At 41.0% G+C, this 72,089-nt stretch overlaps 2 protein-coding genes across 3 annotated transcripts; one reads left to right on the plus strand and one right to left on the minus strand.

The window, feature by feature from the left end:
• The first annotated feature begins 9,347 nt into the window (after positions 1 to 9,347).
• On the plus strand, positions 9,348 to 25,836 carry LOC103531567 (interferon-induced GTP-binding protein Mx). Its single transcript, XM_030455916.1, has 13 exons — positions 9,348 to 9,560; positions 11,038 to 11,233; positions 12,913 to 13,050; positions 14,264 to 14,418; positions 16,039 to 16,177; positions 16,663 to 16,861; positions 17,607 to 17,685; positions 18,656 to 18,778; positions 19,385 to 19,526; positions 20,198 to 20,356; positions 21,255 to 21,331; positions 22,788 to 23,030; positions 25,603 to 25,836. The coding sequence occupies exons 1-13, from the start codon at positions 9,348 to 9,350 to the stop codon at positions 25,834 to 25,836; spliced, it is 2,097 nt and encodes a 698-aa protein (XP_030311776.1).
• A 1,211-nt stretch (positions 25,837 to 27,047) lies between these two features.
• TMPRSS2 (transmembrane serine protease 2) lies at positions 27,048 to 48,218 on the minus strand. Of its 2 annotated transcripts, none has more exons than XM_030469384.1 (15): positions 48,021 to 48,218; positions 41,908 to 42,064; positions 40,617 to 40,687; positions 39,581 to 39,779; positions 39,197 to 39,280; positions 37,708 to 37,827; positions 36,235 to 36,364; positions 35,092 to 35,202; positions 34,238 to 34,281; positions 33,402 to 33,576; positions 31,552 to 31,727; positions 30,483 to 30,578; positions 29,144 to 29,286; positions 28,395 to 28,547; positions 27,048 to 28,209 (listed from the first exon to the last, which is right to left on the minus strand). In XM_030469384.1, exons 3-15 carry the CDS (start codon positions 40,629 to 40,631, stop codon positions 28,198 to 28,200), a joined length of 1,458 nt encoding a protein of 485 aa, XP_030325244.1. In that variant the 5' UTR covers positions 40,632 to 40,687; positions 41,908 to 42,064; positions 48,021 to 48,218; the 3' UTR covers positions 27,048 to 28,197. The 2 variants fall into 2 exon arrangements, with proteins under 2 accessions (XP_030325244.1, XP_030325243.1); XM_030469383.1 differs by having other exon boundaries at positions 37,708 to 37,830.
• Positions 48,219 to 72,089: the final 23,871 nt, after the last annotated feature.

Consider the following 72,089-nt stretch of genomic DNA (forward strand, 5'->3'; position numbering starts at 1 on the left):
TCTGCTCTTCTGTATTAAAATTTCACATTTCCTGATGCAATTCAGACCTGAAACTGGCCCTATAGATTTCATTATGCAGTTGCTCCTGCATTTATTACCAAGATGTGTCGAAAGCATTCTCCTCCTTTACAAGCCCACTACTTGATGTCTGCACCTCTGTATGTTTGCTGGAATGAAGCTCAAACAGCTTGAGATACAGACATCTTTCACAGTAAAGAGATAGCATTGATTTAGTTCCTAATCCATTTTGCTAGTATGCCATGGAAGGGGTGTCCTGGTTTCACCTGTGATAGAATTAGAGAAGCAATTTTCTGTTCAGGGAACCTGCAATTTTAGAAAAGATTGAACCACCCAATTCTGTGAGAACAAAGTTGATAAGACACTGCTGTAGTTTTCAGCTAGACATGGTGTGTGGGTTTCCATAGTGATATTTAGGCACTTTTGCTCTAGCCAAGTACTAGGGCTAGGAGGAGAAATATCCAGGGCAGGTGCCAGATCCTCTGCAACCATTTAGTTTCCTCTTGAAGGGAACTGAAGTGAGGAACTCATTTTTGCAATTTTTAATGCAACAAGACTAAAGCAACCGAAGAGAAGTAAGCACATGCAAAGCTAGCTCCATCTAAAGATTTCATGAGCACTCATACATACTACAAGCAGCATTTACACTTCAGACTCATCCTCTCTGCCCCTTCCAGAATTATAACACTAAAGGGCTAAAGAGCTGCAAGGAACTGACTTTGTTTACCTTTTCTATAGCAGATAATGCTCTGCTATTCCTTTCTCGTTGTCAGAAGCTTGGATAGTAGAAAAAAGGTAAGGGAAAAATTGCCACTTGTAAATATCCAGATGTCAGGATCTGTTCTCTTCTGGTAACTGTTTATATAGCATCATCATAATGATCATTAACAGATTTCAGTATCCCTTGAACAAATAGGTTTAATACTCTAGATAACAGATTCAGTTCTTGGCAGAATTCTTAGACTGAAGTCGTCCTGCTTTTGTGGGTCATCAGGGTCCAAGGTGCCTCGGTCTCTGTGGTATCTGCCACATGAGCGTGGTTCTGAAACCACTTACCTATCTCCATCTCAGCCCCTCTAATACTGTGCAGCCTTTTATCTGTTTTATGGAATCATCATAGAACCATAAAATGGTTCAGGTTGAAAGGAATCTTGAACACCATTCAATTCTAATAACCTCACACTACACCAGGTTGCTGAAAGCTCCATCCAACCTGGCCTTGAACACTTCCAGGGTAGGGGCAGCCACAACTTCCCGGGGCAAACTGTGCCAGTAACTCACCACCATCATAGTGAAGAACTTCTTCCTAATGTCTAGAATAAATCTACCCTCTTCCAGTTTAAAGCCATCACCCCTTGTTCTATCACTACATGCCCTTGTAAATAGTCCCTCCCCAGCTTTCTTGTGGGCGCTCTTCAGTTATTGGAAGTCTGCTATAAGATCTCCCTGGAACTCTTTCTTCTCCAGGCTGAACTCCAGTTCTCTCAGTCTGTCTTCAAAGGAAAGGTGCTCCAGCCCTCTGCTCATCTTTGTGGCTCTCCTCTGGATTTACTCCAGAAGGTCCATGTCCTTCTAATGTTAGTACTCCAGGTGGGGTCTCACAAGAGTGGAGTAGACCTGATGTGACAGTATCAACCTTTGCACATCTTTTGCAGACTATTACCTTTTCTCCAGGAGACGAGTGTGCATTTGATGCAATCTACCATCTGTACTGGAGGCTTCTTCCTTACCAGTTCTGGCTGGCTGGAAGCATTAGAGGGGCTTTCTCTGTAGAAACACTCATTTTAGCTCCTAGATGACTGTCCACCATTATGGCAGACACCTCCTGAGATGGTAGGGTGACTACACCCCTCCTGCATGCCTTCCAGGCGAACTGACACACCAGATCTCTTTGCCCACTTTGGTCACTGGCTCTCCCCAGGCTGCTTTTTCTAGGCCTGGGGTGGTCATGGGTGCTGTGGTAATGCTCAGGCCTCCTCAGCAGCTCCTGCATGAGCTGGCAGCATTTAGAGGGTCTCTCTGATGTCCTGGTGTTTCCCTGACTCACAAAATACCCCTCTGCTCTGAGATCTGCCATTCTGCTGCAGGTCAGGGCAGCTCCCCTCAGTGATGGACTCCATAGTAATTTTATGACTAAAGACAAAGGGCAATGGGCACAAACTGGAACACAGGAATTTCCACTTGAACATGAGGGAAAACTTCTTTACTTTGAGGGTCACAGAGCACTGAAACAGGCTACCCAGAGAGGTCATGGAGTTTCTATCTCTGGAGATAGCCAAAACCTGCCCGAACATATCCTCTGCAACCTGCTCTAGGTGAAACTGCTTTAGCAGGGGGGTTGGACTAAATGATCTTCCAACACCCTACTATTCTGTGAGTCTGTGATTTTGCCATTATTATGACACATAATCATCCTTCTAAATAGTGCATTTGCCTTACATTTTTATATTCCATTTTTAAAGTGTAATTGGAATTTGCTTTGACAGATGCTTTGTCTATCATTTTTTGCTTCATTTCCCTTTTTTTTATTAATTAAAAATATTTCAAAGCATAATCTACACTTCAGAGTTCTGAATGAAATTCCACTTAATTTATTTTTAAACACCTTTTATTGTGTTATCTTAATCTGCAGAACCGTATGGCAAGTGAATCGTGCTGTTATAAATAATGAAATAAACAAGAAACTAATTTCCAATCCATTACACTAGAACATTTCCTAGTAACGGGGTAAAGATTTTCATTTTTGCTGCTTCAGCAGAAAATATGAGAACCAAAATCTTGACATGTGGTGAAATGATAACTCCGATTTCTCCCTTCACAGCAAACTGATAAGACCAAGAGCTTCTCCTTTTCTGAAGCACAGTGCTTTGATCCACTGAAACCCTGTAGCTGAATCAATCACATAGCAAAGGCACAGCCCAAAGCTCATAAACTGATCTGTTATGTGACATAGAAGCCCACTCCCACACAGATGGTGTGGGGTCCCCTGTATGCTTGACTGCAAGAAGAGAAGGGGGTGGTGAAGGAAGCCAGGAGAGCTTGTAGCTGGGGTCCTCTGCCATGGCCCACACCCAGCTGCAGTGCTGCCTGTGCAGGTCTGGGGCTGTGTCACTCAGAAAGCAGCCCTCTGATGAGGATCTGCTGGATGAGGAAGCAGGAAGAAGACTGTGAAAGACTAATGAAGACTGTGAAAGCCACTTGAAACCCACTGACGTGGTTTGACCCTAGCTAGCAACTAAGTCCCTACAGTCACTTCCTCCCTTTCCCCTACACTGGGATGGAGGAATGAATCGGAAGAGTAAAACTGAGAAAACTCGTGGTTTGAGATGAAGACAGCTTAATTGGTAAAGCAAAAACCACACTTGCAAGCAAAGCAAACCAAAGAATTAATTCACCGCTTCCTGTGGGCAGGCTGGTGTTCAACCATCCCCAGGACAGCTGGGCTCTACTACATGAAAGAGTTACTTGCCATAGCTCCAAATGTCCCTTCTTCTTCTCCTTCTTCTTCAAGCTTTATCTGCTGAGCATGGTATCATATGGTGTGATACAACCCTTTGTACAGCTGGGGTCATCTCTGTCCTGTCTCAGTTCACTCTGGTGGGGTGGTGTGAGAAGGAGAAAAAGCCTTGATACTGTGTAAGCACAGCTCAGCAGGAAAGAAAACATACTGTGCTATCAAAACTGTTTCCAGCACAAATCCAAACCACCCCATACTAGCTGCTATGAAGAAAATTAATGCTACCTCATCCAAAACCATCACACCCACAAAAACTGCCAGGAACTGAGAGCAGATGGTGGAGGCTGCAGTCAAAAGAAGAGGGAGAGAGAAATAAGGGCTGATCCTGCATCCTGTCCTAACTGGACAAAGCAAAGTCGTTTTGCTCAATAGCTTAGAGCCTACAAAACAGAAAAAGTAGGGCAGGAGAGCAAAGACAGCAGACGAGGAAGTGTGCTGACCATCTAACATTGAGAAAACAGCACAAGGAGCTGAGAAACACCTTGAATGCCCTGAAGCAGTGCTTCAGACTAACAAATCACACTGTCTGTCACTTTGCTTTCTTGTCGCACATGTTTGGCAACCTCAGACATCCCTTCAATCTCTGATAGCAATAGCACAGCCCAGGTGAATGAAGGCATGGCTGTAACACTTGCTAGCCTGGAAACTGTCCCTGAGAGGTGGAAAAAACACTTCCTCTGCAGTGGAGATGTCCCTCACTCACTTTTGGCATGATGGGATGAGGAGGCTGAAAGGGTCCCCTGGATGGCAGGGTGCCAGCATCCCCAGCAGACAGTCCAGATGGGTGTGGAGCACACCAGGTTACTCAGTCTCTGCTCAACCCAGCTGGTTTTACCCCAGGTGCAAGTAAGCTGACTCAGTGAGGTGACTTTCTGAGGGGAGAAATGGTAGCTTGTTGCTTATGGGCAACATTTCCAAATACCTTTGCCGTTTGTTTCTGCCACTCTGTCACACAGCATGGCCAAGAGAGGAGGCAACCAACTTTGCTCGTGAGAAGTTTCATTTCTGCTTCCTGATGAAACAACTGGAGTGGAAGAAGAGGGAATTTGACTGGTGTATAAGGGAATTAAAGGAAAAAACCTAGTGCATCATATGGTTATTCCCAGAGCTATTGCAAAAGGAGACCAGTTTCATCACCAAATCAGTTTCATTTCTCCAGCTTCTTGTCACAGTGGGGAGGTGGAGCCAGTAAATAAAAAGCACCAGAAGAAGTTGCAGAACATTTGCTGATTCTCCTTGCTACAGGACACTATACAGGTAGAAGTTTCTCTCTTCCTTTTAAGAAAAATACTTATGCACTTTTTGACTGTTATCTTCATTCCTTTTAATAGTTCCATGTGAGAAGGCTGCTTAAGTTTAACCATGCTAAAGTAAGTGTGGTTAAACAAGGTTTCCGGGAGTAGAAGTTGGTGTTTTCTGCAGTGTGGAAAAAAGGAAAGACATTAGTATTATTTAATCTTTAGAGGCAGATGATTGAAACAGTATTTAAATTGCAATAATTTTTAAAGTGTGTACTTGGGGGGGAGCATAGTGGTCAGCAACGTGGTCTAGCCAGCAATATTAATGTCTAGCATCATAAAGCTTTGCATTGCTTCGTTTTTTTTTTTCTGAGAGAGCTAGAATTAAGAAATATACAAACCAGAGACTGTGTAGCTTATTCAAATACTCTGAAGTCACAAAATTCGTAAGACAGAAGTCCATGCCCTTCTCTGGCTGGACACAGACTGAATAAATGCAAGAGCTTTGGGGGTTCAGTGCCACAGCTTTGTGCTTTGGATTTGATCGCAGATTTTGTCATTACCCCTCTAGATACAAAGCCAGGATCATCAGATCCTGGAAAATGAGGCAAGTCCTCTTCAGGACCCAGGATGGTTGTGGATGTGGTTGTGTAGTACAGGGCTTTTTTGTTGTACCAGGGGAGGTTGCCAACACACAGACGAGCAAATTCTTTGAATGTAAGAAAATATTGTGCTGATGATGGAGGCAGGGGCAGTGTCTTAGATTAATGCAGTGGTGTTTTGCAAGCTGGGGTGTCACAGGGGTGGCTTCTTTGAGAAGCTGCTGGAATGTCCCCTGGTTCCAGAGGTTCCAGAGGCCATGCCTCTGGCGAAAGCTGAGCAGATATGGGAAGTGGGATGCGCCTCTGTGTGTAACATATACAAGAAAGAGAAAAAGACACAGAAAAGAAAAAAAAATGAATGAAAGAAAGAAAGAAAAAAAGATCTGCAGTGCAGAGGAGAGGAGGAGATGAGAGCAATGCCAGAGCAAAGACACCAAGGTCAGTGAGGAAGGAGGGAGAGAAGGTGCCTGAGCAGAGATTTTCCCCAGAGCCTGTGGTGAGATGGGAAGCTGTGCCCCTGCAATGCATGCGGAAGCATGGCTGGGGAAGCATGGTGGAGAAGTCCCTGAAGGACCACGGTGGAGAATAGGTGGATTTGTAACCCCTGAAGGGTCCCAATGTGCAGGTGTAGTGATGCTACTAGGGAGTGTCACGGGTGGGCAGACATCAAGTGGCAGCTTGTGCAGGATCATGGAGAGGGTCAGATGTGGATCTGCAGCCATGTAGGACCCCATGTGAGAGGAGGTGACTGCTTCCACAGCATCCATGACTCTGTGTGCAGCCCAGATGGAAGCAGTCTGTGCCTGAGGGAGTACACCTGTGGGAGGGACTTGTGTCCCAGACGTTCCTGAAGAACTCTCCTGGGAGAGGGACCCCACAATGGAGAGGGAAAAGGCTGTGAGGAGTCCTCCCCCTGAGGAGGAAGGAGCGACAGAAACTCTGTGTGGGGAACTGACCCTGAACCCCTCTGCCCGTTCCCTGAGGGGGAGGCAGCAGTGAAGGGATCCAGGCAGAGGAACAAGGGAGGGTTAGGGGGAAGGTATTAAGATCTGGCCATGCTTTCTTTTTCTCCTGACAGATTTAATTAATTTTTTTTTCCCCCCGTGTCCTTACTTCTTTGTTTCATCCAATGGTGTTGAGGCCCAGCACACAAAGAAATCTCTGTGCTTGCATGGCGCAGTGAAGGGGTGCACCAATCCATCCAACCTTTTCCAGATCCAGGTGGAGAACAGCCAGGTAGACCCAGAAATCCACGCACGCCAATTTACTTCACTGCTTGCTGTAGGTATTTTGTTAGCCTGTGTAATCTGCACTGTACACCTAGCTAAAAGGCTTTCTTTTAGGTAAGAGGTAAGATACAGTCCTTGAACTAAAATATTTAAAAGTTGTCAATTTTTTTTTTTGTTCAGATTCCCTGAGGCTCAGTTTCCCAGATGTCACAAATTTGTCTTGCAAGATATTTGTTTTGTTTTTCCTGGTGGCTTTACTACAATATTTTTCCATTTCATCCTATGCATTATAAGGATGGCTAAGGGTTGCTGTATAATTTCTTTCTGAAGGAGGCACATCTGTGTTTAGGACACCATATGCTAAATCCAATACCTGAATAATTCTGAACATAGCCCAGTGAATATAAATAATAATATAAAAAGGACAGAAAATTGCTCCTGGGTAATATTTACCTTAAGTTAAAAGCTTATAGGAAGTGTTCATTCCACTAAATTGAAAGGCCAATAGAGATGGGAGATGCAAGAAAAAGGATTACTGTTAGAGATATTATTATCAGTAGATTATTTCCTGTACCAACAGAAAATCACAAGAGAATCTTGTGACCAGTGAATGAAAAATGTATGTTTGTTGCAGATAAAACACTGAGTGGAAGAAAAGAAGGAAGAAGGAAGAAAAATCTTATAATTCATTAATAGAAAGAGAAAAAAGTTCATACTGAAATATTAAAGAAAGGGGACATGGAGAAAGATGAGAGAACTATAAAATTAATACCTATACAGAAGTTAAAGTAGTTCAGTCATCTTTTCTTACTGGTCTAAACTGCAAAGTTTCCCCATAGTAATTTATTTTTTGTTTTGATAAAGGAGACAGGAATATCTATTAAAATTTTATTACTTTATTAAAAAGAAAGACAATAGAAAATGTGCAATTTATCTGGGTTTTTTCAAAACTTGTTTTACATGTTGAAAGTATAATTCATGTTGTACCTGATCATTTTATTTTGACATCTGTTCAAATTAGAGAACGTGTAAACTTAGTTCAACCAAAAGATTGAAAGCAAAAGTGTATTTCTCCTAGTTAATTTTCCCAAGTATCTTAGTTAAACAGATCTTGGTTTTGGCAGGGGGAGGTTAAAAAAATCTAGCTTTGAAAAAACACTGTTGGTTGTTTTTTTCTTCTTCATATCATCCTCTCTGGAAATCACTTTCCGTGGAAAACGTCACATCAAAAGTTTCAGGTTTCTTCAGTTGCCCATAGAAAATAACCCAACAAAACTTTCACATAAAGAAAAGCTGAAGAGGAAAATTAAAATCCTCCTAGTTCTCCCTTTTCTTACACCATGTCAAGCAAAGTCTCCTTTTCAGAGAGGGTTTTAAGACAGGGTGGGGAGTGGGACTGGCATGCAGAGCTTCTAAAATAGGTGTAAGACTTGCCTCTGATAAATGTCTCTACTGCAAGAGAGCAAGTTGATCACTGCTGGTGGCCCACCCATGTAGAGCCTCCAATGTGCAGCCACATAGCCATGTACTCCTAACCTTAGGTGGCTGAAGTTAAACATTCAGACACTCATCCATCCATGCCCATGCCATACTGACTGAGCTTCCTGAAATGCCTTTCAGCAAAATATTTTATTGAGGGAAAACAAAACAAAATGATTCTTGTTTACTCCTTGGCAACTTGAGCAGCTACCATGAGGGAGGTGAGAGGCTGACAGGGCTTCAGGGCATGCCAGGGAAACCACAGCAAATGGTAGCACATGGGTTGAGAGCAGCCCTGAAGAGAAGGACTTAGGGGTGCTGATGTATGAGGACTTAGGGGTGCTGATGGATGAGAAGGTCAACACAAGCCAGCAGTGCACCCATGTGGCTCAAAAGGCCAACCATATCCTTGGATGCATCAAGAGGAGTGTGGTCAGCAGATCAAGAGATCTGATTTTCCCCTTTTATTCAGGACTTGTGAGAGCCCCACCTCAAATACTGCGTCCTGTTCTGGTGTCCCCACCATAAGAAGGACATAGATCTGTTGGAATGAGTCCAGAGGAGGGCCACAAAGATGATCCAGAGGCTGGAGCACCTCTGCTAAGAGGAGAGGCTGAAGGAGCTGGGATTGTTCAGCCAAAGAGAATACTCCAGAAGGACCTTATATTTGCCTTTCAATACCTCAAAGGAACCTACAGGCAGGCTGGAAAGAGACTTTGCATAAGAGTGTCCAGGGACAGGACAAGGGGAAATGTTTTTAAACTAAAGGACAATAAGTTTAGACTGGATATTAGGAAGATGTTATTTAGTATGAGGATGGTGAGATGCTGGAACAGATTGCCCAGGGAATTTGTGGATGCCTCCTCCCTGGAAGTGTTCAAGGCCAGGTTGGATGAGGCCTTGAGCAACCTTGTCTTGATGAGAGGCATCCCTGCCCACGTCAGGGAGGTTGGAGTAGATAATCTCTAAGGTCCCTTCCAACCTATGCCATTCTATGATTCTATTTTTGAAAACACAAAGGATAAAGAGGCAGGGAGAAGAGTTTTGAGTTAGTACTACGGAGAGCAATTTTGAGTGATTTGAAAAGACTTGTGGCAGTTGGTATTTTCTGAGGGTTTGAATTGGTAAATAAAAGTGGTGTTTCATTCCTCCCTACTATGATGACTATTGCAAGCTTAGTCACTTGGTGCCCTGTGTTTGATTTCAGAAGCTGTACAAAAAGAGTGGCTGGACCAGACAGTAATCACTGTTTAGTGAGGCACTTATGGACAACCAACGTGTGAAGCCAAAAGGTCAACCTACCCAGAAGAAAAGTATTTTTACATCACCTTCCTATCAGTCTTTGGAAGCTTTTGCTGTACCTCTCCCAGTAGACTTAGAAGATGGAGATCCTCTGGTGTTGGAGAACATGACTGGGAGAAAGCCTAACTATGAGCAGAAGGAACTGAAGGCACAGTATTCTACAAGACAGGATAAGGTAATGCAGATATCAGAAGTGGGCATGGATCCTCCCCATTCTTATACCTGTTTTTCACTTTGTGCCCCAGAATCAATTCCCTTGTTTCCTTGGGGTATCTATACTTGTTAGGTCTAAGCAGAGGAGTACTTTTGGGGTCAGGGCCAAGCAGTCATTTGTGTAATTAAGAAAATAGGTACCTGCAATTAATCTTCAGGCATAAAAAAACATGCAGGTGTAAAAAATAGAATGGCAGCAGCCTAGCAATCAATTTAATGTGCAACATGTATCTGTTTCATTGTAATAATTGGCAAATGTTGAACAGAAATCCTAAAATCTGAGATGTTTTTTATTTGCGGCTGTGCTATCTTCAACAGAAACACAAAGAAAGGTTAATAATAACCTGTGTTGAATATTCTACATTGAAATCAGATTTTTAAAAAAATTTGTATTACAGTTAATGAAGTTCCTTGAGAATGGTTAGGATTTACTAGCTAGTAAACATCCTAGTGAAGATAGTAGGGAAGGGTTACCAATAATGTTTTAAAATACCTGCCTCCAGTAATGTGTGCTGTCCTTCTGATCTTACAAGAAAAATGTGCTCTGCTTGATTACAATTGATTGATAGACATTTCAGAGGTGGCTTTTGTGGAAAAAGGTAATGGTGGGAAACTTAAATTTTTCTTTTCAGAAAATCAGGTGTGAGTGTGTCTGTCCCATTAGGGTTCATAAAACATTGTTGTTCTCAAAACTGTATTTCTAAATGCAGCAGTGAGGCTGGAACATGAAGGGAGGAACGGGGAGAAGAGACCAATCTGATCTTTGTAGACTTTATCTGTGTGTATTCAACAGGAGGTGAACCAGTTTTCTAAAAAGCTGGAAATCATTTGGTTTTCTTTTCATGAAGGGGGCCTGCTTTCATATCTGGCATGTGTTTCAAAACAAAACAAATTTTATAATCAGAAATTTAAAAAGAATCATTCATATTCATGCTTAAAATGAAGCAAATGATGATCTAAAAGAAATTAGCCACAGGATGCTACACCAGAATGCTTTTGACATCTATACAAGAACTAAATCTTCAAACCTGAAAACAAAGATTTAATAACCTATTTTGTTCTATTACTTATTACTGAGACTAGTCTTCATTTACAAACACATGATGAGTGGAAAAAAATGTCAGTAAAAAAAAACAAATTAACAAAGAACATGTAATAATGGAGTCTCTTTTTACCCTTTACTTTCTCAGGATAGCTTAGAAAGTTTCACTAAGGATGGTCATTCAGCCAGATTCAAATTTTTTTTTTTGTATTTACAGACACCTGTTTATAACATGGGGGTGGAAGGATGCACAGTGATGTGAACTAGAGTCTAATGCCAGTACATAAGGTTTACTAGAGAATGATGAGCTAGAGAAGATGCCTAAAAGCATTTGGTTTTTGTTTTTGAAACACCTTATTTCAAAAATACGGAGAATTAATTGTAAGTTTAACTCTAGCAGGCAGCAGAACATACCTTGGCCAAGCAATATGAAGAAAAGATCAGACCCTGCATGGATCTCATTGACAACCTAAGAGCTCTTGGAATAGAAAAAGACCTGAGTTTGCCTAAAATTGCAGTGATTGGAGAACAGAGCTCTGGAAAAAGCTCCATCATAGAAGCCCTGTCCGGTGTTGCTCTCCCTAGGGGCAATGGTGAGAATTTACTTTCTCAGGTTTTCACCCAAAATTGACTTAGATGAGGTGGAAGGGTTTTTTTGTTTGTTTCTTTGTGTTTGTTTTTTTTTCCTTTTTTCTTGTTCTGTGACTGAATAATTCCATGACTGAGACTATATCTAAGTGGAGAGACTCCAAGGGCCTTCTCAGCTCTGGTTTTAGTAGAAGAAATGGATGTTCAGGTTGGGCATTGGAGGGAAATGCCAACACAGCAGATATTCTGGGAGATCAGGAGTAAGAAAAGTTTAGTTGCACTTGCCTCGGATTGTGGACAGACTGAAAGGCAGCATCAGTTGACTCACTGCATTTTCCAGCAAAGAGCAGCACAGCAGAGTATCAGTTTCTCATAGAAAACTAGATTTGAAAATGGGCTTTTGGGGCTGGCTTGTGGTTTTTATCAAGATTTTCATACAGATACCTTTTGTGGCAAAAAAAATGTACAAAGATCTTTACCTACAAACATGTGCCTTGGATGTTATTTATGTCTGAAGATTGTTGGAAGACCTTGCAGCTCAAGAAGATTTCCTTTCCAGCTGTATGTGTGTGTTTGTGTGCATACACACATGTACTAGTTGAGGGCTGCAGTATAGGATGGCCACTGAGGTGCTGGAAAGAGTGTAGAGAATGGCAGCTATGCTGCTTAGGGGTCTAGAGAACAGGTCTTAGGAGGGGAGGCTGAGGGAGCTGAAGTTTCTCAGCCTGGAGAAGTGGAGGCTGAGAGGTCATTTTATCTCTCTATATATATCAACCAGAAAGGAGGTTGTTAGTGATGTGTAGCAGCCACTTCTCCCTAGTGACTATCAATAGGACAAGATGGGTTGAAGCTGCACCAGGGGAGGTTCAGATTGGATACTAGGAAAAATTTCTTCACTGAAGGAGTGGTGAAGCATTGGAACAGGCTGCCCAGGGAGGTAGTGGAGTCACCATCCCTGGGGGTATTAAAAAAATGGGTAGATGTGGCACTTCATGTTTAGTGGTTACAGTGGTATAAGGCTGGTGGTCGGACTTTGTGATCTTGAAGGTCTTTTCCAGCCTTGATGATTCTATGATTGTAAGTTCAATATGAGTTGACAATACCATCTAGTCTTTCAGACTACACTTGATGAAAAGTGCACTTGAAAAGTACACTTGAAAAATGTTTTCATAGAATGTAGGTGCAGCACTGAATCAGTTCATCCAGAGAGGTGTGAATCTCTGGATGACATTCATAGAATCATAGAATTGGCTGGGTTGGAAGGGACCTCAGAGATCATCAAGTCCAACCCTTGATCCACTACCACTGCAGTTACCAGACCATGGCACTGAGTGCCACATCCAGTCTCTTTTTGAATATCTCCAGGGAGGGAGAATCCACTACTTCCCTGGGCAGCCCATTCCAATGCCTGATCACCCTATCTGTAAACAAATTCTTTCTAATATCCAACCTAAAGGTCAACCTTAGGTTGTCTTGTCTGCAAAACAAGACATGGATGGACAGACCCATGTCTGTCCCAGTGACACTGTCGCGATGGAGGACAAGATCCCTGTGGCAATGTCTCTTGGAACATTTGTGTTCCTGTGCTAAGTATTAGGCAGCCCTGCTTATGCTATGCAGCACATGGCTGTGTATCATGCAGAGCCACTGCTGAGAGCTCTCTCTGTCTCTGGAACTGCTGCAGGCGTTGTTACTCGATGTCCCTTGGAACTTAAACTGAAGAGAGCAGCTGCCACTCAGGCATGGAAAGGGAAGATTTCTTACCGCAACATCAGCACAGAGCTCCAGAATGCCTCTGAGGTGGAGAGAGCAGTAAGAGAAGGTGAGCTGTAATGTATTGCTCTCTGATTTGTCTTGCTCAATAACCTCTGAATCCTTTCTCCCCTTTTCTTAGGCTGAGCAGCAGCCCCTAGACTCACTTAGTGATTGTAGCTGTAACACCAAGAATTCAGAGCAGAAGAAAGTGGGATAGCATGATATGGCTCTCTCAAGAGTTGCACTACTTACTGCATCAGCACTGAATATGACCCATGATATTCCATAAAACCTCAAGCTGTGTCCTCAGCTGGATGCTGTATGCTCAGTTTGGGGATGCTTTCTGTCAAATTGTAAACAACCCTCAATGGTTCCTGTCCTCAACTCAGAAGTTCAGAGAATGCTTGAGGAGTATATGGCTGGAAATCTTAAGCTTCTGGAGAAAACTGCAAGAAAGCAGAGTGGAGGGCATATAGAGCTTCTGACAGCTAGTGTGATCACAGCCTCAATATGACCTTCCCACGCCACAGCTTTGCTTTTTATGGTATTTCAGGCCATGTTTTTCTTACCCGATGGGCAGTTAAGCATTCTAAACATTAAAATTGGATTGTTGCTATTTCTTCGATAAGCACAGCTCTGTATATTGTTATTTGTCCTAATGGGTTTTCATTAGATTTTCAACTCATTATTTGGATATTTTCAATACATCCTTCCAGAAATGACAAGACAAGTGGTATGAATTGATTAACCTAATTACAGAACTGAAAATCTCTCATGAGAATGATGATGGGGTTTCCTTGCTTCTCTGAACTGTTACTGCCTGATAAGGTTTGCGACAAATTATTTGATCATTCCACCTCTCTATCAAAATATGAAGAATATAGAATAACACCTATTTCTCTTTCAAGGCAGCCAAAGATTATTCAATACTTACAAAGTGTCCTGATGGTGAGGAAGCATTTCTACACTCGACCAGTATTTTATACGATCATTTTCATTGTGGTTTATTTTTACGTATTTTGTCTGCATAAGTTCATAAGTATATGCTCTGTAAAATATTACAGTTCACATTCCAAAAGGCCTCTACCTTATTCACATATTGCATAATTGCCCTAAATTTTTTCATAAGTTGATTAATGTGCATGGCTGGATCTGAAAAAAAGCCAAACCTAAAAGAACCTTAGATGGTAATAGGTACTTTGAAAAGTCATTGCATTCATCTTCACTTTAATGTATTGTTTGAAACTTTTATTCACTGCCTTGCTCTTTTTTCCTCGCAGCCCAGGATGCAGTGGCTGGCACTAGAGGTGCCATTAGTGGAGAATTAATTTCCCTAGATATTTGGTCCCCAGATGCCTCAGATCTGACACTAATTGATCTTCCTGGAATTCCCAGAGCTGCCATGGGGAATCAGCTAAAAGACATTGGGGAACAGGTAAAATTCAGTCTCATATGCCAACCTGTGCACTGGGTCACTTCTGTAACCTACCTCACATGCAAGCCTTTGCTGTTGGATGCTGGAGTTATTATGCTGGGCTTCTGAGCCAGCAACAGAGCTATGCTAACAAATAGGCCTATTTTTCAGGCAAAGAATCGCCACTAGGAACAGTAAGGCCCAGGATCTCCTGTCTGCCCTGTTGAGTAAGAGATTGCTGCTCATGCTAGCTATGAAGGATCCACCTCAGCTGCCTTGACACAGCTTACCTTTGGCAACATGGAATAACCCAGCTGTATGCACCCTGAACACTGCTGGCCCTGTGTCCCTTGGCTAGATCACAGTTTGGAAGATAAATACATCCTAAGATCAGTTCTCTTTTACCAGTTCTGTAGATGTGTTTGGCAAAGCTGAATAGATCTGATTTATAAGCTCTTCTGGAGGAAGGCAGGAAATTGGTCCTCTTAGAGGTTCATTGCTTTCTCAACCCTTACTACAGCACACATCAGAATCATTCCCACCTCATTTTTAACCCATCCCTTAGGGGATCCCAACAGACCTTTTTTGAAGTGAGCATTAAAGGAGAGGGCATCTCTACTTTCCTCTGCCTGCTTCTAAAAGAAATGCTGGGGAATTAAAATAAAACTCTATTTGGACAAGGCCAGCTCTGAGGGTGATGCACAGGAGCTGTGTGTATTGCTTTCCCTAAAAATTCCTTCTGATAGGTACTTGGAGTAAGAGTAACCCAAACTAAACTAGATGTATCAACGAAAATGAGGTAAGATTGGATTGTCAGGGATTTACTTTCTGGGAGAGGACTAATTTAATTTCACGCATAGATAGTATCCTTTCTGTTGTATTCAGAAGAAAGCAAGAGGTGTGACATGATCCCCACACTTCCGTTGTCCCCAGCTGCCTGTTATGCTCCAGAGATGGGGTCTATAGCATTGTGCTATGTTGGAAATTATATTGGGAAGGAAGTAGAGAGGCACCTTTGCTAAAACTTAGGAGAAAAAGAGTCAACTTACTTTAGTATAGGCACAACAGAGCTGTGTGAACCTTTCACAATGCAACACAAACTATGAGAAATTCTTTTAGTTTGACTTTGAAACACAGAAACAATGCCAAGTGGATGTCATGTGCAAATTGTTGGGTTTTTTCACAAATACTCTGAAATTCACTGAAATATAAGCCAAAGACATTTGCTCTGCAATCAGAGATACAAATCTGTGGATTTATCAGCATACTCTAGCTTGCTTTTTTTCTGTAAATCTGTACATAGATGTCAGAACTTGTTTTTTATGTTATCATTTACAAAACAATACCTTTAATATTATTTAATGAAAAATTATATGCATGAGAGGTTAAACTTTACATAGCTTTCAGAACAGGTGTAACAACAGTTTGGGGTCATTTATGAGAGACATTTGGATTAATCTTGACATTAAAAAATACGAGGCATTCTTTTGCTGACTCATTTCCATGCCATCCTTTAGAACGTAATACTGTCCTGTGACATTTAATGATATCAGACAGTGGCTTGTATTGCTAAAAGTGGTTTTATCCTACATTCAAGCCTCTGATTTCACTGAACTTCACTACTGCTGTATTGCATTGCAGATAAAAATGCTACTTAAAAAAATTATTGGCGCCAAAGACACACTCAATTTGGTAGTGGTGCCATGTAATGTGGATATTGCAACAACAGAAGCATTGAAGATGGCTCAAGAGGTGGACCCCAGTGGAGAAAGGACACTAGGTAAGGCAATTTTTAAGCTACAGGTTGAAGAGAAGTGCAAATCTCTTTTTGCCACGTAGGCCTGATGATCTATATTCTACACCAGATCTTGGGAAAAAAATAAAACATCCTAAATAAATTATTTACAAAGCTTGAGATCATCTAGTAGCTCTAAGAATCTCCAATTTCCGAGTCTTGCTGGCATTCATGCTATGAATAGTAGTAAATTGAAGAACTCATGGTTAGTGGTGGGAAAGCTTTGCTGTTGCATGTTAAAAAAGGGTTTACAAGACAAAAGACATGGTGAGAGGCCAACTGTAGAGCAAGTTTTACAATGCAAAGCTCAGGAGCTAAGAGGCTTTTAGGAGAAAACAAAATGAAATTGCTTTATATAAAGCATCGTGTTCCTGCACTGGTGGTGGGGTGTCCTACCCCCACCAGCACCAGCACCTCTCCCACCTTTAACTTCAATGCTCAACTAATTTTCTCTTTGGGTAACTTCACAGGGGTCCTCACAAAGCCCGACCTGGTGGACAGAGGAGCAGAGGAGTCTGTCATTAACATAATACAGAACCGGGTCATCCCCCTTAAAAAAGGTTACATGATTGTGAAGTGTCGTGGGCAGCAGGATGTCTTCAACAAACAGGCCTTGGCCATTGCAATAGAGCAGGAGAGAATATTCTTTGAAACCCACAAACACTTCAGGTACTTCTCGTGTAAAGAAGCTACTTGAAAACAAAATAAAGTCACTTTGAAGTTTCCTGTTGACTTGATATTAGGGCTACAAACCCGTATTAATTATACTTGCGATTTTTTTATTGCCGAAGTGGTGTTGCATTTCAGTAAGCCAGAAGAAATTTACATGTCAAACAAACTTTTCAAATATGTTTTAGATGCAAGTTTGATATAGAACGCTCCTTAACCCTCGGAGAAGTGCAATGAACTTCCGATTAGTCCCAAAGAATTCAAGTTAGGCATCTAAGCACTTCAATGAAAACACTTACATATTTCTATTCACTGGAAAACACAGGGAAGCTCAGCATGAGAAAGGATGCTGCCTGTGCTGAAGGCACATCTCTCCCCAGAACATGACTCATCAGTAATCAAGCATAAAAATGGAGAATGGCAGGTGAAAAGAGTTTTGAATCAATGTATTTCACACATACAGAAATGATACAGCAGCACATTAATCTGCTGTTAGAGTTTGCTGTTTTCAGATTCTTCTCTGTTTGCTTTTGCTTAGCCAGTAGCAGTAGCTGTCAATCAATTCTTGCATGGTAACCATGGTGCCCAGAGTTCTGGGCTGCTGCTGCATCTGTAGTGGTACCCTTCAGAGAGCCCTTCCTTTGTGTAATAGAACTAGTGAAAACAGAGCAGAGCTTAAGTGCTGCCTGCTTGGTCTACTGCACATATGGTCTGTCCAAAATCACCTTCTCCTTTTCTTTTGCAGAATTTTTATGGAAGAAAGAAAGGCTACTATCCCTTATCTGGCAGAGAAGCTCATGAATGAACTTCTGAGATGTATTACTGTAAGTACCGAAGGGGCCATACTTAGATGTTTGGATAAGTCAGTCTCTAGAAAGAAGTTCAGCCGTTCAGCCTTGGATTGCAATTGATTGCAACTGGACTGCATCTTTATAAGCATAGATAGTACCTAATTGTCCTTCAATCCTGCAACAAATTAAGAGGTAAAGAAACCCATACTCTGTCCTCAGATTTGCCTTTAAGCTGAGGATTGACAATAGGTGAATAATTTCATCTACTTGGGACTCATAACTCCTACCTTTTCAGTGGAAACCAAGATATTTATTTTTGTTTGTGAAGAGTGCTGACCAGATGTGTCACAAGTTACTGCGATTAGCTTACTAAAACAGAATATATCCTATTTGTCTGAAAAAATCTTCAAAATCTGAAGATCTAATTGCTTTATTACATAATGGGTTAATATACTAAATACAGGGTTTTAAATATATATATGTAAGTAATATATCTTATTTCATTAAGGGAAAATACTAAAATACACGGAACATCTAAATTCAGTCCTAAAGGACAAAAAGAAAATTAATGTATTTAACTTCACATAAAAACAAGCAACTAAACAGCCACGTTCAGCCAGGTACCTGCCAGGAAGATAGGGGTCAGTACATTCTCTGCATCAGCACCTTCCAAGCACAGCCCATAAGGACATAGTCTTTGGCTCACTGTAAGTGAAAAGTTGCCGTAGACTGCAGCTTCTCTGCCTGCCTTGCAGTGAGGTCCAGCCTGATTTCTCCTGCAAAAAGATCCTAGCGCCCTGCCTTCTCTCAGTGAAGGCTGTATTTCCATTTCCATGCATTCCCACTATCATATGTGGGGTGCAAGGACAGCAAGCACTTAAATGCCCTAGACCAGCAAAGAGAGTGTGCAGCTGTAGGTCATTCTTAGAGGGATTTTATTTTCCTTCCAAAAAGAGGCATCTTCAACCTACCTAAAGGTTCTTCTTTTCTGCCTCCCTCACAGAAAATATTGCCAGCATTAGAGAGCCAACTACGTGAGGTGCTCCAAAAAACACTACAGGATCTACAGAAGTACCGAAGAAGCACCCCCAGAACAGAATCTGAACAGCTGATTTTCCTTGCAGATGTAAGTATTGATTCTGGCTTTGTCACAGATCAGAGCAGGGAGAAAAAGACAGTACCTAAAGTTAGCAAACCATCAGCCTGGACCATCAGTAAGCTTGACGTATTTGTTACTGAAGTGTTTTGAGAGTAACACAGACAAACTTCTGTCAGGAATATATCATACCTACGAATATAATGGACCACAAGAGCTTGTGAACCCTCCTAGCAATTCTTTCCTGTCTTTATGTGACTAGAGAACTGAACTACTCAGTCAATTGGTCAAAATCAAGCATCTCGGAGGGAAAACTGCAGGCCAGCAGAGGTGCTAATGAAAGTTCCTCAGCCTTCAAAGACTTCATACAAGTGTGGTCAACTATCATTTAATTCAATGAATCCACAGGAAAAGAGTACAAAACAAAACAAGTATCAAGTTTATTCTTCTCTAACTGTGCTGTTAAAAAAAACAAAACAAACAAAAATAATGACAGCATGAGCTAAGATGTAAGGGATGTTTTCAATAAACCATGTCTCTAACATCAGATGACTGCAGCTTTACTTAACATATGCAAGTTAGTCTGAAGAAATGAAACTCCACTGCATTGCCTGCTTCTTCTTTAATTCATTACAGATGATCAAACTGTTTAATCAAGACATCACTCAGACAATGCGTGGAGAGGAACAGGTGGTTGGAAATGAAATCAGACTGTTTGCAAAAATCCGCAGGGAGTTTCGAGCATGGGGAGATATTCTCCGACACTGTGATGCAAAGGGTAAGTGCAGAAAACCATCACTTGTAGCTGACCTGAGATTCCATTCCCTTACTTTTAAACCAAGACACAGCATCATCCATTGGCTGTTTTCAAGAAAATGAAAAACAAGAAACTAGGAGCATTCACCTATTGTAGTGTTAGACAGGTTACACTTTGGTCCTTGGGGAGTAAAGACCCATCTGGCATTAAATGCTGTCATTGCGGAGACACCAGTGGATGTCTGTCTTCTCCCTGCAAAGTGATAAAATCAAGACTATGACAAAGAATTGCTTGATGATTCTCTGATATCTTAAATTAAAATAGCTGGTCAGCATGAGATTCATTGGAATAACCCTGTTTAGCGAGTCTGGGGGTTTGTTTTGTTCTGGGATTTTTAAAATTCAGATTGCTAATGGCCACTTCTGTAAGGGTAGCAATTCCAAAAAGAAACAATATTTCTGAGCCCCATCATAATATCTGGGTTGCTTTCTGGCTTGATCCAGTGTGAGAGATGGTTCATTCACGAGCAATAATGTGTGTTAGCTCAATTGTGTAGAAATGGTTTTGCTCAAAAAATAATCTTGGTAGTTGTTCTTCTCAAGAAGAGCATTTCAAAAAGAAATAGACTTGCTTCTTAAATTTGAAACATATAAATTATGTAGGAGTAAAGCAATGTTATTTTAATATTACAGTTATGAAAATTGTACCTAGTAAACTGGTGAAATACGAAGACCAGTGTCGTGGACGGGAGTTCCCAGGCTTCTCCAACCACAGGCTATTTGAGGACATTGTAAGAGAGCAAATGACAGAACTGGAGGAGCCAGCCATTGAGATAATGAACCATGTCTTTGGTATGTCTCACAGGCCACATGAGGCTGTCATGTGGGAGAAACTCATGTGCCTGACATATTTTTCCAGGATAAGCCAACATTCTCAACTGCTGGAGCCAGAGGTCCAGCCTGCATACTGCAGGAGGAAGGGAACCTGAGTCAACCTGGGGACTTGCTTCTTCTCTAGAGCCTCCAGTCTTGACAAGTGGTGTCCAGCATATAGTAATACCTCTCCCAGTGTCTGGTGCAAAGCTGTTAGAAAGTAACTACTAAATAAAGAAGTAAGGGAATGGTATGGTACAAGTACTTGGTGCCAGCCAAGGCACTTGGTACTCCAGGAAGTGACTTTCACAAACCAATGATCTTTGACATTTTGTTACATGATATTGTATGTATACAGTGACTTCTGGGGCTGGGAGAAGGGGTACATAGTTCATCCAGTAAAAAGCACCTGAGAAAAAAGTATGCCTTGATCCCATCTCTCTTGTGTTTGTCTTAAACAGCTTCTACAGCAGCTATGCCAGGCTTGGTGCTCTGTACCATATGCACCAGGTCCTCTTCCTGGGGGGTGAGATGCAGATGTGCTTATGTGGCCAAGTGATGGCACATCTGGTCAGATGGTCTGGTCAGACACAGCTGTAAGCACAGATATTGCTTTAGCAAAGGAATCTCAAAAATATTCGCTCTCTCAGGTGTTACTGAGTTACAGAGTTCTTGAATGATTCACAGTCTTTGACCTAGAAATCTCAATTCCTACTTGTTTATATTGGTCATAGAGGCACAGTGCATCGGTGTAGCTGCTCAGCTATCTCTGGATGAATACATAAAATTTGTAGTTTTCCCAACTCGCATATTAACAACAGCTTAAAAACCTCACTTGCTTATCTGACTCTATTTTGTCTGTCTGTTCTTCCCTTAGGACTGGTTGAAGAGCACTTACTGGCACTCACTAAAAGGCATTTTGCTAATTTTCAAATTCTATACAGAGCTATTAAGGTAAGGCACTGAGATGAGATAAGACAAGAGCAAGACATAATGGAATTTGTAGATACAGCCATGCTTACAGTACCTATCCCATTGCATTTCCCTTTTGCAAAAATGAAATTTCTTGCAGGCTTATATTTTTTATAAAATAAGGAAGAGCTTGAAAATTACATCATGTTTATAATGACACTAATGAAAGAACATTTTGCCTTTCAGTACAACTTTGGGAAGATGTGAAACATATTCCTCATTCATTCTGGTCACTTTCTTGATGCATACAACACAATGCAAAGAAAACCTAGTATGGCTGCCTTTAAGTGTTTATAATTAATTTCAAATTGAAATTCTGCAATGATTTGTAGTCTGGCAGGTGGCCTCAGAGTGCTGAACAGGGCTTTTTCTGTCTCCGAAAGGCAAGCCAGTGTGTTAGGCAGTGTTTTCATCTTTGATAAAAGGGAGAAGCATCAGACAAGCAAAAATTAATTCAGCTCTAAGTTAGAAGATGACTTCACAGTTCGGGGGACTGTATATTTTGGGATGGGGTTAAATCACATGGATGCTGTAGAAGGCCTTTTCTCAGAAAGAGTTCTGAGAAGAGATGAGAAGCAATGCTGGACAGCCAGGAAGCAGAGTCCACTCACAGGGTGCTTGCTTAAGAAGGAAATTCAAAGGCAAATGTGAGTGAAATGGATGGTTTGCTAGTTGACATGCATAGCCAAACCCTATTGAGCTTTTCAGGCCAATCAGGCAGCAAGCAAATAAGCTATTTCCAACACACAGAGAGGTGATGATTAAGGAGGGTCTTTAGGCATAATACAATGAGAAGGATGAAGAGTGAGGAAATTCTGGTAGGCAGTGAAGATGAGAAAAAACGGCAGGTTTCTTCCTTAGGGATGCTAAATATCTTAGGGATGCACTTTAAAAGAATTTGAGGGTGACTGAGGGAACTTTGCTGCCCCCACAGACTTCTAAGTAGAAGTATCAAAAAAGCCAGAAAACATCAGTGGGGTGACAGACAAGGTTGGCTTGCTGACAACACATGAGAAGACGCTGAAGTTTTTCAGAAGGGCAAGGGGGGCAATGGAGTTTACATCCGTGGCTGCTATCACTGCCTACTCCAAAAGGGAGACACAAACAAAATGCATGCAAAAACTGAAGTCAGGCTGAACTCATGGGTTTCCTTTGCTGCTAGTTCCCATCAACAATGTATTTTCTTTTGAGGTCCAAGCACGAGTTTTTGACTGATTCCTCTGGTGTTTAAGGAGACAAAACTGACACATTTTCCTGCTCTTTTGTAACAGAGGAACTGGAACCTAAAGTATTATATTATATTCCCAAGAGCCAGCCTGGGATTAGACAGTGCTGAATGTTGTGCCCACCTTGCTGTTTCCTGGGGACACTGCTAAGCACTGGAGCCTTCGCAAAGGAAGTAAATGTCTGAGAACTTGTTCTTTCTTGTCTCTCCTAGGCCAGAATTGAAGCCATTAAAGAGAAACAAGAAGTGGAGGCTGAAAGACTTATCCGGACCCAGTTTAAAATTGAGAAAATTGTATACTGCCAGGATGACCTTTACATTTCCAATTTAAACAGCAGTAAGGCAGAAAATGCTACCAAAGGTGCCACTGGGAAAGAGGTGAAGCTTGAGCCTGTTTTGAACCAAGTGCCAGACTTTGTCCAGGAAATGATGTCTCGCACAAAGGCCTATTTCAATGTGAGTTTACAGACTGCAACACAGTAGCATATACCCCTCATCCAGATACCAGTATGAGTCAATATTGGTATCAATATGAGTCTTTCATGCACTACTACTACCATGCAGGGAATATGTAGCCAGAGGATGTAAGTGTCTCATCCAGGTACACATGCAGAGCTCCTGCCCAGTGGCAAACATGCAGGGGTAAAGCTGGTCTGATGGTGTCACCACAGTCACTGGAGAGAAGCAGTTGGACAACACAGGATATGGTGATTAGAAAAGGCTGCAGGCTGTCTCAGTGATAGCTTGCTCATAAAACACTTTTTACTTTCCAGTTTGTCATGGCTCCCTGCTGTGGCTGCCCCTTGCTCAGGAAATACAGCATCAGCAAGTGAGTCCTCACACTCCTCCAGCCTTTCATGGAGAAGGGAGGTGGCTCCCTGCTGCCTGCACAGCCCTGCACCACTCAGGTGCTCACCTCTTGGCTTTCCTACGGGGACAAGTGTCAGGGGGAAGAAAGAACAATCATTTACCAGCATGGGGGACAGGGTAGGATGAGGGAGAGCTCTTATAATTAGAAGTTACTGGTATTTGATGGGTGGCAAGCCCTCCTCCCCACCAAAGGAAGCAACAGTGTTAGGATTGCTTTCCCCATGGCAAGTTCACATCATGGTTTTCAAATAGTACTAATTTCCACAAGTTTAGCAACATTCTGTACAGTACTTCAGCATTTGGCAAAGCATCTGAGAGCTCAGTTCAGCTTCAAGCCTCTCTGCATATTCCTAGTGCCAGCAGAAAGTGGTGCCAGTGGCTTGCAGTCGGACCCCTGATGCAGCAGGAGAGGTAACAAAAAGTTAAAATGGATTGAGCTCTCTGTGGAGATCAGAATCCATATGCTGTATTGCAGATAGCTCCATGGAGGTTAAGTCTCCAAAGACAAATGGAATGCTATAACAAAGGCTCATGTTAAAGAAAGAGAGCAAAGCAAACACCCAGCATCAGGATTTGCTTTTTATCTTTTTTTTTAAAACTCCCTCAGAAAGCAACACGTTCAATATTCAATATGCATGAAGCTAGATAGCTCACCTTGAATCTGAAGACTTTGACAAATTCCTGCAATTAAATGTTCAGGCTGCTCAGGCTGATGGAGAGAAAACCATCAGCTTTCAGAGAACAAGAGGCAAAGGCTGAACTGCATAAGCTCTTCACTCCTGCCTTGCTATACACCCTCTGCTGTAACACAGATGTCTAAGATGCTAGTTACAGGTTTTCATAAATGCCCCCAGCGCCATTTTCAATAACAACAAGAGCCAGGGCATCCCATCTCAATGGGATGTATGCACAGCCAAATACACTTTGATGTGTAACCTGTGGTAGGTCTGTTAAGATTGTGGGTAGAGTTTGGCTCCAGAAAAAACATTTAAATAAACCATCTAGGGCACCTAGGTCACCATGTTAAGTAGCTTGTAGAGAACACAGAGGCCCAGTAAGCACTTTAGCTGAATCAGCCAAATTGTTTGCTATTAACTAAGTCTCTGCAAAGTAGAAAAATACCTAAACATCTACTCTTAGATATTTTTCAGCTTCAGCTCTCTCCCATCTTTGTACTCAAAAGATTTGCAGACACTGAGTTCCAGGGGTATCTAAAGCCAGAAACACTTTGACAGCTCTGACAGCCAACTGCCTGAACTCCACAGGACCTACAAGTCAGATGTGCCTCTACCTGGTCTTCCCACTGCCATTTCCAAGTGCCACAGGTGCCACCAAAGGAAAACTGCACCTCTTCATTGCAGCCAGTCACTCAGACATAAGTGCTCACCCGGCACTGGGAGGGCTAGAGGCATCTCCCTCCCTGCACTGGAAAGGTTTTGAACCTCTCATCACCAGCTAATCCTCCAAGCCCTGCAGATGTCTCTGGGGAAAGAGTCCCACATGTTCTTCTAGGTCAATCTATTTCAACTTGCATTAAAAACTTGACAAATTTTCAGGTTAAGCAGAAAATTATCTCACTGAGATATCAATAAGTCTAATGTAAGTACAGTCTAATCTCTCTGTTGCTGAAGACATTTTCACTTGTAACTAAAGCTTGCCCTAAAGCTGTCTTAAATTTAAAAGGACAACCAGGTCAGAAGTACCATCCACATACGGGAATTTGACACCTTTGGGAAAAATCACGGTTTGATTTCCTGTACGAGAACAGGTTGATAGAGTTCAGAGAAGACAGGTTTGACATAAGCAATTGTTCACAAGCACTATTTTTGAGGTTTATTTTGCCCCACATAACTTACCTGCATCGCCAAGCAGGAAACAGCCTGCCTTGTGTTTAGTTTGCTGAGGGGGGAAAAAAAAGAAAAAAAAAATCAACAGCAAACAGCAGCCATTGCTGTAATTCTTAATTTTTGGATCTTTAGGCACAAAAAGAGACTAAGGACAAACATATTTTAGTTCCTAGAAGCACTTACTTCTTGAACAGTAACTCAAGACAACATTATAAAACATGCTGTCACTTCTTATCAGATTACCTACAGTCCCTTCTTTTTAGTTTTCTTTTTGGGAAGCTTCTCTTATGCTTTTCCCCTCCGTCTTGCAGGGAGCAACTAAACGCCTCTCCAATCAGATACCTTTGATCATCCTGTCTTCAGCCCTTCATGACTTTGGGGATACCTTACAGAGCACAACACTGCATCTTTTGCAAGAAAAAGACAAGTTAAGCCTATTCCTTCAGGAAGACAGTGAAGCTGCTAAACATAGGGACTACCTCAGCCAACGAGCTGATCGTCTCACCAAAGCCTGCCAATACCTGAAAGCCTTCACCTCACTGTAGCTTTCTTAATTTTTCAGAAGTAGTGTAAAATTCCCTAAAACTGTAGCATCAGCAAGACCTTTAATACTAATTTCTAGTGTTCAGTTCTCCGTAATCATTTGTATACAAATACCTGCCCTTGTGTCAAGTGCTCCACTGGGCAAGTTGCAATTAAATAAACATTATGCCATCTGTAAACACATAACATATGAAGACTATACAATTAGTGAAATAAATACTTAAAAGCAAGAGCTCTAAGGGCTGTTTTGTGGGTTTGGTTGTTGTTTATTTTTTTACTGATAGGGTCTTTCAGCTGTATAACCCACGAACTGTAGAAATAAAATCATAACTAAGATTCATGGATGAAGCTTACTGCAAAACTCCAGCAACCCCCCAGTTCCTTTTGTGCTTTTGCCTTCTTTATTATTTTTCCTGTCATTCTTAAATACCACCCCAGTAGGCAGAGAGAGGGTGTACACAGGGGGCAAGAAAGAGTTCCAGCCTAGAAGGAAAAGAAACTTAACTTCATCTGATCCACAGGATGCTGTTCATTCCACTTCTACTTTTTGAGTTCTTTGATAAAGAAGGCTTTTTCTTTTGGATGCCTGGAGCATTGCCTGAAATTTTGGAGTTGATGGGCCATTCACTAGATGGCAGGATTGGGATGTCCAAAAAGGATTAAATCACACAGGATGTTTAACATTTGGTGTCTCAGCATGTGGCTTGCTGCCTTTCTCCCTCTCGGGGAAGCTGATGTAAAATATAACAGCGCTCACTGCTCACATACTATTGAGAACTCTGTCTCTCACACCTAGAGAAGAGAGGCAGGCACTCATTGCTTCAGGCAGCACAGAGATGCAGTAAGGAAACAGGGTGCAACTCCTTCAACCCCCTGCCTTTAGGCTAAACTTTCTTGTTTAATTCAGTTTCACAAGTCAGAGTGATTTCATCAGACCCAGCCACTAAAGGCATCCAACATTCCTGGGATAACCAGCTCTCCTTCTCTGGGTTCCTTTGACATTAAGTATTGCAATTACAACAATCTCCTGTGGCTACTCTCCTGTGTTGTTTTTCTTTTGCTATGCTTTGTGTTTGCTTTTTTAAAAATCAGATTCTTGGAGTACTTCAGACACTGAATTCAATAACTACTTCCAAAAGAAGACAAGCAAACAGATATCAACCACTACAAAGGAAAACAATTTTAAAAAAAAAAAAAATATTTATTTGGTGCAGTGTTTACATGCAAGATAGTTGCATTTCAGTACCAAAGGAGAAAACAAGACTAGTAGAGTCATTTTATTCAAAAGATTTTTCCTCCTTAACAAAAGTGACTTGGTATGGCTTTTTGATCCTCTGTACTATGATTATAAATTACTTTCAAAACGCTAGTTGAAGTGGCATTCTGGTATTAATAACATTCTGCTAAAAACATACATGCAGATTCATAAAGGACAGCTCTAAGGTATTAAAAGCCAAATTTAATAAATGAGGTAGTTCATCTGGTTAGGCAGAAACACAGATTTGAGTTTCTTTGTATAAAACATCCACAGCCTCACTGAAAAAACCTTGCAGCAGGCAGAGTCCAAGAGTCAACCTTGCTGGGCACAGCCAGGCATCTGGCCACCCTGAAACCTAACTCACCACAGCTCTGGAGCATCCCCCTCTCTAGTCCACATGGAGAGAAGAGATGGCAGGATCTGGATTGTCCTTTTTGGATTCCGAGCAGCTTAAGGCAGAACAGCACTTTGAATTACTGAGACAGTCAGACCAGTCTTACTTTGAACAGTCTGACTGATGACTGCTGTGTAGAGATCCTGAGGATTTTTAACTACCTGAATAGACAGTCACGATGTTGCATTTTTTTTCCTGTGCTTCTACCATAGTGCATGAAAACTTCCCTTCATATTTACTACAAAACATTAATTGCTTTTTAATTTAATTGCCAACCAGCAGCTCAGAGATTCAACAGTTCACATTAGTTAACATTTACTTTAAAACACTACTAAACCAACTGTTTCAGCATCCTGCTATGAAAATCTTAAATTAAATTGTGATTAAAATTGCAATTATAAGCCTGTACCCTATTATCAAGTGAAAGTTACTCAGCTAAAGGGAGACATTTCAGCAAGCAGTTGACAGAATGACTTTTCTGCCAGGCACCACAAGAAGAAGAAAGGTGCTCATTGTGATAATCCTTCACTGATTAAGATCAGTCACTGTAGCCAGCACAGAACCGAGTGTGCAATCCTTCATATTATTTTTAAAAAGAGAATTTAAAGAGAAAAAAAAAATCATTTGCAAGGTGAATAAATATCCCAGGCACCCATGGCTTCATTTCTTCTTGTTCTCAGAAATATCGATCAGCAAGGACAGAGAGCATTGTCATTTGTTTGCCTGTTTAAAAAACAAAACAAAAAAACAAAGGTTCAAGTTCTGCTGACAATCTTTTCAATTATTTGGTTGCCTCTCAACCGTATAGCTTCATTAGCAGACATGTCACATTTATTTATTTTTATAAACTAAATCAAGTTTCAGGATGTGGAACATTTAAAGTTATTTAAAAAACAAAAATATTTTACCTGCATATTTTTATAAATCCAGTCTGTAAACACAGTCATATTCCCATACACCCCAGGTCTATTGGGACTAGCACAGCCAGTTCCCCAGCTGGTATCTCCAACCAGCCACCATATGGAGTTTTTGTTGGTTACTAGTGGACCTCCACTGTCACCCTGCAAATAATAAAAGAAAAGTTTATTACTAGGTACCTGGCCTCCAGAGAAGACACAATCCATTTCACTTCAGGATTACAGATTAAGTTTAAAGAAAAGCTAATCACCTTTCCAAGGCAATCACTAAAACAAAATATTGTAGCAATTACAGTATTAGAAGATGACTGCAATAAGGATGAAAATTGCTTGAACAAAGCACTCAATGAAACAGGCATTACTGACTTGCTTGTGCACAACCATAATGCTAAAGTATGGCCATAATAAATCACTCATTTTCAAGTACCAGATAACACAACATCCTTGAAGGAAAAAAAAAAAAAAAAAAAAAGACTGCCTCACCCTGCTCCGGTATTTAGCCAGAACTGTGGCAGCAACTCAGAAGTTGAAACAAAAGCTCTCTCTTTTAAAGGGATGCATCAAAAAAGGAACTAGAAGCCAACCCAAAACATTACTTTTTGTTTTGGTTTTTTTCTTTTTTTTTCGTAGGAACTGGTTCAATAGATTATTTAAAACAAAACAAAAAAAAACACCAAAAACCCCACACAGCCTACTAGTAAAACCACAAAAATAATTCGGTGTTAATTATGAGTAATTACCTGACAGGAATCAATTCCTCCCACTAGATATCCAGCACAGATCATTGTAGGCAAAATCATGCCATTATAGCTATAGACAGAATTACAGCTAGAACGTTCTATTAAGGGCACCATGGCATAATTCAAGTTATTTGATGTTTTACCTAAAATTGAAACACACAAAGACAAATATTAGAACAAGCATCAGATTATGTCGCTATTACAAACACCAGCAGCCAGCACTATTCAAGGTGTAATAAACTTAGTAGGAACATTAGGATCAACACTTCAGGTGCATGGTCCACCCCAGAGAAACAACAGTCACAAAAAACTCCCTTCCAAGCTGTCAATGACTTACCCAGCTTTGCTGCCAGTGTACAGTAAAAGCAAGAGAACATGGCATCCACCTGCCTACTCCAGTTCCAAACCAACCACCTTATCTACAGGGCTACTAAAAGCACATGAAGTCTGCAAGAGGCAAAGAGGAGTTTTCCTAGTTTCATGATTCAGCACAAGCTACAAGCAGTTTCCATCTTTGGGGTCCAGCTTCCCCAATACCTTCCTCCCCACTAAGTACCTTCTCATACTGAAAGGGACACAAAAGTGGTCAGAGGGGTGGAACACCTCTACTGTGAAGAAAGGCTGAGAGAGTTCAGCCTGGAGAAGACTCCAGAGAAACCTCATTGTAGCTTTCCAGTATCTGAAGGGTCCCTACAGCAAAGCCAGGCGGGGACTTTTTACAAGGTCGTGTAGTGACAAGACAAGGGGTAATGGCTTTAAGCTGGCTTTAAAAGCCCCATCCCTGAAAACATTCAAGGCTAAGTTAGATGGGGCTCTGAGCAACCTGATCTAGTTGAAGATATCCCTGCTCATTGCAGAGGCATTTGACCAGAGGACTTTTAAAGGCACCTTCCAAACCAAACCATTCTATGATTCTATGATAGGAAACCTTTCCTCCCTTTCCTTTTCACTTCTTACAGTTTCACTTGCATCATGCTATTTTAGCTTCAGGTGGTGAAAAGGACAGGGTCCTGCCCTTCTCCATGTCCCCAGAGAACTGGCTTGGCACACAGGTACCCTTGTTACAGTAGAGATGGCCCTGCTAGCAGGGAGATTTGTTTTCAGCATGAGCATTTATGGTTGCCAGTTCTGATTTGAGGCTCCTCTGCAGTCTGCCAAATGCAACATAACACAAATTGTTTGGAGACAGGATACCCTTTGTAAATCCTGGGGGCTGTAAAATATGTGGAAAAAAATGATGTATCAACAGTTCTGGCTCAAAATGCCCAATCAGCCCAGGCAACAGTTATTTGGAGACCACAGAGGTGGAAAACCAAAATATTCCAGAGTCACTCTTTACCTCCTTGGTACTCTGCTCCCCACCCAGATATCCAACACTGCTGATTAGGCTGGAACATCATTCCTGGATTAGGCAGACAAATCGGCCGTATGGCATCTGCAAAATAAAGACAGTGACATCTTAAATACCAGATGTCCAGATATAATTCAAAATAAATGCACATAAAACGTGCATATCCACCCTTAAATACATACTACATCATGCATTTTCTTACTACTCTACCTTCCTTTCAGCTAAGCCATACTGTGCAATGTAGGCAACAGCAGAAAGCTTGCCAGCTGCCTTTTCCCAGGTGGCTACCTAATTTTCTCCAAGTGAGGAAAAGGCACAGTTAAAGGTTTCAGGTCAATTCATCAGGCTAATTAGAACAATTAACACCATCTCTGCTGATCAGCAGAGGACAAAGAAGGAAAACTACAGGCAACCTCTCTGCAAAACCCTGCTGTAAATAAACACAATGCAAGCAGGATCCAATGGCTATACAGAAGAAGAGTGAAACACAAAAACCTGGTAAAAAGACAACCTCCCTGCTTTCAGCAGCAGCAGAGCTCCTCCAGATTATTTCTAGTAATTGATGCACTGAAATACAAAGGACCTGATACACAAAAAGCAGTTCAAGTTTACATAAATGTTTGTCCTCTGTTTTTACTGCTTGCTTACAAACAACCTACAACTACTTTTAAGAAAGGAACTTCTTGTAATATTTAGTTTTGAGGGTTTTTTCCCAATTATTTGACTGTAACTTGGTTTAAGGTGTAAACCACTACATCTTGAGCTTGCACATATGAGTGGCAATACTTTAGAACAATGCAGCATTCAAGGGTAAAAGTACATTACTTAGATGAGCCCAAACACCTTTGCCATGTACTAGATTTTTTAAAATCCTACTTAGGAAATCAGAGGCTGTGCCCTCTGCCTCTCCCTCTACCCCAGTTCTGTCTCTAAGCTATACCCACATTTTGTGTTCTTTCCATAAGTATCTATAAGGATTTCTTTCTGAAACTCATAAACTTTAACAGATTAACTCATTGCCAATGGATTTTTGCATTAAGAAGAGTAGAATACGTACCACTAAAAACCAATTGTCTCTCTAATTTCATAAGGGCAACATCGTTGTCTTTAGAATCTGTATCATAATCTGGATGGGAAATGATCTGTTGCACTCTGTATCCATTTCTTAATAGCATCTCATTCTGATTCAGAATTCCAGCATAAACCCTCCAGCTGTGTGGGTCAGAAAATCGTCTACAGGAAGAAGAAAGGTCAGAAGGTTTGCTTCACTGCCATGAGTGGTATTCGGGTTACAAGTCACAGATTATGATCTTCAAAATATTGTCTTCAGAAATAGTCAAATGCATGTGCAACCACGAATGCACATGCATTTGGACACCACTTCTGAAGAACAGGTAAATAAGATTGCAAGACATACACCTGCAGGAAAATTTGACTCTTAATTTCACAAACATACAAAAAAAAATCTTTGAAATGGGTTAAGTATCACTGCCTATCCCCTTAGTCACTCAGCACAGCAAATTATAGTCCAAGACTGCAACACTGAAGTCTTTTGATTTCCATGGCTGAGGGATCAAGCAGTTATTTCTGGGGTCTCACATGTCAGTGGTATCACTCACATGTACTGTCCAAAGCACACAAGGCAGCAGAAACTGGAATTAGCAAGAACATCATCCAGCAAACGAATTTCACCGTCTTTAAAATGCCAGGTTTTGGTCGGTTGTTTCCTTTTGGGTTTTTTTTGTTTTGTTTTGGGGTTTTTTTGCTTGGTTTTAAGTTGTAGTGTTTTGTTTGTTTAGGTTTTTTTAAATGCTAAGTGAACTCTCTAGATGTAATTTAAGCAGTCTCTTCTACTCCAGCACAGTTTAGAAATGCTCAACAGAAAACTTCCCAGAAGTGTTAAAACTCCCTCCATGAGAAAGAACTGCCAAGGCAGTAATGCAAGTCATCCCCACTCAAAAAAAAACACAACTAAAAAAAAGTGAAAACCAGTTTTGTGTCAGGTACATCTTGGTTGCCATTCCTGATGCTTTTCCATACTACAGAGGTCAAAGAAGGAGGAAGCAAGGGATAAGGGGATAAGATCACCACATCAAAATAAACACTTGCATTCCTTTCTCAAGGTTAAGGACAAAGCCTTTTTTTTTTTACCTTAGCCTCAAATTGTGATCCAGCCAACCAACAATTAAAATGTTTTTCCTTCGTGGGTTTTCCAACAGCCAGATAGCTTTTAAACATATTCTGCCACCATACAGAAGGTACCACAACACCCTCAACTCTCCTTGATAGGTTAAAAATGGACAAAATACCAGCTATTTTCCTTGTCTCTACCGATGCAAAGTGCTCCTTGGATAGTTATAAATCTACATTTAATACTGACTTGGACTTCACTGCTCTGTGGGACATGAAGAGGAAATAATGATGCAGGCAACCTTAAATTAATCCTATCTACAGCTGCGTGACCCTTGAGGGTTTGGGGTTTTTGTTTCTTTTTCCCCTTTTTCTTTTTTCCCCTTTTTCTTTTTCCTCACAGAGTGATTCAATATATTCATAAAAACATTGTATTCTCTGTCATTAAGTTTGATGCCTTGAGTTTACCCCTTAAACAGAATATCTCTCCCAAAACCCAATTTAATATTAACGAGGAAAGATTTTCTTCCTGTTTTAAGTAGACAGATCTGCAGCCAGCCTCCTCCAGAACATATTTTACCACTATACGTAAAAATCATACTGCTACCTAGACAAAATACTGTACATAGCACCTGCATGCAAGGGATGGGTGAAGGGAAGCAATGGTATTTAATTCAGCTGAAAGTTGCTAGACTGCTTAAGTAAATTTGTGACTTTCGGCCTGAAGCAAGAAAAATTGCCATTCAGCAGATGAGAAAAGGGAGGAGGAAGACTCACCCTTCCACGCAGTGTGCTGCTGTCACAATCCACTCGTGGGTGATGATGGAGCCCCCACAGACGTGGGTGCCCTGCACATGGAGGCTGACCTGCCACGGCCACTGCCCCAGCGCTGCCCCATTGCCACCCACAATTCTGTTCATTATGTTCACGCTTTTAGTGGACAGGCCACAATCTAAGGAGTCAGTTACACAGAAAGGGGTGTTAGTCAAAGAACAAGCAGGCCTGGAAAGATGTCTTCTGCAGTTCAGGCTTTACTAGGTGAAGGGAGGGAGGATCAAGTCTGACCTCTGCACTGCTGCCGTTCAAGACGCTGCAGCTCAGGCCCCTGCCCTTGGTGCCAAGATCCCAAATCTCCCATAGCCCAGACCCCTTTTCACATTGCAGAGATCAAGGTGAATAATTGGTAGCTGCTGCCACCCTGAATTCCCCACAAACCTCTGAGTGTGGTATTCAAGCACCTGTGGCAAGCCACACAAAAACCTTCATGTTGTGCAACTAAACAACAGCCAGAAGCTGCCTCATGAGAGCCATCACCATCAGGATTACACCACTCACTGTTGGCCAAGATGAGCCACAGATGTCCCACCATGCCTGCTGGGTGAGGGATACTGAGCTTCACCACAGGCAAGTCATTTAAAGGAACAGGTGGCAGCAAAGACAAAAGCCAATGCCTTGCCATCTCTCCCACCTTGCTCCTTAAACTGCACTGTTTGAAACCTGGGAACCAGAGTTACATCATCTGCCCACGGAAAGATGGCATTTATTTCTGCAGATTCAAACGGATTCCCCGGACAGAGAATTTCAAAGCAGCAGTCTGAGAAACAGTCACTGACCTATACAACGCAGAGAAACCACATTTCCCGATGCACAGGAATCACTGCAAGAGAAATAAAAACACAAACAGGAGTTTAGGTACAAGGTGAAGCAAATGGTGAAGGACAAAGCTCACCCTCCAGCTGCTTCCTACCCTTCCCAGCTACATGCCCTGCCTTCACTCTCATCTTCCTGCTGAGGTTTTTCCTCCTTTCTTCACTCTGTCCAGCTACCCTACCAGCAACCATCTGTCTTCCACCACTTCTTGTATTCACCAAAACTCTCAAGAGGAAGGCAGCAGTTGTACAAAAGGTCTGTCAGCCTATTGAGGAGCACGATGAAGAACAGCATGAGAAAAAGGTGAACTGATTTATGAAGTAGTTGTAGAAGAATCTTAATAAGGGAGCTACAGGAACTTTGCAGGCACAGCAGTCCACAGGTTTAGAAACCAGACACTAGAGTTGTTTAATGAGAATAAAAAATACACTTTCACAGTGAAAGGTCCATTTTGCATGCTGTGTATCCATATGACTGAAAAAAAAAACAGCTGCTGTGAATGTGTTACAGCTAGTAGCTACTGTCACCACAGAAAATCCTACTTATTGTCAGAGCCTCATAAAAGTATTTTTGGCATGGAAACCTTCTAGACATCATGGAGGGAGCAGGATGGGACATCTTTTAAAAAAGATAAGAGGGAGGACAGAAAAATGACAGAAGGGAGAGCAGTTGCTGCAGGTAAAAAACAAAGTCTTTCCCTCCAGCAATCCCTACTGAAAGATATGCATGCATTATGCTACAGGCAGAAGCTACACCTCTTACAAGAGCTAAAAAGGCCCAAAAAAGATTTTAAAAAGTCTGTATTAAATGAAAATACCTGCTATAAAGCTTTTTGTACAAGTCTATATTCCCAGCACTTGTGTTCAGCTTCATGTAGGTTTTAAAGCTGCCTTCAGGTTCTACTCCTTGACTATAGAAATATGTATTTCTGCAAAACAGAAAGTCCATTATGAAACCCACTGGTTTCAGTTTTCAAACAAGTAACAATAAACTATTCCAAGTTAGAGCTTCTAACAAGAATATTTTTTTTAATTAAACACAGAACCTCAGTCATGTAGTACAGTGCCAGAGACTCAAATTCTTTAAACATCTGTCAAGCTCCATTGCACATCAAACAGCTACGAGACTGAAATAATATTTTTACCTAATATACATATAGAAATGTTCAGCGTCATCAAACAGGTCAAAATGAAGAGATGTCTTTGCCAGTATATTTACACAGCAGAGCAAAGTTTAGGTCCAGTAAGTCATGAGAGCCATGCTTCTGTGGGACAACCAGAGGGGCAGAAAGTGCTGCTGTTCTGTCAGGCTTTCTGTCTGAGAAGCAGCTCTTTGTAATTGCTGCTGGGCTGTCTAAAAGGAGTTGGAACTACTGGGGAGTCACTGTTGGTTAAGAAATCTGAATTCAGAGTGTCAGGACAGAATGGGTAAAAGTTCTGCCTGCTTGGGCAACAAATTCACTACCTAACATGCAACAGAAGACAGTATTTGCCAACCACGTCAAGAGAGCCAACGTCACGTATTTCAATCACAGAAGAATTAGGGTACAACATTACATGAAGAAAACATAGGCAGCACTAAGGCCCCCAAATGCTTATGTCCATCTTCCACATGACCTGGTGATGTGTCCTCAGTAGATCAAGGCTTTCCATGTAATGCTTTCCAATGTAATCTGACAGGTTAAGTCAGATTGGATGTTACTGAGCAATTACAGTGATCTGAATGGAAGTGAATGTAGTGGATACAAGTGACCCCACTGAGCTGCTCCTGCATGTGTGCCTGACCCTGTTACTTGCTGAAGCAATATTTCATTTTCATTCTGCAACTGCCACCATTGTTAAAATCAGACCCACCTGGATTCACACAGTTGCTTTTCATTTCAGATATGCAGTGTTAAAAACAACAAGAGGGAAAATAGCTTCTATTTGTATGTGCAAAGGCTGATGCAAATTAGACTTACACACTGTAGCCCATGTCTGTACAGGCTGTCTTCCCATGATCATCATTCCAGCCATCTTGACAAACAGGATACCAGGTTTTGCTGACGGGTGAATAAACTTCCAGGATAAAGTTTGGTCCAAAAAGTCTAACTGTCAGAAAGGGAAGAAGGAAAAAATAAAAAGAAACAAAGAACACCACACTCTATATTACTGCTCTTTCCCTACTTAAAAGTACTGTTACCCATAATACTTGCTTGTGTTAATTTACTGCTGCCTTTTTCTCAAATACCAAGTATTTTACAAGAAATATCAAGAAGATAGAAATACCACAATTACTTGCATCTTTGTGGTAAGGCAGTTTAAAAACAATACCAGTTTAAAAATGCAAGTGTACAAGATACTGTTCATCTTTACATTTTATCTTTTATGCTGAAAAACTCTTTCACATTCTACCACTATGAAAGACTGCAAGAGCCAGTCTTATTTTTTATCTGTACAACCGTATGTTTATTAACATATAGTATATTTTATATAAAGAAAATATGATCTATTGTGAAATATCGTGTATCTTAATACACCAAATTTCTTCAGAGAAGTGCTTGTAGAGCAAGAGTGTAACAATGAGCAATTAACGTTGACATTCCATGCCCCTTCGTGTATTTACTTGCCCAAGAATTTAATATAAAACAGTTCAAGTGAAAAAAAAAAACAGATTGAACAAGATTCTCAAAAATCCCATTATTCAGCTAAATGGAGAGGAACAGCTTTAGAGCATATGCCAGTAAGTGCTAACCCTGCATGAGATACGTGCAGAATAAAAATTCAAAGAGAGAGACTAAGAGCATGGCTGGATTCTTTCAGAATGGCAATGGCACAATACAAGTGTTAGAAAGAAGATGCCACACTTCTGGAATGGACAAAAATGGTGTTTCCAACCTTAAACCTTCATCTCTGAACTAAAGCTTCCCTTGGCATCTTTTCAGCTGAAAAACTCTAATCAGACCAGGCTTTTGTACACAAAGGAGTTATGAAGTACTTGAAGCATTACTGGGAGAATGAAGAATGCAAAAGAGGTGAAAAAAAGACCAGCCTGACTGAAAACCACCTGATTCATGTTATCTCATGAAGTTCTGCTAGAAGTTGAGGATGATTGTTCACTCCAGAGACAATATTACATCCCGATTTGCACGAACCCCATTCAGATAAAATGGTAACATTCAAAACAAGTACATAAAAAAACCCAATTCAACAATAAGCCAGCTCAAACCCCTGAGGCAGTCCTTTTGCTTCAGCTTTTCAGCCAGGCTGGAAACAAACCAAATAGCCAGAGATAGGTTTCAAAGTGCTTAAAAATCCATTTTAGACACACCACTTGGGCTCTACTGTAACTTAGGCCTTACTGTAACTTAGATAAGCTTCAGACAAAGCAATTTGCTCCAAAACTCTTGTCATTGGCTGAGGATTCCCCCTCCCTGACTGCCACCAGTACTCACCACATCGGGTTTCATCCTCCCCGTTGGGGCAGTTGCTGACTCCATCGCACCACTGCGAGGGTGGTATGCACACTCCTGAAGATCCACACTCTATTAAGGAGCCAAGACAACGATTCTCTACTGCTGGGAGAAAGGAATACAGCTTAGCCAGCTTTCACCTTAAAGAGTACTCCACTTCAGTAGGGCAAAACATGAGAAAGAGGTCTTAGACTCAGAGATGGGAAGAGACCTCGGCTGACACAGCAGAAGATTTACTGCTCTGTCCTTTACATTGGGTGTCAGATTAAGTCACTGGTGCAGCTGATTGGATTTTGTCCACTGCCTCCCCTGAATTAGCAAACACCGTCAAGTTGTCTACAAGGAGTCAGCTTTTCACTGACAAAGCATAACACTTATAAACAGCAAAGGAGGAAAAAAACAATTATTCCAGTTACATACTTTTGCTTTTGCTGCTATTTAAAATAAGATTACATTCACTCTGTGTAAATCAAAATGAGTAAAAAAAAAAAATCAATACCAAAGCTAAGAACACAAACTGACATCCTATTAGTTTTTAAATTAACTCCCTTCTCTCTTCCCTTCTTCTGATGTGCAGAACAGAGAGGAGAGGGTCCTAAAAACACAGCAAGTTATTTTGAGTTCCATTTGAAAAGTGGCTTTCATTGAAAGGGAAGTTATGACAGCACAAGACAAACTTCACCTAAGCCAAACAGAATTGCTCTAGTCCAGCTTTCGAGCTCACTCACCCAGGCTGGGGATGACTTCCATGGCAAATATATCACCTGTAGTATAGGCAGGCTGGGCTCACAAAACATTTAGACATTTTGAAAGCAAAAGCCTCACAGAAACAAACAGATGGGCATGAACTACTTCTGGTCCAAGAAAAATCCCATTTAAGCAAAACCAAAAAAAACAACAGTGTATCTTGGCCATTTTTAGTCTTTGAAATAATTTTGTATACCTAAACTGCAATCTCCCTCCTTAACCAAAGTTAGAATTTAGAACACAGTTTCCCTTCACTGAAGAGCGGTGATTGCCCTAATGAAACACACCACAGAATGTGTTGTTCACACACAGCCACATGACAGCTCAGTGCAAAAACCCTTGCAAGAGGTCAAACTACTCTTTACTAAAAGTTACTGCTCTGTACAGTCACACTGCACCATATTCTGCTAGATGGATTAGACATTTCCAGAAAAGTCCCCTGAATAATCTGCTTCTGAAGAATCAAAAGGCTGATGACACCACTTAATATCAAAAACTTACTTGATGAGGGGAAAGGAAAGCAATGCAGCATTGTGTATTAAAAAGAAAGAAGAAAAACAACTGAAACAGAGCCATCATGTAGCAACATTAGTTTATCTCTTAGGAGATTGTTAACAAAGACTTTCCTCTCCTTACTTTAGTATAAAATGGAATGTCAGAGAGTGTATTCCAAACTTTAAAAGTTTAATACATCTTTTCTTTCAGAACACAAAAGAAATCTTACCAAAATACCAGACGAAGAAAGCTGCGATTGCACAACAGACTACTAGTAAAATGGTTAGGATAATTATTATGATTTTCCTTACACCTGAAGTAAAAAAGAGAAAAAAAATTAAGTTCAAAAATAAGGTAATTTCCAGCCACCAACACTATTTCTTTGAAATTAAAAAAAACATTATTTGCCAGACTTTTCTCCATTCCACCACCCTTCCTCCAAATCGCCCAGGTTCTTGTCCAATTAAAATGACATCCCAGCCAGCTATTACTTCTTCATTCACCTAGAGGTAGCTCCTTCAACAGAGGAGCTAGAAAGGCAAATCCCTTTTATTTGTTTTGTACTTTGCAAGACATTAAGTCTAAAATTGAAACAAATCCCTACTGAACTTACTTGATGCACATGCTCCCTCAGATGAAGATGCCACTGGCCTAGTTGACTGATAGGTAGCAACCCTTGGGACATAGCTTGGCACTGATGGAGGAACATTGGTTGAGAAGTACTGTGGATATGGGTTAGCACCTACTGGCTGCCTGGCAGAATAGATGTTTTCAGGCTGAAAGCCCTGATTTTCATAGTATGGCGGTGAACCCTAAATGATAATGTGAAGGGAAAGGAACAGGAGAAAAATTAAAAACAAAAGGCAAGAATGCCAAGAAGACAAAATAAGTGTCAGGTTGCCATTTACATTCAGAACCTTGCCAAATAATTTTACCACTGCAGAAATTCACCATGAATACATACACATACTGGAGACTCCAACTGACGTGGGGAAAGATTTACAGTACATGCCCAATACCTTGCATTCTGAACAACAAAAGTAACAGAGAGCAAGGCTGGAACGCATAGGAATAGATCAGTTTCCTGATCCAAAGTGACTCAACCTAAGAAAGAATTTTGTGCCTAGCCCTCCAGCTGGCCACACAAACCATTGCACTGGAATATCTGACCGGTCAGAAATAACCAGCAAGGATAGTTTTTAAAAAAAAATTTAAAAAAATGCTGACAAGCAACAGCCTTTGCATGTGCAATTGTCCAGGATGAATGTTTTCTATCACATTTTGCTCTCTGATAACACCAGTTACACCTCAGCTATTTCTGAAATGCACTACTCTACAATAGACTGTGGAATTCTTACCCTGGAAGAGTTTTGAGAACTAGTTAGAAGGCAGTCCCATCTATCCCTCCAAAATAAGCTTTAAATGCATAAATCTCTCCCAGGTATACCTGAGCACTTGAAATGCTATTTAAGTCAAGCCTCTTATAACTGCCTGACAGCATATTTTTCCTCTTTTGCAGAAAGGAAAGCACAGCAAATACTCCACATTTTATAAGATTTGTTTACTAAGAAATCACTCAGCAGACTGCTACTTGTAAAGAAATAAAGTCTAATAAAAAAAAAAAGAAAAGGAATATTTTGTTTACTTACTACAGCGGAGGCCATCCTTCCTTTGTCAGAAGTACCAAAACAATTCAAGTGTTCGGATGTAAGGTGTGAAACTACATTAAAAAAAAAAACAACAAACAGAAAAATAGAAAGCAATCACAACTAGACGCTTTGTCCACCTTTCTTGGCATTTTTTTCCTTTGGAGAAAAGCCAAATGCAGTTAAAAAAAAAAAAACAGCCAAAAAACAGAAGCATTTCAAGAGAGGGTACAAATTAAGGTGCAGCATGAAATCGGATCTCAATAGCTTTTCAACACAACCTTGAGGATTATACAGTGGCAACTATTCATTAACACGAGCGCCACACAAACCAAGAAGATTAAGTTAGTGCTCACTCTCACTGACAGAATGAGAGTTAAAGAATATCCTGGCAACAACCCACACGGTGTCAGTACCAAGTTCAGGTCCTCCTGCCTCTCTCAACACTTACTCATGTATCGCTCTGAGGTTTATGACACAAATGAGAGCATGAGCAAAGCATCAGGAAATTCAAATACAACTAACTCATTTAATAATGCCAAACTAGCAGCCCTACAAGCCACATCTTTTTCACTCTTCCATGTTACACTTATTTTCTTTGTTGTGTGCTGTAGCCACATCCAAACCAGAGGAAAATAACACATCAGGGAAACAATATGCCATACCAATATGACAGTTTTTCAACCAGAGTAAAAGAGAGGAGCTACCTCCAATGTTTCAAGCACCTAGGAGTTTATTTTAAAGTTAAACATTAACATTAAGTAAAACCACAGATTAGCAAAGACACAAGAAACACAAAATGTTTGCTGCTGTGGTTCTAAAATAGGCACTTGCACACCTCCACAAGCAATCATTTTAATAAATAATTTAATCTACTGAATCCTTTCATACTCTACATGAAAAGAGCCTAGGAAGTGCCTCAGCCATGCTCTGAGAAATACCTCTCTCCAGCTTGCAGAGCAGTACCCTGCACACAGGAATGCTGCATGACCCCTGTTGAAAGCCACGACTATGAAGAGCAGTTGCATGAAGACAAAGCATAATTCACAGCCCAAAGTTTAAGGCTATGTATCTGAACCTGTGTACCAAGGAGTCATCTCACCAAAACTGCACTGCAGATTTCAACAGCAGCTTGGTACCTCAAGCATGCCAATAATTCATAACAGTTTAGGGAGTCTGATTCTGGTATTTGCTTATTAGCACTAGCAAAAAAAAAACAAAACAAACATTTTTGCACTATTGAACTCTTATTTGCATGGCAGACAGGTGAAAAACAAGTCTTACTCCTACTTACAGTAAATCCATCAGATTGGTGACTAAGGCTTCTGGACTTCTGCCTTATGTCGCATCCATTCTCACCCAGCTCTTCACAGCAGAGTTGGGAAGTGAAGCTCTGAGCAGGCTTGAGAGAACAAGTAACCAGTCACAGGAAGGTATTCTTGTTCCTTGTTCTGTGAAAAGAAGGGAGGGGGAAAAGGATTAAGTAAGTTTAGTGACAGCAGACAGAAGAATACTAGGTGGTGATTCTGAGGTAAGCCAACAGGTACAATGACCCCAAAAAACCCCAAATACTTTTTACATTACCATTTGAAAGGCTTTGCAAATTGGTAGATGACAGCCTTTCTCACTCTAAGTTCTTTTTGGTTTTGTTGTTCTTAATGTTTTTAAAATTAACTGAGGGACAAAATCTCATGCTTTGAGCTTACTTTCAACTAACATTCTCAATGTAGTCCTTGTTAATGTATTTCCCGTCCAGATTTTAATAATAGGCTTTTGTTATCACACCACAAAACACAGGGAAGCCATGAGTTCATGAAGATTTCCATGGTATAATGCATACACACTTGCCCGTATATTAAAAACAGATTAGATGAAAACCACTGGCTTCTCACTAGTTTGCAAACATTTAAGGCAAAATTTTTTGTGTAGCACCCAATAACAATTTAATCTAGTTTTCTTAAACAAGCATCATTGACACACTTCAAAATGTTTCACAAATACATCCAAGGTACTGCAAAAACTTCACAGATAAGGAAGATGGGTCACGGAGAAACAAACTGACCTGACAAACACCTCCCATCCCAACAACTACAGAGCCAGAAGAGACTGGTCTGTCTTATCTCAATACTTTGTCCTCTAACTCACCTCACATATCAAACGGATAGATCCCACATAAAAGTATCAAAAGCCCACTGTGGCAGAGAAGAGTTGAGTGGGAACAGACAACCATCCCTGACTGACAGTCATTCCTCCTGAAGTATGCTGAGCTATAATGGCACTGAAGAAACAAATCTCACAACTCCTTTAAAGTGAGTTGGTAAAGTGTACAGATACTTCACTCTGTCTGTGCTCACCCCTGCAGCACACTGAAGGTATAATAGGTAGGGTTCAGGGAGCCCAGTCATCTTACTAAACCTTCTAGCTTTGGAAAAAATTTACAGAAATAATGAAAGGGAACCATCATTCATAGGTAGTCAAGCCCTTGAATTTCAAAAACTTTAGTTTATTCCAGCACAGATGAAGCAAGAACCAGCATTTGGGCCTCCTGCAACACAGCAGGTCCAAAATTGAGTATGTTTTGTTTCCTAATTCTGAAAGAAATAACACTACTGTTTCTAATGATAGACAATAATAGGAGTCTAAAACGTACAGCCACTTCTGACACAGTATACTGACAAATTCCGTGAAAAGTACTTTCTCCTAGCTTTTACTTGAAATATCTTGGCTTCCTCTCACACACATCTTAGGAGTGCTATAATCGAACTTCTGTTGTGGGTCATATTAAAGATTAGAAAGACATTTTTTTAAGAGAAGTTGTCAGAATGGAAAAAAAAAAACACAAACAAAAAAAATTAAAATTTGTAAATATTAACTAAAAACAAATCTAATCAAATAGCTGGGTTTTTTTGTTTGTTTGGATTTTTTTTTTTTTAATTTTTCTTTGTATTCCACAAATCAATTCTCTGTATTTAAAGAGAAGTTGCGTTAGAGTACTTTATTTGAGAGCATACTATTTAACTGAATATAGACTCTGAATGTAGAATATAGACCTTTAGTCCTGCAGAGGCTTGTCCTCCCTACCACAGTGACTGTCCCCTGGACTGGGAAAGCACCAAGCACAGGGTCGTGCTGCACAGTGGAAGCGGCCCTCACTCCAGCATCCTCCTAAGTCTCTCACCTCACTACTGCTGGACAAATGTGAGTTTCTGCTTTTGCCTCCTTACAGCAACACGAGGTGTGTGCCCTTTATGAGCCAGGAGCCCACATCCCAAAAGATGACAGAAGGAGCAAAAGGCAAAGAAACCCTAAAGGTTTAACCACTATTATATTAATGAAACAAGACTTGCTGGCTTCTGCCCTAGTTCTTCATGCAAGACACAGAAATGGGACTTCCTTAGTACACAACATATTGTAACTGTTAATCAAGACCAGTACCATGTTTTGGAAGCACAGAGTTCCACAAGTACTGCTATTTATATTAGCTTCCACAAGCTTTTATATAGAGATTACCATATGCTGTTCCCATGTCTGGACGCCTAAGTCAATGAAATGGCACAATTACCTCCAGATACCCTAATACAACATTCTGTACTCATCCTGACTAATGAAACCAATTATATTGGCAACAATAGACTTTCTTCATTTACATATTACTTCAAACCATATTGCATGCTATTTCCTGAAACACAAACATTGTTACCCATTTGCTAAACCCCATGAAAGGTATTAACAACTGGAAAAAAAAGCAACCAAAGAAACCCACAAACAAACAGGACCTATGCAAAAGCAACCATATGCAAACAACAAAAACAGGAGAAGACAGAACAGTTAAAAGCCAAATTTATGAATTCAAGCTTAGCTTCTAAAAGGAGGAAGCAAAACATCATCTAAACATGCTACATCAGCACTGGCTAACAGCATCACAGTTCCCTTTATTCAGATAAAGAAATACAGCACATGAAAATTAACAAAGTGGCAAAATTCATTAAGACAGCAAATGAGTAATTCCAGTGCAAAGCTCTACTTTGAAAAAGGACAAGCCAACAAATTATGGCTTTTCTTGATGTCACTAGAAAGGAAGTATGCTTTTAGGTTTTTTTATTCCCAGCTGTTTCATGACTACCTAGCAGTTTTGGTAGTGGAACCTAAAGAGAATATGACCATGATATGAAGGTGGGAGGAATAGGAGAACAGGCAATAAAAAAATACAAGAAGAGAAAAAACAGGCAAATACGTGATTTCAGATTAATTTACACTGTGTTTTCACACACTGGGGGATTCAGGCCTCTGCTACCCAGACAAGAGAAAACAAAAATGGCCAAGATTCTTGTTCAACAATCAGCACTAAAAATTACCATGAAAAACAAATGAAGCATAGAAAGGTTAAAAAAAAATGTAAAAAAATCTGTTATATGTAAAAATGAAAAGGAACTAAATAACAATTTTTATCTTATTTTATCAACAAGATTTCATCAGGAAGTAATACTGAAAATTCTTACTGTAATGATTTTTTTAAAAAAGTAAATGTAATTTACTCCACAGGATAAAAATTCTCCTCCAGAAAAGGCCAAAGACAAATCAACAAACAATTGAATACATCAAATCATAAAAATCAGGTTCTTCTGATGTTCTGGACTTTCAGCCAACCTTCTGAGTGGAAGTAAGCTCTACTCAGCACGCCTGTGCAATAACATTACACATTGTGCAGAGAACTATGTGAGACTATGTAAATATTTATATGAAAGGTGACCACAAATAGAGCCCTGACATTCTTCAATCTCCTAGGCATTAGCTTTGAAGCTATTCTAGATTAATTACTAAAAAAATCATTAAACTGCAGAACTACTTATCAACACGCATCAAAAAAGTGGCTCTTGATCAGCACTATCAGCAACTCAAATAAAGTTCACAACAGTATTCCCAGACTAGGAAACCCAGATTAATACTTCTTCCATATTAGAAAAAACCCACAGCATTAAAAAGCTCTGAGCTCATTTGCTGCATTTTACAAATAATGATCTATTTGTCTTCTCTGCCTGTCACAGGTAAATCACATACATACACACATAAAGCACAATGTCTAGCTAAGTTGACAAGGGCATAAGACCTTAAAAAGAAAGCCATTTCTGAAACAGAAAGGTCCAACAACCCAGAAGAACCAGATTTGCTGGCATGGTAGAAGATGGACCTGTTGGTCGACAACTGCCAAGGCAGTCACTGCCCACAGCACTTCTTCTGCACAGATCACGGTGTTGTTAGAGGATGCAGCAACAGCCAACCTGGCATTTGGATACTTCCTTCCCCCAGGTTACATTCCCAGTTCTACCTCTACCCTTCTTCTTCCATGGCAGAAGCAAATAATCTCAGCTTCTCAAAGTAAAATTTAACTTTCTGTCTACATCAGCGAAAGTCTCTGACAAGGAAAAAACCTTTGTTTACCATATTTGAGTTGCAAATGAATACTGTATGAATATACAGTATGGTACATACACTGTATGCTATACAGTATTGATACCAGCAGGTACCACACTCAGCAGAAAGATAAAAACCTCACAATGTTAACAAATCACCTTTCCAGGTCATGACCAGGAGATGCTTCTCCAGGTCAGCTGTTTTCAGCCTCTGAACCACAGATCCCAATGAGCTGTAAACCATTTCCAAGGGGTCTACAGTAGATAAGAAAGAAAAGCAAGCCTGCTGGCAGGAGGTTTGATATCACTCCACAGGGAAGCTTGTATTGACAGAGACAGGTTTAGGGATCCACGTATCAAGGACATGGAAGAAGTACTGATTCAGTGGCATGGACACACTGAGCCCACCATCATTATACTGGAACTACTCAGTATGGACACACCCTTGATTGACACAGAAGAAAGAGCCTGTATTTCCAGGAGTAACACCTTCAAGAGAAATATTCCTAGAATACAGTTTCACTTCATTTTGCCATCAACATCCAGAAACACACTTTTAACTAACTTAAATTTTAGGCTAGACTACCACGATAGATTTGCTCTAGGCTGACTTTCCTATGTACCAGTGTAATTTTTAAGAATGAAAGGAGACCACGTGTCAAGTCCCACTTCAACATCAAAATTTACCTTGGTCCACATTTATATTAATATCTGCAGGTTACAGCCACAACAGCGATCACTTCCAAGTTTAATTGATCTATGCCACACACAACATCCACCTCCTCCCCCAGCTAACACTGCCTTTGTAGATGTAAACCATCCTGCAGAGGTGGGACTGCTTCCTTCGGCTCTTTCTGAAGATCTAAAACCATTTGTGTCAATTTACTCAAGACAAACAAGGCTACTTAGGACAAAGGCATGATGTGAGAATGCTCCCTTAAATTCACCAACACCCACCCACCCAGAAACCTGAAGTGGAATTCGAGGTCCAAGTAAGGTATCATCATCAGTTAAGCCACCTGTGTGGAGGTGCAGAGCGGGGTGGCTTTCAGCATTTAAAGCTTAGGCCAAGAAATTTCAATATGGCTCCCGCAAGAAGACGCACTATGAACAAAGTTACGCTTCCAAAATCACAAGTTGTGACCACTGTAAACAGAAATTAGCTCTTCTGCAAAAAAAAAAAAAAAAAAGCAGCAGTCGTGGCTTTAATACACAACAAAGAGGCCCCACAAAAAGATGCTGGTCAAGTTTATTCTCCATATGACTGGCTACTCGCTCTCTGACCTTGAAACAAGTGTCTCCTCCTCTCCCTTCATCACAGGGGCAAGGAATGGACAACCTCCACCTCTACAAGCAGGAGGTGGGAGAGCCTTGGCATGCATCGACCACCTCCGCACCTCGGCTCCTACACTTAGTCGGATCGCGCTATTCGCTCGGCGACACCCATTCACCTCTCCTGTGCTAATTAATTCACCTCCCATCTTTGCCCTACCCATCGCTCCGCTCCGAAGCGCAACTTTTTCCTCCTGCTGCACCCACCGGCGGAGAAACCGACCGCAGAAAGGGTGCAGCCGGGCACAGCAGACAGAATCACCGACGAAAGGGGCGAGCTTACGTGTCCCCTCGGTTTTATTCAGCCGGCGCTTCCCCTCGTCGCTCTCGGCAGACACCGCCTCCAGCCCCGGGAGGGCCCGGGGGGCTTTCCGCGCTGGCCACCGCACCGACCCCCACCCGCCTCGACGGGGACGCAGCCCCCTACCTCCGCGGGACGGGGATATTCAGATACCTCCGGGGTCCCTCCGCACCCCCTCCCAAAACAAAGTTTTTTAATTAAAGTCAAAAGTCAGAGGTGCGACTCGGAGCGGCCGGGACGGGTCCCCGTGGAGCCGGTGCCAACCGGGAGCTGCCCGGGCCCGGAGGTAACTCCGCTCCCCTCAGAGTAGAATCTGTGATGGGCGAAGGGCCCGGGCTGGGCGGTGGGAAGCGCTGCGGTTACCTGGGTCTGAGCCTGCCGGAACGGAACGGAGCCGGGACGGGACGGGATGCGGCGCACCGAACCGGGAGCAGTCGCTGCGAGCGGGGAGGAGTCACCCGGCGGGGGGAGCGGCGGGGAAGGGGCAGGTGCCACCAGGTGGATGCGTCGCCCGGCCCCTTCCTCCCGCCGCCGAGGGGGAGGAGGGCGCTGCCCGCACCCGAGAGACACCGCGGGTCCAGCCCGGGGGTGGGGGCGGCGCCCAAGAGCCCCGCCGGCGGTGAGAGAGGGGCAGGGCTGGTGTGCTCTGCCCGGACGCGAGTATCGGGGTTCCCCCTTGCTCCCGCCCTCTTCCTCCTCCCCCCCACGGACGTTTGCTCAACAAACGAGGGAAAGGAAGGGAAGCAAAGGGAGCCCCGGGACGGCCCCGCGGCTTCCCGGTGTAAGGTGGCCCCCGGGGGAGGAGCTGCCGCAGCTCCTCTGGGGGGACCCCTCCCAGGTTTTGCTGGTGCTGTAATAGTCTAAGTGTGCTGGGGTGGGGGGGCCGTGCCTGTTTTTTGAACTTCCACGTCAGTCGTCATTACCCTGCATTGCAGGGTGTTGTTATATGCTAGTAAGAAGCCACGGTACTTCCCTGAGCAGGGCAGGTCAGGAGGTGATAAAGGTTGCTTGTAAAATACCCATCCCAGGGAAATTACTTCCTTTGCCTTTTAGGGTCATTTAATAAAGCAGCACTCTGAAAAATTACTGCAAATTGTTGCGTTATTTATAGATGCTATAGTGACTTGTAAATCTGATTTACAGATGAGTGTGGTCTTTCTCTTTCAAAACTGAGCTCCACTGCAAAAAAATTCCACTTATGTCCCAAAACTTCAGGCTATGGAGTGGAAAAGTACATAGTTCTTAGAAGAAATTCCACCGACTATTAATAACAGCTCCAAATTGGCTACAATATTGCTGCATGCCACACTTAACATCTCTGAAAGGAGATTACAGGTAAGGCAAAGCACACAAGTTTGGCATGAGAAGTGTTTGGGGCTTGCTGATATTTCCAAATGCATATCAAGGAATTACATCACGTGCCCCAAGAAGCCAATATCGTATTTTTCCATCTCTCTGTATTTATTCAAAGGGAACCATGTCTTTTCTGTGCCCTTAATACAAAATCATTAGGAGTATTGGCTGAAACATCTCTAAACTTTAGCATAGGCTTTTCAGCTGAACTTTTATGTCAGGCAACTTTTACTTGTGCTCCCACCCCAAAAGGAATCAATGATACATTTTTCAGTAATTTTTCAGTATGGATTCGGTTGCAGGAACTGGACCTCAAATTTAAACTAAAGTAAAAATATATAACATTTCCAAGTAACAACCAAACTGCATGGTCACCTTCTGTGGTTTGCAAACATGTCCACCTGTGTGGCATGTCCTCGTCTTTCCTTTGCAGTAGCTCCATCAGTAGACTTCAGAGCTTAGAGGTATTTTAGATTTGAGTCAGTTGAAAAGTTTCCCTTTTAAGTTTCCTCACCAAAATGGAGAGAAATGGCCCTCCAAATTGTCATTTGACATCATGGCCATTATGAGAGATCCTTTGAAATCAGTTCTCTCATAGAGAATAACCCGAGCAATTCTCTACTTCGGAAATTCATGTATTTGGTTTTTTTAAAGCCGTTTGGAGGATATATACTCCTGTACTGATGATGTTTACTTCCTCTTTCAAGACCAAGCTTACACAGCTATTAGTATTGCTAACAATCTGTGTTTCAAAAAGTTATTTATTTTTAGCTTACAAATATGCTGGATGTCATTTCGGATTAACCCAAATGTCTTGCACAATGGCTACAGATAAGGAGAAAGGGAAATGATGTAAAATACATAGGTTGGTTCCTCTGTAAGTTGATGTCTGTATGTTCTAAGATATTAATTACATCAAGTCAGGCATTAAAAACAGAAGGACACAGCAACAGGTAACAAACATGCTGTGCTGAGTGTCCTCCTCTGCCAGAGAGGTTTAAAACTCTTTATGAGGGCCCAGCTTTCTTGGTGCACTACTAAACATTACCAGACCTGGCAGGGGGTGGGGATGGGATTTAGTTCAGCTCCACTAAAACGAATGGCTCTCTGCTTAGTTACAGTCTTGAAGATCTGGGCAGCAGCCAGCAACTCGCTGATTACCCCTGTTAACACCTTTTCTTCTCGGAGGGGGCCCAGCTGGGCAGTGAACAGTGCAATCCCATCCTCTTTCCCCCAGTTCTTCCCTCGCTTCCTCAGGCTGGTATCGGGATCACTGAAGGGTTGGCCTTTCAGAGCTCTAAAGTGTTAAAAGCTTTTTTTTTTTTTTCTTCCCCTAACTGGGTTAATATTCCCCAAGGTTAACTCAGCTTGCTAACAAAGGTCAAAGGAACAGGAGAGCTGGAGCGGGGAGGCGGGGGAGGTGGAGGAGGTGGAGGTGGGGAGGGGGACACTGCCTCCTCTTGGCAGCAGAAGCTGCCAGGTCTGCTCAGCTTGTCTTTTCTAGTCGAGGGCTTCTGCATAGCAGGATGCTGATTAATTTTATTAATTTTATTAATTCATTTTATTAATTTTAATGAATTAATTGTATTAATTGATTATTAGCAATCTCTAATGGAGATATAAGGGCAGGGTTTTGTGTTTCAGGATGGCTGATTGATTTTTATTTATTTATTTATTTATTTGGCAGAGTTGGAGGCAGGTGAGTTCTCTGGTTCTCTTCTGGGGAGCACTTCCTCTTGATGGATCCCAGAGTTCACTTCCCAGAATTCCAGGTCTTTGAGAACCTCACTGTGACCTGGCCTAATGCTGGTTGTGTCAGCACTTACTCCAAACATCTTTCTCTCACTTAACAGTTAAATGTTTGATGAACTACTTCTTCCCTCATATTTATGAGTATGCAGACTAGGAGAAGATTATTTGGGTGGTCTGTTTGATTATGTTGCTTTTCCAGGTGTACAAGTTAATATTTTTATATACAGGAGTTTCAGCATGTAAACTAAACTGATCGTTTTAAGTGCCCAGTGTCCCCTACCACGATATATCACACGATACCTTTGGCTTTGTATGACACCTCCTTTACTTTTCTTTTAGGCAGCTCTGGCCACCCATTAATCACAACTCACTTTGTTTTTACAGCACTTTGTCATCACTGTTGGTTTCCTACTCTGCTAATACCCAACATGTCACTAGCTCCATTGTCTTTTGAATATTTGCCTGTGTTTCTAGTGTCTACTCAAAACCCCAGGGGAGCAGAAGATAAGGTCTGTCTAAAACCAAACTGCAGAGTACTTACTCAAAGCACATCAGGATGAGTTTGTCCTTTCCACCTTGAGACTACAGCACAAGACTTCCTTTTACCATGCCAGTAGAACTAGAATTAGTGGTATCTTCAGGGAAATTCAGTGCTAAAGCCCACAATTGGAAAAACTCAAGCAAACAAAAAAACCCCAAACAAACAGACAGAAAAAACCCTGTACCCAACCCCCATGCAGATGAGGAACTGGTTCACCCAGCTCAATACCATCTTTATTTTCACAAGCCAGCTTCAGAGCACGTTATTTCATCCTGCCCTACTGTGGTGAAGTCTTCTATGCATTTTTTTTTCATTGGTGCCACGAGAGAACTCTCTGCTTGACACCTTAGGACTGATGCTACCGTTATGCACCCACTCATAAAACTACATCAAACCTGGGAACTCAATTTGTCATTTAATAACGAAGCTTAAACTAAATGTATGTTACCTTTGGAAGTACATTTGCATCTGGTGGTAATATCAAGAATATGCACATATAAACTTACCTGCTGCAGTTATGTTTTAAAATCAAAATAAATGGGCAGATATCTTCAAAAATCATCTTTCCTTCCTGACCGTGAAACAGAAGGTAGTCTGTTGTTAGGGTATTAACTAAATATGCTGAAAAAACACAACTCAGTAAACCAATTACTCTGTTATCTGGAAACCAGGAGATGGTCTCACGTGCCTGCAGATTAGAAAGGTGTGTCCCTGTGAACAGTCTCACTTATTTCCCAGGAAAGAAGTCTCAGGAACCTTTTTTAAGGACTTTCAAACCTTTCAGAGATGGGGGAAAAAAAAATTGCCCCTGGTCTTCTTGGTTCTTTTTTTCCTTTTTTTTTTTTTTAGCTTTCCAGTATAGAGACAAAGAAAGGCACAGACTTATAAAATTCTTTGCTCTTTGCCAGAGGGAAGAAACTATCAGCAATAATAAGTGACCTTAACTTTCCTTCAGGTGTATGTTGTTTCAGTGGGTTTCTTGTCTGTTATTGTAAAGTAAGAGAGAATAAAAATCCAGGTACTGCTCTGTTTGATTTTTCTGAGTGTATCATGTAAATACAGCTGCATTTTCCTACATGAGAATAGAATTTGACCTATAAATTCGATCTCCAGTCCACATTAAAATAACGCTATCTTATGACACAGAAATGGAATGAGAACTTTATTGTACGATTTTTTTCGGATATTTGGGACTTTTTTGTTTGTTTGTTTTCCTCTATTCTGGTTGTTAGCTTTGTTTTGCACTTGTAACACAAAGCAGCCATAAATCCCAACTACTGAGCCAGTTAAACCAGGTTTATAGTTACTGTTGTGCCAGCAAACAGGCTTGAGGAAACTACAATGCATCAGTGAATGTGAGTTTCGGTGCAGACTGATCTCACTCTTATTATAAAACAGAGTATACATTGACATTTTGACTTAGTTTTAAAATATTTTATTGAATATGAATTCATAAAAGGAATTGTTATGGCCTTGGCTTTAAACAGTCTGTGACAGAACTGTGTTCAAGTAGAAATTAGAATCACATATATTCCGTTTTGCTGATATGTACAGGAAAATATTGATTGGGAAAATAAAAAGAAACAAGCCACAATGAATCCTAAGATATTTTTTTTCCTTCAATTAAAATCCCAAAGTGATGTTTTAGATCTGACTGTAATCTTGGACAAAATTAACATTGATTTAGTGGAGCCATATGTTCCAAACCAATCCTTTAATTAACTTTTTTTTTTTAAACTTTGGATGTTACTCATAACATCTTATATTAACAAAACACTTATTTTTTATAGATCCAGGAAAACCATTGATTTTCATTTCTTTGGTAATAATCCTATGAGACATGAGTAAAAAAGAAATCTAACAAAAACAACAGGCCCTTTTGAACAGATGAATTTTCTGAATACCTGCATGAGATAATGAGAGATAAATCACATCTGAAAAGAATTGCCTTTTGTTTGTGTGAATACTAAAGTGTTAGGGGGGGTTTTCACTTTCTGTCCTACTTCAGCTGCAGATTTGCTGTATAACTTTGGCAAACTTGTTTTCATCTGCTTCCATTTCCTGCCCTGAAAATGGGAATTAATGGTATTCATTTTCAGGAGGAGTATAGCTATTCCCACATATAACCAAATGTTTGTAAAAGTGCTTGGAAATGTGTAGATCAACCTGTTATAAAAAGGTAACAATAAAATGTCCTCATTATATTTACCAGCCGCCAGGCAAGATTTTATGGTCTGTTCCTGCATCAGGTATAAGTACTTGATTTTTATCAACAATTGGACATTGTTTCAATGCCATGATAAACTGTGCAGATGAAGTCAGAAAACTGTAAATCACCAATTGGTCACAAACAAAACACTGATCCAGTTCACTGGATCAGGCATGCTCTAAGCCAGTGAAAATGCTTATATTCTTCAGCAAGCCAACAATTAACTCAGGAAAAAATACATATACTTGCAATTATGAGAAAGTGCTATTCACATATGCAAAGGTAGGATTTCAGTTTCTGTCATTGTGCTTCTGAACAAACACTCCAAACGAGGGGACTTTTGCCATTCCTTAACATTCAGGAAGCTGTGTTTTCCATGGGAACATGGAAAAATACATGAATTGTCCATAACTTTTCACAGGATAATATTATGGATGTGAGTAAGGCAAGATTTTACATTTTGACTCCACTATGGTCAGTAATTTTTCTTGACTTTATTAAAATGTTAATTTAAGTGGCTAACTTAAGTCCTATTTGCAACATGAATATATTTTAGAGTGGAGAAAAAATGGTGATTTTAGAAATTATTTCCAAATCACAGTTACCTCTAGTTCACATCTCAATATAAAACTTACTAAACAGTAGTAGAACATCACACACTTTGCACTCTTATGACTCTTATGACATTTTCCTCATTAATGTCTATTTTAGACATTAATATTAATATTTCTTCATATTTAATACATTAATATTTCCTCATCTTACTTCATTGTTCTTAATTTAGGTCTGACTCTCTTCACTGGTTTGTTCTGCTTCAGTGGCTACATTAACTCCTTAAGAAAGAACTCTGCTTGCCTACTGACTAGGTAAAGAGGTCTTGTGTTTGAAGGTGCAAATAAAAAAAGGCCAAAATACTTCTTATCTTTAAAGAAGGTGGCATGAGAAAACAGATCCTTTCTGGTGAGTAAATGAGAGCTGCCGCACTACGATTTTCCTCCAGGAGATAAAAGATTGATGCTTTAATTCTACCTTCACGTAATTGTCAACGCTTTGGAATTAAGCAAGTAAATTTTTTAATAGGAAATTCCAATGTTAGTTTAATTTCTTGTTCACCGAACTTCTTATTACTAGTTCTTTAACTCCTTTGGGATCAAATCCCAACCACATTTAAACACGTCAAAGCTTCATTTGAAATTATAGGAAGCTGGCTGGGAGCACTTGTTTGCTCTGGGACTGATTGGACCATAGGTTATCAAACTCCTGTACAACCACTCCATGAGTAATTTTCAGAAGGTAATCTGAACCCATGCTGAGAAAGGAGTACAGGCTGGTTTATACAGGTTTCTGCTGGTGATGGACGTATTTTCCCAAATACTTTTGTGGTAACAACAGCAACAGTTCCCATAAAACAAGCATTCAGCTAGGGCTGGCATCTTTACTGCTGTTTTGCTTAAAACTGTCCGAAGTACAGGTTCAATAAAAACCACTTAGACAGCATTGCATGTACACTGTAGAAAACGATCTTGGGATATTAGTATTTCCATAAATATCCCATCTGAGAAATCTTATGCTTTAGATTTCAACACTGTACTACTAATATTAATTCTCCAAATGAGGTTTATAGAGCTTCTTTGCAAATATTATCTTGTTACCTGTTTGCATAGGTTTTGAAGAAAAAAAAAGACAGAATAGACAGCTTAGATGGAGGTCAGGTAATAGAACAACTGGTGCTTAATTTTATTAACATGTGGCTGAACTTGAATGTTTTTTTCCCACCTCTAGCACCATCAGAGTCACATGATTGCTAGAACTGAAATAATAACATATAAAAAACCTATGGTAGGTACACCATATTATTTTTGAAAAATATACATGCTGCAGGAACTAGTAAATATTTTAAGTACTTGGAAATCTAATTTTCCTGCCCTGATTTTCTTTTAAATATTAAATAAGTATCTTTGCAATAATTTACTAATCAAACGTCAGGTTGCTTTGAGGTTGTCTGCATGCAGCTATAAATACTTGAAAGTTTAGTTGTTTCCCACCCATCTGTATTTTCCTGCAACATTTTTGTCTTGAAAATTTCCAAAGTAAGCAGTCATTTTGCTTTATGAAAAACTCTAATGTAGTTTTACTAAACAAGATTTCAGACTGCATATTCTTCTTAGCTAAAGAGAAGCTATGTAGGTAAAATGCATGAAAAATTAGGTTACTCAGTTCAATTTCCCATGAAAAAAAGTCCTGTCTGGGGCAATCTTCCATGTTCCCAGAGTTTCTTCTGCCATTTTGCTCATGTGCCTGTTACACCAGACTAAATTTCCCTTCCTTCCAATCTTTTCATAACATTTGAACAACTATTTTCTGCCTTTCTATATTTGGAGGTAGATTCCACTTTTTGCACAATTCTGTTCAATTAGTCCTACAGTATGCAGAGCATCCCCACACTAATAGTGTTAATTGATATCTCATCCTCCATAACGCTGTTGCTATTGACTGCATAGATGTTCCTGCAGAGATACAAGTACTGCATCATCCAGGAATACATGGAATACTGAGAGAACATTTCCTTAAAGACTAAAAACATTGTCTGTGAGACAAGATGTTCCTATATCTGGACTGGATTAATATTGCATTTGTTTTGTTGTTGTTGGTTTGGGTTTTTTTTTCCTTTTTTTTTTTTTTTTTCTTTTTTTTTTTTTTTGTTTTTTTTTTTTTTTTTTTTTTTTTCCCCTTGCCATTATTTTGCTACCTAATCCCATAGATAAAAAGTATCTGAATCAACTGGGTTGTAATTTTCTGGGGGGAGTGGTATTTCCATTTCCTATTCTATTATTTTAAACTCTACTTCGAGACCATCGTCTCTTATTTATATTTTGTTGGAGGCACACTGTAAATATCTAATGATAATTTATTTAGTAATTTTCATTAACTTTGCCCCTTTAGTAATGTCTCTCTTTAATTTCAACTTGTTTCTGCGTACACATCACAACTATTAATATTATCTATACAGTAACTGAAAACATTGTTTTATTTCCTCATCTTCTGTTGCTGCCCTTTTCCCTGTCAGCTTAGTTCTACTGAACTACTCCAGTCTGATAAAGAGAGTTTTCACATCTTTGAACACATCGTGGGTGCTGCAAGATGCCTACTGTATGAAAACAAGGAGTTAATCTCCTACAGCTGTGCTGAATCAGGGAGGGAGATAGAGAGTTGTAACTTCAAACTGCTTCTCAGGAATGAGCCAGTTCTTCAGAAGTGATGCAAGAGCTTGGTGCTTTTGGGTCCTGCTGCTTCCTGAGCTCTCCGGGCTTGTTCCTGGGGAGAAGAGGTGGAGTCACCATCCCTGGAGATGTTTAAGGAAGGCTGGATGTGGCACTCAGTGCCATAGTCTAGCCCATTCGGTAGGTAGTGTTAGGTCAGAGGCTGGGCTTGATGATCTCAGAGGTATTTTCCAGCCTCAGTAATTCTGTGATTCTGTGACTGGCTTATCAAGAGAGTGCCAGCACAGAAACTGGGAGGGCCAACTGGTAAACAGATGAAGGTTCATCCCTTGGAAAATAATTCAAAGGGTAGTGGGTTGATCTGATAATCTCTCAAAGCGCAGCAGAAACCAAGGTGAACACCTCAGTGCATGACATAGATGTTGGCTGCCTTTGGGTGAGCTAGATAACATATAGAGGTTTTAAATGTGTATTTCCTAAGACTTATAAAGATAAAATAATCCTTTTAAAATTATAAAGCTATCTTGTTCTTATTCATGTGTCTTGATACCAGTCAGATTTGTTAGAAAAGCCAAGTCAACATGCAGTCTTTTAACACTGGGCTGAACTTAAAACAAGAATTGTAGGATTCCACCTAGAAAATACGATTTTCCTGGTATCCTTACAGAGATTAGAGTTGAGACTTGAGAGAGGAATTTACCCTGTAAGTGTTGGGAACTGTTAGATGACCTCAAGGCAAAGAATCCACAAAACAGCCAGGCCTTTAGCAGCCCATTATGTGTCCCCCAAGGGTCATTTAGGAGAGTGCCTCTACTTCAGCAAAAAGTAGACCTCTTTGAACCCTATCTAAGAAGACTTGGAATTTTTGTGTTAGATATGCTAAAGTTACCCCAGATGCACTTTAGTAATTTAATTCAGCACAAGCCGATTGACCTTCAAACATTCAGAATTACTGACTTATAAAAGGACTTCAAGGAGTCCACAGGGTCTCCTGCATCCATTGCACCCAGAATAGTGTATTTTGAAGGCAAGTCGCCTGCCCTTATCCAAATATTGTAGCAGCAAAAGGTACAAAACCAAAATAAAACCAAAAAACACCAAACAACAAACAGTGAGAGCATGAAAGAGCATACCTCCTGTCCCATGAGAGAGGGAGAATCTTGTCCTATAGTTTTAGGAGCATTAGGGCTCTCTGCCTAAACTGTTGCCTAGATGAGATGCTCAGGCTATCTGCCAGGAATGGGGCAAGAAAAGCAGGTTTTAAGTGTGGTAAGATTTCACACATTTGCATGTGAACAGAGTAGCCTAGTGCCAGCATTTCTTTATGAAGGCACCAAAGGGCTCCCAGAAGGAGCAGCAGTAATCACTTTAACAGCTTCTTCAGATGCTCCCTTCTGTAGGAAGAAAGTAGGCTAGCCAAAATTATTTCAATGGGCTGAGGTTAGTCTGCTTTTCACGTGAAGGAGGGGTAATGCCTGGAGGGCATCCGCACACAAATCAGCCTTTATAGCCAGGAAGGACTGGTGGTGCAAGCCCAGTAAGTTAGGGTTGTGTATCTGTCCATCTACTTACCCAGACTAATCTGATAAACCCGAGTGTAGGCTGCCCAGAAGTAACCAAATGGAAGACAAGACCCATACCCAGCAGGCTGAGGGTGGAGGGCTTAGTCTGCATCTCCTGGAGCAGCGTAGGCACCATATGGACCATCCTGCTGTGACATATAGTATAAGCTAAAATAAGGGTAGGCTAATGGTCCAAGTACTTATTAACAGTGTAGTGTCTCCTGCTCTCAGACCTGATATGCAAGCATACAGTGATCCAGAAAGAGTTGGTAGTTCAGAGGAAAGCAACCTTGCAAAGCTCTGCAAAGGTCAGATCTATATCTCCTAACCAGCCTCTCCCTCCCAGGGGGCAAGAGTTCTCTGTTTCCATCTAGGAATTTTTCATATCCTGTTGTCCTGGGGGCATCCAGTGTCCCCTTGCAGAAGGTGAGCAGTCCTGTGAAACACCCCAGAAACTAGTGTGTCCATTTTTGTAGATGTTGTTGTGTTCATAGCATATAACCAAAGCTAAATTCATGAAGTGAAAGGCAGGTAGTGTGTCACTGCTGTTATGGGATAACACCCATAACACTGGCATTTTTTCAGAGTATTCTTGAAATTGGGAGGTGTCCCAATTGCTTTCCCATCACCTGAATAAAAGGAAAGCAAGCATAAAAAGAGAAGATTAAAGAGAAAAGCTGTGCATCTCTCTCAGGGGTGCCTGAAAGATTGAGTCTGCCTTAATAGCAGGACCTGTAGAACCATGCTTGGCCACAGATTGGTTTAAAGCCTGCAAGCAGATATCCTCTTTGGTGAGATTTTCAGAAAAAGGTTGCTGTGATGCACAAACCCCGAGCATTTCAGCCATCTTCATAGGAAACTGGTTGCATAGTGTGAATCAGCTTTTGTGGCTGTGCTCCACAGGGCCTCTCCACAAAGTCACTGTGCTGGTCACTGATCTGTAGGGCCAAAAGGGAAAGTTGAGGGGCACTTTACTTGTTTCTGATTCTTCCTATGTTCTCTCTCTTTTTTTTTTTTTTTTTTTTTACTTATTTCTGGTCGAATGTCCACAAAAACATTGAAGCTTTTTTTAAAGTTACTCTCTCCAGACTGCCCAGTTCAGCTGCTACCTGGTAACTGTGGATATCCACTGAAGCAATTTATTCCAGCAAGTGCTTGAAGTGTGCTTTTTTTCTTATGCACAAGACTAAGGTCCTCACAGCACATACTGTTCTCAGGCCAGGGTTTCTGTCCCTCAGGGGCAGCACTGTTGCCAAACACCTTCTGTTGAGGATATTGTCTAGTGGGGTTGTGGATCAGAAACTTGATTTTCCTTCCTGGCTTTCCCATAAAATGAACAAAAGCTGCTGACTGAGCCACTCGGGGTGACTGGTTACCACACACAGGTTCTGTACCTGTAGGATGTTCTGACTGAACTATAAAATATATGCTGAAAGATATTAGAGAGGCACAATGTGCAGCAATGTTCTAACTGCTGCTAACCAGCTTAGGAAATGTCACAGGCTTTGATGGGATTTGCCCCCACTCTGTCCTAGGAGTGTCTGCCCATAAGAAAACTAAACCTATGCTAGAGGTTTCTTTTTAACACAAAGGTATTTGAATATGTTCTATCTTAGTTTAAGCATGGTGGATCTGTAAAAAGTCAAGCTTAGCCAATGGAAGAGTTTGTGGGAAAGCTTGAAGTTAGTTAGACATTAAGCCTGGAACCAAGAGCTTTCCCCTATGCTCCCTCACCTTGTGTGGTCAGTGCAGGCTTATGTCAGCTCATAGGTGAGCATAGGAGAACTTCATCAAATACCTTACGTGACCTACTGAAACCTTGCCTGCAAAACCAAAATAGCCAAGCTGTCCAGGACTATAAATCCATGTCAAACCAAGAAGGAGCTGTTTCTCCTTCCTGGTGCAGTCACAGTACTCAGTCTATTTGTGTGGAAACTTTGCCAGTGTTTTCATTACTGCACCCAGAAAACCTCAAGCTAAAGGTGAGATATATACTGTAAAGCCTGTTAGGCTTTTTGAGAATCATTTCCAGAAGTCAACATCTATGTTTAGTCTGAGGACAAGTGTGGAGCTGGCATCTCCATTCGTCCTTGGGCTTGCTCTCCATCTTCTTCAGGAATGTCAATACCATGTGCCAGTTTGACATAAACTCACAGCCATCTTAAGAAGTTACCAAAGCAGCTGGGAAAAGTCAGGTGCATTATGACCCCTGTCCCAATGAAGAGACCTGAAATTCTTCTCCTCACAAGTGCTATCTGGTGTGTAGAAGTCCACAATTAAGTCTGAAATCTTGTTCTTAGTATTCTTCCACTTACTGAAGTGATGTGGTCACCTACAGCGCTGTGACTCCTACCTGTAGTGCCTGATGACTGTTCTGCATTCACAGGAAAACAAGGGCTTCAGCCTGCTCAAATGCACTACTAGCCAATGTCCAAGCTCTGAAGGGACTGCCAAGTACAGCCTGGCACTGGTCAGAGAGGTTGTCTTGTTTCTCAGCCCAGTTCCTCAGGCTAAAGACACAGGTACGTTTCTCTCTTTCTCCGCAGGCATTTATAGATGGTCCATCTCATGTTGTGATGTTTTCCATGGCTGCAGTGGCAGACTACATGAAAAATGCCACTACAAAAAAAAAAAAAAAAGTTTCATGGTCTGGAGAGGATATTCTTCTGCTCTACTCTGCTTCTGTGAGACCTCACTTCAAGTATGGTGTCCAGTTCTGAAGCCCCCAACAAAAGAAGGACACAGAGGTGTTGGAACAAGTCCAGAGGAGGCCCACGAAGTTGATCCTGAGAGCTGGAATATCTCTGTTATGAAGACAGGATGATAGAGTTAGGGTTGTTCAGCCTGGAGAAGAGAAGGCTCCAGAGTGACTGGAGCTGCTGAATAAAAATATTTATTTGTCCTGGGCTGCTGAATAAAAATATTAATTTTTTTGCAGGGCAGAGCAATGCTGACTCTGTGACAATGCCTGTATCATATGTGTCCTTAGGTTGGGTTCGTCCCAGACCGTGTGAACTCGAAGTACCATACAAGGGTGAAATTAGGGAATAGGGCGCCTGCAGGATGGTTTGGGATAGAGGATAAAGAGTTCACTACAAAAAAATCTTCCACATTCTCCAGAGACTGACTGATGGACAGATGTCACCGCAAAGGTGATCAGGCATTGGAATGGGCTGCCCCGGGAAGTAGTGGATTCTCCATCCCTGGAGATATTTAAAAAGAGACTGGATGTGGCACTCAGTGCCATGGTCTGGTAACTGCAGCAGTAGTGGATCAAAGGTTGGACTTGATGATCTCTGAGGTCCCTTCCAACCCAGTCGATTCTATGATTCTATGATTCTATGATATGCTCTTGGGATGGCAACCTGGCTCTATCAGTCTGAAAGGGGCAGATTTGGAATGGTCTTTTCACTCTAGGAGTGCGCTGACTTCAGAAAAAATGGGATGTAGAAACATTTCCATTTGACATTTAATGAAGTATTGCATAAAGCAGCCTGCCACAAGATGACTTGCACGACTTGTTTCAGTAAAGCTGTGTGGGAAAAAAAACAAATAGACAGATATTTTGTGTCATATGATAGATTTTTTTCTGGTATTTTTCATGTGGGTTAGGGAGTCTAAAACTAGCATGTGATCTTCTGTGCTTTAGAAACTAGTGCATATCTTACCTATTCTGCAAAACAAAACTCAAGGTTGCAGAAGACAATTTTGTAAAGGTTTTCCTCAGACGCTTTTGTCCAAGGTGTGAGATGCTAGGACATGTACCACTGATGCCTGCACACGTTTGTTCTTTAGGTTTTTTAATGTCATGCATTCCTTAGGAGGAACTAGAAGAACTCAGATCTAATGTAGCATTGCACACACCACAGTACACATCAAATCCTGTTCATGCCCCACCACTGACTGCCTTTGTTATTCAAGTTGAAATAGTACATGTGTAAATATTAACCCCTAAAATCCACTGCACTGTAAGTAGTGTTCTCTTATTCCTAACTGAATTTACAGGATGCATGCCTAGGTTTTCCTGTGGAATCCCATGGGAGAGGAGCCAACTGCATTTTCTGCTGTTCTCTTTTTGAAAACTGAGGCAGAAAATAAAAAGGTTTGACGTATTTGTAGGCCTCCAGGATTGACCAGTTGGTATCAGTGGGGCCAGGGGCGACCTCTGACCATCACTGCATCAAACCTTGTGGTCAGCAGTTCCTTCAGACCACTGAGAAACACTGACCTGACAAGCTACAAATAGCTTGTGGATTGAGACCTTCCTTGGGTAACAAGGATTAATAAGGGGGCTACAAAGGTTTGGGTTTTTTAAATAAAAGGCAGGGATTTCTACATGCCTCAAGTCCTTCAGGACCCTGCAACTAAGTGGATTGAAAAGGGAGCTGTGTGTAAATTGAGAAGTTATGGCCTTGGGAAAAGTACTGATATATTGTAAAAATCAGTGGGTCCAAGCTACAGCCTGCAATTCATGAAAGGTTCTGCCCTCCCCTTTCCTTCTTTCCCAGCCCATCCTGGTTGGTAGATTAAAAAAAAAAACAAAAAAGAGTATTCTCTATTCATGCCTTCTGACTATTATCTGCTGCTTTGTTTCCTTCCCTTACCAAAATCTACCATGAGAACTGAGGCTTTGGTAGCTTGCTCTGTTATTATTTCATTTTACTTCTCCTACAAGTGTGAGAACTAGTTTGTCTTCAATGACTTCAGGCTTTTTCTATTAACACAAGAGAAAGGAAACTTTCTCTCTGAGTCAGTTAGAGAGAGGGTTTCAGAGCCCTCTTCCCTTCTGTTTTGTTGTGGACTTCTGCCAAGTCCACTTTTATTACTACATAAAAACATTTTAACATTAAATCCTAGAGGTTATTCATATGACCAGCTATATAACTACGAGTGCTCAGCTTCTCACAGACTGTACTCAAATGGCAAAAGTAGCGTATCGAAAATAAGTAGCCATAGCCAGCCCCTTCAAAATCCAGTTTGTTTTTCCATTGTTCCCTTAGTAAGGTATCCCATTTTTAAAGGAATAGAGTGTACCTTCATCCTCATCAACAAAGGCTGACCTCACATAGCTCAGCCTGGACAAGCACGCATAGCTTGTCACTGACTGTTTCCTCTTGCACTTAATCTGGTGGAACATCTTGCTTAAAAGCACAAGTTTAAGATTGCAAAGGCACATTTTTGCCCTTGATTGCCACACAGGTGAAGTACAGTTAATACCTGCAACGTGGCCCCGGCTATCAGTTTTAAGAACCGAAATTTCTAAGAGCAAACAGAGTCTCTGAGCCGAGGGCCCCTTGTTGGGGCACTGCCCCGAGGTGCCCTCCACTTGGGCAACCACTTGCTTCAGTGAGAGGAGCTGCTTCTCCGGTGGGTGGGGAATGCAGAGAGCCCGGAGAGACCTCTGCTTTCTAACCTCAAGCATTTTTTTCACAGGATCGTTAAGGTCCCAGACATTCTTCTGACTGGAGCTGGGAGACCCTCTGGGCATGGTGGGATAGTACCAGCACTGAGCTGCCACTGGTTACCTTAAGCTTTGGGCAGGTGGTGTACAGAAGGCAAGTGTCCACTGGTTTTCATACCATGAACATATGCAAAAATCCAGAGGTGCTCAAACCAAAATCACTGTGGAGAACAAAAAAAGTGACTGTTAAGAAGCTTGAATCAAAGTGGATCTGGGCATTGAAGGGGTAAAATGAACGATTTGGCAAGGAGACAGCTTAATAAAAACCATAACAACAGTAATTTTAAAAACCTAGGCTATTTACAAGATTTAAGTAGTCTCTGGAAAAGTGTTTTGACTCAGCTGCTACAAGCAAAAACATAATTTGCAAAAATTAAGAACTTCAGTTTCATTCATCTTTTTCTATCTTCCCTTTGTTTTCGGGCCAAAATCTGCAAGATTGATTCAGGTCTCAGAAATGGGACTTGCAGAAAGTCAGATCTTCCCCATTTAATCCAAAACCCAGTAAGGTAATTGGGAAATATAATATTTTTACTAGAATGTAGATAATTCCTAAATAGTGAAATAAACTGCACCAGTCCTCCCTCAAATTTATTTCTTGGGTGTTTGATTTATCAGTACAAAGATTTATTTAGGGTGAAAAAGATTTTTAAAGATTACTCAAAGGATGTAGAAACTGAAAAGCTATTTAAAAAAAAAAAGTCAATTGTTTTGGCTGAATATGAAAAAATGCTGTAGAGAGGACAAAAGACTTGCATGTTTGACACCAAAATAGATATATACATTAATAGACAAATAGATCCGTGTTTCTGAAGAAGAAAAAATGTGTGGGTTTAGTGCAAAAATTATTGCTATCTAGCAGTTCAATACTACCTAGTGAAAGATCTTTCCTGCAAAAAGATGAAATAATATACACACTTTTGTACTGTATACCTTTTTAGAGCTGGTATTGTGGTAAAAAAATTGGAAGAAAGTATGGGTTTGCTTCCACCTAGTTCCTGATACTAAATAGAAATTATCAAAATGACAGCAAAAGGTCTGAATTTTCTTATTCATTATGCAGTTTCACTTTCATTGTTATATACACTATTTATGGTTATTTGAAAATGGAACTGTATGCATAGAGAACACTGTCTGTTACCATTCCAATTGTTGTAGATCCGTTGTTTGACCATAAGTCCTTAAATTATCAAATAATAGCTTTTATAAGATTAGTGCATTTACACTTCAAATGCATGTGCATGCTATTGCATGAGTAAACGGAATGAATCACCAATGTCAGACTAATAGCAGCTGTAGGCAACATTACAAGGAGAGTTTGCTTTAGTTTAGGTGTGTGTGAGAGAGCAGTAAAATGGGATTTTGAAAGCAGGAGGTCTAACCTGGACTTCCTGCTCCCCTCAAAACCTGCATTTAGTGACATGGTCAGAAAACTTACACTGAATTCCCTGGCCCTTTCTGCTTCAGGCATTGCCCTCCTGTCTGTGTGAAAACAAGACAACCTCCTTGTACCAGGTTCCTTCCTTCAAAGGTACAGGAAGGATAAAGACCCACTGAATCGTGGTGGAGAGGGAGATAGTTCACTAATAATATTGTTTGGTTTTTTTCTCCCCTGAGAAACTTAGCCAAATCTGTTAATCACCTCATTAACTCCAAGTAAGAAATAAATGGTATAGCCATGTGGTATTCTTTTTTTGTTGTTGTTGAGAAGGTAGATTGAGGGAAATCTCATTTGTTAGCTTGAGACATTATATACCAGAAAATACAGACCTCCATGCCTTGTCCCAAGACCCTTTACTATATAGTAAAACGCTGCTGTTGAAAGACTTATCAGATTGGATGGCATCACAAGGTTTTAAAAATACATATTTATTAATACTGACGTACCCAGTTAAATGTAGTTAGTTCATACTGTTGGAAACTAGGTGAAATTAACTCCAGGTGTGACCAACTAAAGGCAACGTAATTATACCAGGACTTAGTTGGAGCCTTGCATACATACACGTTTTCAGTCCCCTGCAATTACATCAGTACAATATGGATCTAAGAGAACACACTGATGTTACTTTAAAAAAAATAAATTCAATTAATTTGAAATTTGGAGGTGGTGTAAGCACAAATCACAGGAGAGGTAATATCAGGAGGCCTAGAGGAAATGAAGACATGAGCTAAAAATAATAGAATGAAATTAAGGCGGGAGATAAATGGAAAAGGAATGGAAAAACAAATAAAAAACTTCACTACTAGAGGAATTTATGATGGAAAGGGTCTATGGATTGTATGAATTTGCAGTGGGATGCCTGTATAAAATGGTCTGAAGTTCTGCAAGTATAGTGATCCCAGTTCAAGGAGGCACCAGAAACAAAAAGGGAGTACACAGAAGAACAAAGAAGGGATAGGATACACAGGAAGTGTAGAGAAGCATTGCCTGAGCATTCAGGGATGGGGTTAGGAAAACCAAAACTCATTTGGAAGTGAATCTAGCAAAGGATGTGAAGGACGAGAGAGGTTTCTGTAAGTATATTTGCAGCAAAATGAAGGCTAATCAAAATGTAGGCTTGCTGGACCACAATTTGGGTGGGGATGGGGGCCTCATGCCCAAGTACAAAAAAGGCTGAGGTTCTCAGTGCCTTTTTTGCCTTATCACTGGTCAGGTTTGCCCTCTGGCCTCTATGAGACTGTCTGAGCTTCCTAGCAGAGCCTGTGGGAGTGAAACCACGCTGAAAGTAAAGGGAGACAGAGTTAGTGGGTGTTTGGGCTAATTAGCCATAGACAAATTCATGAAACCAGCTGGGAGGTGTCTAGAGAGCTCAGGAAGCTGGGCCATGTCCCTGTAAGGCCATCCTCTGTTACTGGTCACAGTGGAGATGCCTGCTGACTGGAGAAAGGCAAATCACACAGAATCACAGAATCAGCTGGGTTGGAAAGTACCTCTGAGATCATCAAGTCCAACCCTTAATCCACTACCACTGTGGGCACCAGACCATGGCACTGAGTGCCACATTCAGTCTCTTCTTAAAAACCTCCAGGGATGGAGAACTCACCACCTCCCTGGGCAGCCCATTCCAATGCCTGAATGTCACTCCCACCCTCAAGAAGGGCAAGAAGGAGGATCTGGGGAGCTAGAGCTTGGTCAGCACAAGCTTGGTCCCTAGGGACATGATACAGAAATTCCTCTTTCAAGGCATTTCCAAGCACAGGAAGGACAGGAAGTTGTCTGGGAACAGCCATCATGGACTTACCAAGGGCAAACAGTGCCCTTCCAGCCCAGACACTTTCTATGATGGTGTGACTCACTCTGTGAATGAAGGGAGAGAAGCAGACGTCATAAACATAGACTCCACCAAGGCCTTGACAGTATTCCCATCAATATCTTTCTTGTCAAACAAGTGTGGCATGGATTAGTGGATGATACAGTGAATGGAAAATTGGCTGGACTGCTGGGCTCAGAGACTTATTTTTAATCTAACAGTGGTACAAAGTACAGCTGGTGACCTTGAGTGTGCGTTGTGCCTCAAGGTTCAGTTCTAGGATCAGTTGTGTTTTATGCCTTTATTAATGACCTAGGCAATGGGACAGAGGACTCTGGAACTTTCTGCTATGGGAGCAGTCAATAGGTTGAAAGGTAGGACTGCTGTCCAGAGGGACCTTGGCATGGGTGTAGCTAGCAAGTCCAGGGAGGTGATCTTTCCTCTCTGCTCAGAACTGGCAAGGCCACATCTTGAGTGCTGTGTTCAGTTTAAGGCTCCCAGTACAAGAAAGCAAGTCCAGCACAGGGTCACCAAAATGGTCAGGGGGCTGGAGCACAGGACATAGAAGAAGGGGTGGAGGGAGCTCAGATCATTCAGCCTGCTGAAAAGAAAGCTCAAGGTTTATTTATTACTCTCTGGACCTACCTAGTGGGAGATAGCAGAGAGGACGGAGCCAGGCTTTTATCAGAAGTGCAGAGTGCCATAAAAAAGAGCAATGGGCACAGGCTGAATCATGGGAAGCTGATTAAATACCAGGAAAAAAAAATATCACCATTATGCTGGTCAGACATTGAAACTTAGTCTGAGAGAGGTTGGGAGGTGGGATGCCCTTCCTTGGAGATACTGAAAAGTGAGTTGCACAAGCCCTGAGTAGCCTGAGCTAACTGGCCCTCCTATGAGCTACAGAATCATAGAATCACAGAATGTTTTAGGTTGGAAGAGACCTCCAAGATCATCCAGTCCAACCTTTGACAAACACCATAATCTAAACCATGTCATTAAGGACCAGGTCCAAACTCCTTTTAAATACCTCCAGGGATAGCAACTCCACCACTGTCCTGGGCCATTCCAATGCTTGACAACTTTCTCAGTGAAAAAATGTTTCCTAACATCTAGCCTAAATATCCCCTGGTGCAGCTTCCATCCATTCCTTCTGGTCCTATCACAGTTTACTAAGGAGAAGAGGCTGTTTCCCTCTTCAAATCATACTCAGTGACCTCCCTTCCAACTTTAATTATTCCTACTGATTTTTCCTACATTCTGGGATGTCCTAATGATGTCTCGCAAACAGTCATTAATGTAGTCAAACAATCAGAAAGCTAAAACGATTCTAAGACAAAAGGAAAGAATACCAAGGGCCTGAACAAGACTTATTTGCATAGCTTGGTGCAAAGATTAATCTATAGAGAGGAATAAGAGAAGAAAAACCTAACATGAGTTTCAGGATAAATATCAGGTCTATTTCACCATGTTTCATTTGTTATTTATTTATTTAGGACCCTTTTCAGCATACAGTCTCTCCAGAGCTTTACTTTCTGTTCAGCTGTGTGTCCAAATTAATTTAATGAAGAAAGAAATGCACCTTGCAGCCTGGTTTTAGCACAAAGTTAAACAAAAACCTAATTATTGTAGAATTATTTTGCATATTGTTTTATACATACAATACAGTCATTCTGTTTGATGTTAGGGCATATAAATTCACAATCAGTCATAGGGAAGGGAACATGTTTTTCACATCTTCCTGGTTGCCTGTGGAATTACCATAATATGAAAAAGGATATTAAGAGTTAAACACAAAGCAGAGTTAAAGGTGCCCTTTGGTTGAAACTTTTGAGTAGTGACATTTCCATTGGGCTGTTTTGCTACTAGAGTGCTATTATTTTATAATCCTATAATTAGTAATTGCACAACTCTCTTCCTTTCTGGCATGTACCCAGTCAGGTGCTCCTGTTGCGTGCTGGGTTTTGGGACTCCTAGGAGTTCAAGTTACACAAAATAAATTTAATGTACAACAAGCCCTTAAACAAAGGGCTCATGGAAATCATTACTGGGAGAAGATAATATATTCAAAGGAGTGGCAAACATGAGATTGTATATTTGGAGACATCCCTAGGGGTGTGTGTGTGTGCCAAGGTACTTCTTCATGGGGATATAAAGCATGGTTGGAGCTTTCTCTTCTCCTTACCTCTTGTTGTGATTTTAACAGGAAATCAGGAAGTAAGGTCTTCTGGACTCTGAAGGAGTCTAAAGGGAAGAGTCACTGGGCATAAGAATAAAGATATCCCTAAGGAAGGTCACTGATTTGAGTCTTATGAGGACCAGCTGAGGGGTTGTTTAGTCTGGAGAAAAGGAGGCTGAAAGGAGACCTTATTGCTTTCTGCAGCTACCTGAAAGGAGGTCGTATGGAAGTCTGTGTCAGTCTCTTTTCTGAGAAACAAGCAACAGAACAAGAGGAAATGGCCTCAAGGGGAGGTTTAGACTAGGTATTAGGAAAAAATTCTTCATGGAAAGGGTTGTCAAGCACTGAAAGAGGCTGCCCAGGAAAGTGGTTGAGTCCCCATCCCTGGAGGTGTTTAAAAGACATGTAGATGTGGTGCTTAGGGATATGGTTTAGTGGTGAACTTTGCTGTATTAGGTTAATAGATGGACTTGATGATCTTACAGGTCTTTTCCAGCCAATCAATTCTATGATTCTATGGGCATACCTCAAACGAGTGAAGTAATAACCATCTCGTCATTGGGAAGATCTCATGCCTAAGTAATGCCCACAAATCAGCTGTGAGGTGAACTGAAGTCTTCTTCCCTGTCCATGTCTCAGCTAGCATGTCCCAGTCTGTAGCCCATCTCACTGACTGGGTGTACCTGCTTTATGGATCTGATTATCTGCAAGAATGTGGTCTGGCCCAAGGTACCACACAGCTGGGCACATGAGACCAGCAAGGGACCCCCCCTGAGCACCTCTGCAATTCAGAATGACCAAGAACTCCAGACACACAGCTCAGAGGTACAGGAGATAGATGGAAGCTGATGGGGGCCTGGAGGGTTTTCAGCAATATTAAAAGTTTGGATTTGAGCACTTTGGCTTTACAAGACTGGACCTCATTTCTTGTTGGCTTCCTTTTCTTAGCTACTAAATGGGAGCAGACAGGAGCTGCCTGCCTGGTTTTGTGAGATAAATGCAATAAATAAAACACCCATATAACAAAATGGGGAAGGCAGATTATGTTTTATATGAATAAGAAACAGATAAGTCTTCTAGGAAAAAAAAAAAAAAAAAAAAAAAAGAAAAAGAAAAGAAAGGGAAAGGTAGGTAGTGAAGAAATTTGGCTTCACTTGGTCTAACAACATGCCTGCTACACAGACCTGCACTGAGGTGTCTGCATGAAACCAATCTTCCAACAAGCAGTTATTGATCAACAGGACGTATATCAGCACCTCTCATCCAGAAACACTGTACAGGCAGTGCTTTCTTTCAAGAAGACAGGATATCCATCAAGCATTGCTTTTTCCACTATTTTAGTATAAATCAGTGTGGGAGAGAATGGGTGAATAAGCTTAGAGATATCTTCTTATGATTTATCACATTCATCTGTACTGCTGGCATTGGCCTTTCTGGATCTGCTCCATTTTTCTCGCTTTCCTTCTGCATTGCTCAATTTTCCATTCACAACTGGGAGAACAGGTAGCACAGTAATAATCTCTGAAGCGTAAGACCAAGTAAAATATTATCTTAAACTGCAGGTTAGCTATAAAAATAGCTGCAAATAATAACTATAGATTTACACTAACATGGATATACTTGAAGAAAAAACACTCAGCTATAAAGTTTTTTAAATGCCGTTCTTTTTCTCAGTTCTGTCCTGCTGTGTGCAGTCACATCCCTACACTTCGGAGACACAACTGTGTTGAGGCCCATGTTTTCACTCTTTCAGTGGCTGTGGAGAGCTCCTCCAGCCAAGGTAGAAACCTGGATTCTCTTCTCAGCTAATGGTTAATGGAACTGAATTCCAGCTGAGGTGATAATTTCTGCTTCCTGCTTCTACCTACACTGCTTCTTCCCTCTTCTTCCTCCTTCCAGTAACACTAATCAGAGAAGAGGGTTAACTGGGGATTTACATTTCTCCATTCTCCAACCTTCTTCTCTTTCTTCACACTGCCCCTCTTTGCATCTGCATTGGAGATTGTTCCAGATTTGAACAAAAGGAAAAGTCTTTCATGAAAAGAATGGGGGTGAATAAAAACACATCAGCTCATGGCACTTCTGTTCCAATTTTTTTTTTTGGCTTGCTGTTGGAATAGTTTGCCTGGCATTCTCAGGGAACAGGATTGGATATTAAGAAAGAGAATCCCACCTTTCAACTCAGCAGGTCTGAGATCTTCTGTATGACAAATCAATTTAACTTCCTTCTGTGACTAGGGAACAGGCTTTGTGGAGAGATTGTAGACAGAGATAGAGAGAATGACAGTCGTAGGACATGATTTCAGGTATAAATGCCTAAAATTTAAGTTCTTGGAATGTAGATGACATCATGTGAGCCAAGTTTCTACATTAGGATAAGGTGAATTGCACTCCCAATACTTCTCATTTTATAGTGGAGTCTTACTTGAAAACATGAGGTTAAGACACCTGCATTTAGGGTCAATTTCTCCCTTTTGACATTCTCTCTTAACCTGTGTAAAGCTTTTGAAATCACTTTTGAATGCTACGGTTTTCTTATTTTCTTCTTTTTTTAAGGGAAACATCCTGGGTTAGGGTAACAAAGAGATAAGCCATTGGTTTTTGTTTCATATTTGCACTACAGTTAACCATTTCTTTGATCACATTTCTGTAGGTAATTCAGTAAAATATTTTAATCTTGATAAATATACTGCAGCAGAGTGGGAATTAAAAACTGGCTTACAGTGGTTCACTGTCAAAATGGTGGCAAATTCTGCGGAAAGACTTACAGGTCTATAGAAAGTCAAAAGCTGAGCATCAGTTAGCAATGCCATCTTTTGAGGAAAAAACCCAAAACACAGCCTGTAAATATAAATGAAAATATTCCCTGCAAGTCGAGGAAGGAATCCTTCCTCCCTGGTTTA

This window comes from Calypte anna, chromosome 1, assembly GCF_003957555.1.
Source record: "Calypte anna isolate BGI_N300 chromosome 1, bCalAnn1_v1.p, whole genome shotgun sequence".
NCBI lineage: Eukaryota > Metazoa > Chordata > Aves > Apodiformes > Trochilidae > Calypte > Calypte anna.

Coding starts and splice junctions, on each gene's coding strand:
- LOC103531567 (XM_030455916.1), top strand. CDS start 9,348: ATGGACAACCAACGTGTGAAGCCAAAAGGTCAACCTACCCAGAAGAAA. Junction 16,178..16,662: donor CAGTGGAGAAAGGACACTAG/GTAAGGCAATTT, acceptor GTAACTTCACAG/GGGTCCTCACAAAGCCCGAC. Junction 20,357..21,254: donor GATAATGAACCATGTCTTTG/GTATGTCTCACA, acceptor TTCTTCCCTTAG/GACTGGTTGAAGAGCACTTA.
- TMPRSS2 (XM_030469383.1), bottom strand. Junction 37,831..39,196: donor TTTCTTCGTCTGGTATTTTG/GTAAGATTTCTT, acceptor CCTTTCTCCCAG/CAGTAGAGAATCGTTGTCTT. Junction 28,548..29,143: donor GAGGAATTGATTCCTGTCAG/GTAATTACTCAT, acceptor TATTATTTGCAG/GGTGACAGTGGAGGTCCACT.